The sequence below is a fragment of the Bidens hawaiensis genome, unplaced genomic scaffold (genome assembly GCF_021521415.1).
Source record: "Bidens hawaiensis isolate Kalapana, Puna unplaced genomic scaffold, B.hawaiensis_p1.1 tig00004124_1, whole genome shotgun sequence".
Classification (NCBI taxonomy): Eukaryota; Viridiplantae; Streptophyta; class Magnoliopsida; order Asterales; family Asteraceae; genus Bidens; species Bidens hawaiensis.
The window spans coordinates 1703686-1775774 of NW_027491244.1; the positions used below are offsets into that span (position 1 = coordinate 1703686).

The 72089-nt window shown below is 36.5% G+C and overlaps 2 protein-coding genes and 1 long non-coding RNA gene across 3 annotated transcripts; all 3 read right to left on the reverse strand.

Annotated features, from left to right (window-relative positions):
• Window positions 1-24270: 24270 nt before the first annotated feature.
• On the reverse strand, window positions 24271-25669 carry LOC143625584 (uncharacterized). Its single transcript, XR_013152297.1, has 3 exons — window positions 25351-25669; window positions 25067-25180; window positions 24271-24871 (listed from the first exon to the last, which is right to left on the reverse strand). It is a non-coding gene; the product is annotated as an uncharacterized LOC143625584 (long non-coding RNA).
• A 317-nt stretch (window positions 25670-25986) lies between these two features.
• On the reverse strand, window positions 25987-29557 carry LOC143625576 (uncharacterized). The gene is made up of 5 exons (XM_077095876.1): window positions 28747-29557; window positions 27655-28470; window positions 26870-26997; window positions 26508-26775; window positions 25987-26036 (listed from the first exon to the last, which is right to left on the reverse strand). The coding sequence occupies exons 1-5, from the start codon at window positions 29555-29557 to the stop codon at window positions 25987-25989; spliced, it is 2073 nt and encodes a 690-aa protein (XP_076951991.1).
• Window positions 29558-41324: 11767 nt separating this feature from the next.
• Window positions 41325-42448, reverse strand: LOC143625577 (uncharacterized). Its single transcript, XM_077095877.1, has 2 exons — window positions 42188-42448; window positions 41325-41987 (listed from the first exon to the last, which is right to left on the reverse strand). The coding sequence occupies exons 1-2, from the start codon at window positions 42446-42448 to the stop codon at window positions 41325-41327; spliced, it is 924 nt and encodes a 307-aa protein (XP_076951992.1).
• Window positions 42449-72089: the final 29641 nt, after the last annotated feature.

A 72089-nucleotide genomic window follows, 5' to 3' on the forward strand; every position in this document is an offset into this window, starting at 1 on the left:
ATCTTAATTTAGATTCTAAACATGTTTAAAATTTGACAAACAAGAATACGTAAGCAGTGGACTTTGGCAACATATATAAAATCAATTGAATGAATGTTGGTGAATGGTCACGTGGAACTTGAAGCAAGAAATAAAGTCACTTTCATTATTTTGGAATTTAAGTTGCCTGGGCCTATTAATAATTTTGGGCTGAATCTCAGGGCATAACAAGTCAGAAAAGGTTGAATTAATAAGATATATGTCAGCAAAGCAGATAATAAAATGGAAAGAAAGAACCCTACAGTGAAAAGAAGATACGCTGCAGGGGCTGTCGTGAACAACAAGGGGGAGGGGCACCCCTGTTGAAGGTTCAACTAGAGAAGCTTGGAGAACTTGAACGTAAAAGAAAATCAAACAAGCAGACTAGTAGCTCAATTAATTTATATATTATTTGATGAACTGTATTATATACTTTTTCTTTGTTTCATCGATTATTATTATGATTGGCTAAACTGTTATACTGCATGGGATTGGATGAATACTTTTTAGACTCGTTTTATTATTGGTCTTGGATTATTTATTGGTTTGTTTATGTTTTGGTAAAGTTTTTATTTTATTTGGTTGTGATGCATATATGCGTATTTGGTATTAATTATGATCAGTTTTTGTTCCATATGCGTCTTTGTGAATGTCTTTCATGTATGGATGCATATTAGGTTGTTTACTGTGTGTTTACAACTAGTTTATGGTTTATTGTTAACGAATTCCATAAGAGCGGTAATTGAGAGTTTAGAGATTCCTTGTATTCAGCCACTTGAGAGACCGGGAGGTAATTAAGTGTCGTCTGTTTTGGTGTGGGTTCGGGTAGTGATTGTACGAGAATGAGTTACCCTTTACAGATCCGAATTATAACCAAATTTAATAAGAATTGTAGGTTCCCAGCCGGATCTACACGGAATATCTCGTTCTACATAGGTGCGGAATCCCTACGTAAGACGATACGAGCGTAGAAGACGATACACGTAACACGATCAAACACACGTTACAATAAACAAAGACACGTTGTATTGCAACTGGAAACACGTGATTCACTGATCACCGATTACACAACTCGTAAACTCGTTACCTCTAATTCTGTTCTACTAAGCCGTAACCTAAACACTTATAAAGCACGACAACTTCGCCTAGCATGTTTAGGCGAAGTTGTTCCTAACTTCGCTTGTTCCACAAGTTCGCCTATATCAGCGAACTTGTGAGAACTTCGCTTACATCCAAAACACAAATCCAACTAACTCGATTACAGACACTAGACACTGAACTACTGACATCATGTACCAACAGACTCCCCCTTGGCAGTAGCTTCATATCTCTATCTCCAAGCACGTGTCTTGTAATCTTCAACAATCTTGTATCTTTCATCTTCACGAATGAACTCCTTCTCGTACACAAACCGAAACAACTCTTTGATATTTCTTCGCTTCTTCTTTTCAAGCAGGAATATAAAATATTTTCTTCTCGTTCAGCACCTGCAGATCAGCTTGAGACAAATTCACTAAATGCATAGGATCATATACTCTCATCAGCTCTTGTTCATCTTCATCCTCCATTACTGCTTCAGCTGTTTCACAATCAACGTACCACCATTTCAGATCTTTGAGCACATCCTTGGGCATTTGTTTCATCGGCACTTCTTTTATACACCGGATCGGCTTATACTTAATGATCATCCAAGGCTTGCCATCTGCTCTCATTCCTCTATCTTTGTCTTCAACGAGCTTTCCTTTCTGTGGTTTCAACAGCTCGAACATCTTCTCCTTTATACTTTCCTTCCATACTATCTTCCCAATTACTCTAGCCATGTTATCATCACTTCTGTTTATCAACTCCAATCTGGCTAAGTCCTTCACTTCACATTCTGGCAATGTATTCAACGATCTCAACAGCCTTTTGAAGTACTGAACCCCATCATACCTTTTAATCACAAAGAGCCTCAACTGCTCATCATATAACCAACATATAATCCCCTTTTTCGATTCAGCATAACCCCTGATGTTGTAACTTTTCTTGAACATAGCAGGGACCGCCGGTTTCTTCGTTTTTACGAACCACTGAGCATAGCCTTCTTTCCATCTTGGCTGCTCCTCCCATTCCGTCTCATCACTTCCCATATCTTGACCTATATCTGACTTATGAACTTCCGGAATCTCGTGCTCAACATTCTCCTCTACAATCTCTCCCTCTTCAATCTCATTATCAATAACAATCTCTGCCCCAATCTTCTCTATCTCATCAACCGGTAACACATCGTCATCACCTACAATATCATCATACACCTCTTCAGCATCCACGACCACCACATCATCACCCGAACCGCCAACTGCACTCGTTGACTCCCCCTGAGATGTGAAAGTCCCAAGAGCTTGTTCAGTTCTTGGCAACTCTCCACCTGCACCTTTCGATGCATTGGGATCATCGTCTCGATCATTACGCTTCTTCGTCCTCAGCTCATCACCCTTACAGCTCGTCTCCCCCTGAGATGCCAAGAACTGCTTCAAGGCATCAATTATTTTGCCATGTTCGATCAGCAGGGACGACTGTATCTGATTCTCTGCAACGAGGCGCTGAATAGCATGGGTCTGGATAAGATTTACCCTTGACTGTTCTACCACGACCCTTTCAAGCGCTGCTATTCGTTCCAAGTCGGATAAGGTTGCATCGAAATCAAACCTCAGATGTGATATATCTTGAGTGTACTGAGGAGGGATTTCCATTGTAACCGGGACCTCAGAAGTAGGCGTAAAAGTAACCACAGGTGGTATCGTAACTGACAACCCTGCAGTAGCTACAACTGTCGACTCAATAAATCTTGCCACGACCTCCGTTGGAGTAAGAGTTGGAGGTGGCAAAGATACAATCTCCGGAGTCGAGAGTTGGAATGTAGTGGGTGGGAGGCCGAATGAGGATGAGGTAGCCACCACGGGAACGTCCGTGGCGCCTGGCTTTGTAACTTGCAATGGTGTAGGAACCATGGTCATACCGGACAGTGCGGGTGGAGTGAAACGTACCACCCTTGAGCTCTCACCAGCTCCCGAACCTGCACCTGTCCGTTCCCTTCTCGATCTACGAACCAACTGATGTACTTCTTCCTCAAAATCGGACTCACTGTCATCATCGACTCTCTTTCTCTTCCCATGAATCCGTTCTTGTGTTACCAAAATTCGTCTCGCTTCAGCCACATCATCATCTGATGAATCAGAATCAGCCACCGTCGTAGCTGCCCTAGTAACATTCACACTAGAAACCTGTGCAACAGAGACTTGCACATTTTCCTCTGGATCAATACGTTCCATATCAAAGAAGCCTTGACCACCAAACGCTGCATCAAGGTCTACATTTTCCTCCGGTGACACAACAGGAGCAGCAGGTATAGCTTGTTGTACCTCAGGTGGTTGAGGTGCTCCAGCCTGTTATGGATGAGGATCCCGAAACTCGTCCCCACGAGCTGGAACATACTCTGGGTTGATCAAATACCCAAATAGTGGAGTATGTCGAGGACGGAGCTCAGGCTTGCTTCTTTCACTCGATGATCTACACTGAGCGAAGATCCTTTTGCTTACACTTTCCACGTATCTAATTGGGCGGCACTGAGGTAACGTGGGAGCAACATGATTCAAGATCATTTGTAGGAATCTTGGATACATAAGAAATCTCTCACGCGCCACCGCTCTTCTCTGACGATCTATCTCGTAAAATACCATCTGACTAAAGCTGTAACGCTTATTGTAAGTCAGTGCAGTCATCGCCGACTGCATGGTCGCACCCATCCCGTCTGTACCAGCCTTTCTCCCCGACATACACACGATCATCACGTGCATGAGAAAGCGCCACTGGTCTAGCAAGAACCCCTTACGTCTCTGAGTATCCCCCAAAGGACCAGAATATCCCATCCTCAGAAACGCACCATCTCGGAATGGAGCTACAAAGTCTGTAGGATCGTCTCGCGTTTCATCCCCAAACTGTAAAGCCACCCTGATCTGTTCAGACGAGAACTGAACTATCTGATTGTTAACCGTTGCACGCATAACCGGGGGCTCAACTCGACAGTCATATTCCACTGTCTGCCAAAAATCTTCAATGTTTGGCAAAGATATCGGCAGTGTTGTGGTAATCGCGTGGAATATACGCGAGCGTAGTAGAAACGTGATGATCTCGCGGAAATCATCAACACCGCTCGCATCCGGGTCCAATGTGATGTACATGTTATGCCCCGGGAAAAACTGTCGGTTGTTGTCTCCACCTTCATCACCACCTGCACCACCTGCTCCAGCAACAGCTGCCATTTCTGCAACAAACAGTCTAAGTTAGAGAATTGTCAAGGCAAATCACAAGTTCGCCTGTTACCATGAGCGAAGTTATGATTTATTCTGTGTAGGCGAAGTTAGAGGTGGGGCGAAGTTGGGAACAACTTCGCCTCAACTTGAACTTCGCGTAATAAATGTTAAATAAAAAGGGCAAGGCGAAGTTAATGATAACTTCGCCTAACCACAACTTCGCCTCATATACGGTTACAAAATTAATTATCAGGCCAAGTTAAACCTCAGACGAAGTTAAGGATAACTTCGCCTAAACTGTAAGTTCGCCTGAATATGAATCGGCAACAGTTAGACGTTCAATACGACGTGTAGCTGGTGAATTTGGAGATTGAGGATCTCGTAAAACATGTTTTTAAGACGATCTAGACGATCAATATGATTACGACCACGTGAAAACAAGTTTGAAAATCGGGTGTCGAGGTTTCGACAAAACAGGGTCGCGAATCGGGTCGATACGACCTTTGATTTACATCAATGACATAGATTATACGATACTACAACCCTACACACCTTTAATCGGAATAGTAGTCGAGAAAATCAACACAGATTTGATTCGAAAGATAAGTTCGCTTAGGGTTACGGAAATAAGTTAGCTGGTTTATGAAAATAATAAACAGTTTGACCAGAAAAATATCTTTATATAGGGGTAAGGTTACACAGGCGAAGTTATGGATAACTTCGCCTATTGTAGGCGAAGTTATGGACAACTTCGCTGATATGAAAATTTTCACAACAAACCCCTATAATTTGAACAATTTGTAATTAAGTTTTAAAACATCCATTAAAGCGTTAAATGATACGATCAAGCCCAAGTAACCAGGTATAAAATCATACAATTACATAAGTAGAATAAAATTTTAAAATAAAGTACACGGGATCAAATTTCAGTCTTGACAGAGACTACCATGTTTTAGAAAAGATCCGAACAGGAATCACACTAATTAAGTGACTGTCACATAGATCCATGTTCAGCTGTATTATGAAATAAAGAAACAGGTTGTAAGCAGGTAAATAACTTAGAATGGTTTTCATTGCTTCTGTGATACGGGTTAGGTTCAATTAAGCTCAAAACTTAAATGGGCAACACTTCAGAGATTGTGATGTCTCCTATCTATTCTCAAAGCGTATTTGGCTTTCCCCAAGTCACCCCGAGTTGACCTCAACCCGTAGTGTCTGATTAAATAGTAAGTACTCTTCGATCTTCAGTCTCTTCTTCCCGTTCACTTTCTTACATCTTGATTGAGAAGTATTAACCTTAGAAGCTCTAGAATGTCTCAGTAACATTTTTTTTATTTTTTTTAAGTATTTACACAGTTTCAGAGTCGTATTGCAAGTCCCAAATCTGGATCACTGCAGTTTCTTGACACGCTATCTTCACGGGAATCAGAACACTCACGGGCTCGTGTATGACTGGGTAATCGCTTTTCTGCCTATCATTCGGAAAGATATATATGGAGACATGCACAACTCTTAAGGAGTTTCCACGTAAAATCGAGGAGATTTAGTTAGTATCACTTCTACTTTTACGCACCATAAAAAGCTACCATGACATACAATGACTGTTCTAAAGTCTTTTAGGCCTAATAACTTCACTAGTTAAGCACACAGAATCAGTATATCTATCACTTTCCAAGGTTGGATCAATTTTCTGTTAAACATAGTAAAGGAACTTCTTACGAAGTAGTAGACTTGAAAAATAATTTCATCTCCCAAAAAAAATTTTAACTTCTATCGCCCCGATCAAGTCGAAGTCTTCAGGTAAACGGCTATCCTGAAGATCCAATGGATCAGCTGGACCGACCACATACAAGTATGTGTCCTTCTAACTAAGTATGAACGACTAATTTTCAGCGAAAGAATTAAAAACACATCATAAACCGGCCCGGTCACTTTCAGTCATCTGGTTAATGGCTATCCTCATATTCTACAAGTAGACATGAGGACCAAACATATCCGAAGATATGTCCTTCAAACTGAGGCAACCGACATAATTCTAAGCGATAGTGATTAATTTTTTTTTTTTTTAAACAAAGACAAGAAAACACGGTTACTCGGGATTGATCATCCCATTCAGCTCAACAAGATTTTGAAAACGAGTTTTGTCAAACGCTTTAGTAAACAAATCAGCGAAATTATCTAACGTATCAACCTTTTCGAGCACAATCAATTTCTTCTCAGCATAATCCCGTATAAAATGATGACGGATGTCAATGTGTTTAGTTTTGCTATGCTTTACGGGATTGTTAGTTACTGAGATAGCAGCAGTGTTATCAATGCAAATAGGAGTATGAGTGAAATTCAGACCATAATCGCGCAATTGCTGTTGTATCCAAAGAACCTGGGAGCAGCAGTTCGATGCTGCCATGTATTCTGCTTCACAGGTTGAAATGGCGACTGAGGTCTGCTTCTTGCACTGCCATGACACTAATCTGCCTCCAAGAAACTGACATCCACCTGTTGTTGACTTCCGATTCTGATTGCGCCATCCATAATCAGAATCTGTGTAGGCGACTAACTCCAAGTCTCCTCCTTTCGTGTACCACAACCCTAGCTTAGGCTTGCCTTTGAGATACCGCAGTATCCTTTTCACACCCTTCAAGTGAGATTCCTTTGGGTTTGCCTGAAAGCGAGCACAAAGACAAACTGCAAACGTAATATCAGGTCTTGAAGCAGTTAAGTACATTAAAGAACCTATGATTGCCCGATATTGGGTGGGGTCCACGTCTGCATCGCTGTCTGAATCAGCACCCAGTTTACGGTTGACGCAAACTGGAGTATCAAATGGAGTGCTGTGCTCCATCTTGAAGCGTTTGAGAACGTCATGGACATACTTAGTCTGATGAATGAACATCTCATCTTTCTTCTGATCAACCTGCAATCCTATAAAGAAAGTTAGTTCACCCATAGCACTCATTTCAAACCTCTGTTTCATGATGGCTTTGTTGGTGCATAATGTCAGTAGTTCATAGTCTAGTGTCTGTAATCGAGTCTGTAATGTTTAATTATGTTTTGTATGTTTAAGCGAAGTTACTGACAAGTTCGCTTAACAGGCGAACTTGTTAGTCAAGCGAAGTTATGGACAACTTCGCCTAAACATGCCAGGCGAAGTTGTCGTGTATTTATATACCTAGGTTACGGCTTGGTTTAGTTGAGTTCCAATCAGTTTTTCGTGTTAGTTTGTTCGAGTTGTTACGAGAGCTGTAACGTGTGTCTGTAATAGTGATATCGTATCACGTGTTTGAGTTATTATATAACGTGTGTTCGTTTCGTGTGTTCGTGTGATTCGTGTTCTATACTCGTAACGATCTACACAGGGATTCCGCACCTGAGTAGATTGAGATATCTCGTGCGATCCATCCAGGGGACCTACAGGCTTCAAACTCCTGACACATGGCGACTTTTGATGCAGCGAAGATGATGTCATCCACGTAGACTTGAACCAGAAGAAAGTCTCTTCCATTTCTCTTAACGAACAGTGTACTATCTATCCTTCCCCTTTCAAATTCATTCTCAAGCAAGTAATCGGATAAAGTTGAGTACCAGGCACGAGGGGCCTGATGTAGCCCATATAGCGCTTTACTTAGCTTGTACACGTGATCAGGAAAGTCTGGGTCAGTAAAACCCGGAGGTTGCTCAACGTACACTACCTCATCGACTTTACCGTTAAGAAACGCACTCTTCACGTCTAATTGGAACACCTTCATCTCCTTGTGTGCAGCAAATGCCAAAAACAAACGAATCGCTTCTAATCTCGCCACAGGAGCAAACACTTCATTGTAGTCGATCCCCTCTTGCTGATTAAAACCCTTTACAACCAGCCTCGCCTTGTTTCTGATAATTATCCCTTTTTCATCTCTCTTGCATTTGAAAACCCATTTTGTGCCAATTGCATGCACATTTTTCGGTTTTGCAACCAAATTCCATACCTCCATCTTCTTGAACTGGGCTAACTCTTCTTGCATGGCTTCGACCCACGAGCTGTCCTTGAGAGCCATTTGATAGTTCTTTGGTTCAATCTGGCTGATGAAGCAGGTGTACAAGCATTCGTTAATGATGCATGTATCTTTAATGCTTGTGTAAACACAGGTGTGCTCATTCAAGCTTTGTGTTGTTTGTGCACCGTCGGACAGATCACCTATCACGTTCTCCAAAGGGTGATTTTTGTGAACTCTCGTAGTCGGAACCGAACTGACTTGCAGATTGTCTTCCAGGTTCGAAGGTAGCTCATCAATGGGTGATTGTTGTTGAGAGTGAAACGGATTGAAGAATTCCTCTTCTGTAGAGGGGGCAGGGGTATCGACAGCATTTGACGAGGAAGGCTGACATTCATCGTACTGCGGTCGTTGCACATAATTGTCTTCCTCATCATAAAGCATCTTCGTAGCAATTCTCTCATCAACTTCTGCACAATCCAAGTAAGGCATGTTAAAAGATTTAAAAAGCCTATCATAGTCGAAAGCCCCAGCGGGTCCCGTGCTTGGTTTTGGTGATTTGTAACTTGTGATATCAGTGTTACACACCACCTCAACCTTGCTGGTCGATGTATTAAAGAATCGTCTGTTGGGAGTCCCAACAACATATCCGACTAAAATACCTTCGTCGGCTATTTCACCAAATTTAGAATTTGTCTTTAATATTGAACACGGGGACCCGAATGGTTCAAGACCACTCAAGTTAGGCTTTCTCCCATGCATAAGTTCATAACATGTTTTATTCAATATTTTAACAGTTAAAACTCTATTAAGGATATAACAGGCTGTTGCAACAGCTTTAGCCCAGAACACCACAGGAAGTTTCGAATCAGCCAGCATGGTTCTGGCTCCTTCAATTAACGTTCTGTTCTTCCTCTCAGCCACTCCATTTTGTTGCGAAGTATACGGAGCGTTGTACTGGTGGTCTATCCCTTTCTGTAAACAGAAGATCTCCATCTGATAGTTTTTGAATTCTGTCCCATTGTCACTCCTGATGTATTTAACCCTTTTTCCCATAATATTCTCAACCTTAGTAATCAAATTTATTACCATCTGAACCGTTTCATCCTTTGACTTCAGGAAATATACCCAAGAATATCGAGAGAAATCATCAGTTATCACCAAGCAGTATGATGTTCCACCTAGGCTTTTTACATTCACGGGACCGAAGATATCCATGTGAAGTAGGTCTAGGGTACTGACTATTGAATTAACCTTCTTGGTGTGATGGGATTTCTTGTGTTGCTTTCCCTTTTTGCACGATAAGCATTGGTCTTCAAAGTTGAAATTTTTCAAGGGAACACCCAGCACCAGCCCATTCTTGACAATGTAGTTCATTTTCCGAAGATGAATATGCCCCATTCTTCGATGCCATAACTCGGACTCCGATTCAGTTGCTTTTGACAGAAGACACGATTCTTCTGTTGCCATCTCAGTCGACCTCATATCCATAACATACGTATTCTTTTCCCTTGGAGCCTTCATTACTATCCATTCATCTGGTATCTTGAAACCAGGATACAGTACGATCGCTTCATTCTTGGTAAAGTGCACAGTGTAATCTTTGTCACAGATCTGCGATACACTCAGCAGATTATGCTTCAGTTCTTCAACGAAATTCACTTTCTCTAACGTCATTTTACCATTAGTCACCCTCCCAATTCCAGTAATCCTTCCACCACTCTCTCCAGCAAAACTCACTCTTCCTCCCTGAACAGGTTTCCATTCGTGTAACAAATTCTTGTTACCCGTCATGTGCCGGGAACAGCCGCTATCCACAACCCATAGATTGTTTGCAGCCCTGTTCAACTGTTCCTGCACGATTAAAGCAGAGGATTAAAATCTGGGGACCCAAGACCTATTGGTCTTGGGTCGATTAAATCTGTTAAAATGCATCCCGTACTTTGGCTGTCCAAAGTTAGTATTAGTATGATATCTGTAAGTCCTAAAAGGATACCTTCTTGTAGATTGACTATGAGACCATCCAAACTTTCGTGAATTAAATGAATTATTACTCATGATTTGGTTGTTAACAGGGAAAAACTGAGATCGATTTCTTTGAAAACCTGGATTTAGTCCAATTTCTGAACTTTGATGAGTTTTCATTTTTACCATTATAGTGATTACTGTTAGTTCTATTCTCAGTTTTCGAAGGCCTCATACCTCTGAATCTCTGCTTCAGAGGGCAATCAGCAATCAGGTGTCCTAATTGATTGCATCTGAAACAACTCCTGTGTTCAACTTTCTTATCAATAGTTGTTTTAGATGTTGAGGCTGCATTACCGCCCGTTTGTCTAACATATGGTGGGACATACGGGTTTAATGGAGAATTCTTTTCATTTGATTTATGTTCCTCTCCACATTTTGGTAATACTGCCTCTTCTTTTGTCTCACTCGACTCGGCTGTCTTGTCCGAATTTGATGAGACAGGACTAGGAGCAGAAATCTTAACATTAGAAACAGGCTTACTCGTTTCGCCTTTACTAACTTCTGGATCTTTAATCGTAACCTTAACCGGAACTGTCTGACCAATTTCAACATCAACAGATTTCTGATTACTAGGATCATAAGTATAGTTATGATTATAAGGTGGTGGAACTTCATGATATCCAATTCCTCCCCTTTTAACTGGGGAACTTTGATCACTTACAAGGTGATCAAGTATAGCAGAGGAATTTCTAAATTGCTCAAGCTTTCTGTTAAGTTCCACCACTTTCACCTGGTGATCAGCTATCTGTTTATCCCTTTCAGCTATTAGTTTGGTTTTCTCTTCTAACACTTCATAGCTAAGATCAATTACTTGTATTTTTTCAGCTAGACTGGCTTTAAGACTTCTGATATCTTTCTCACTAGCTTTTATTTTTACCTTGTAACTATTTTCTCTAGCTTTAGTGTAATGATGATCTTCTTTTAATGTTTTAAATTGAGCATCTAAACTAACAAACTGATCAGTTATTGTTTTCAATTGTTCAGACAGATTTTCACATTTCGTACAAGGGAGTTTAGTACTTACCTCGGAGAGATGGTCTGTCACTTCTGCCATGTAAGCTTGATTTTCTCCAGTCACTTTCTCACTTCCTGCAGTTTCGATGTTTGCCAAATTGGCCTGTTCGAACACTTCCTCCACATGCAGATTCCAGTTGTACTCCCCGTTCTGTCTGGATATCATGGCCCTATTCTCATTACCACCCCCACTCTGTTGTGTAGACCTGTTTTGACTGCGTTCTACACGTTCATTTGTGCACTCTTTAGCAAAGTGTCCATTCTGTTGACAGTTATAACACCGCACCTTTGACTTATCAAAACCTGGTCTTTCACCAACAAACTTTCTACCTGTCTTCTTCATAAACCTCTTAACCCTTCTTACAATCATCGCCATCTGCCACTGCAGATCCATCTCTTCCAGATCATCAGCATCGATCTGATCATAGTCTTCGTCTAGAGTTGCAGGGTCAACAATCTTACCCTTAATGTAATTTTCGTACGAAGCAATGAAAGATGCATAGAGAGCAAACTGCTGTTCAGCATATTTAACACTCATGGGCATCTTAGAGTAGTTGTTGTTAGGAACACTTGAAGCGAAACTACCCGTGGTTGCTTGAGGTTTAGAAGCATTTGTTCCTCCAGCTACAAAACACACATCACCATCCATGTTGAGAGTTACATGACCTTCATGAGTTGAGTTAACGCCCGAGTCTCCCTTTGAGTAGTAAGCAGACGATTCAGACTTCGAACTTGAACTTGAGTTAACTTTTGCACCATACATTCCCGGATCCTGAACCTGATCAGTTGGTATCTCTTTTCGAACCATGTTAAGTTCAAAAGTTCGTAGTTTGTTGACTGCTGTTTCCAAGTCATAGTCGGCAAACTCTTTGTCTTCTCTCATCAAGACAGTGTACATCTCCCATTTCGGTGGGAGAGCATCAAGGAGTTTTTCCACGATCTCATCTTCTTTGTAAGTAATGGAATAATTGCTGAGTTCGGGCATTAGGTGATAATATCTCGTGATGATATCATCAAGTGATTCATTCTTCAAGTACTTGAACACAGAAAATTGGGTTTTGAGTAGTTTAATCTTTGAAGCACGAATCCCCACATTACCTTCAAATCGGTTTTCAAGTGCTTACCAAAGCTCTCTAGCGGTTTTATACTTCCTGAATGTGTGAAGAATCTCTTGTGGAAGAGCCATTGTTATCGCCGCATGAGCTTTGCTTTCAGCCTCATACATTTTCTTTTCTTCCTCTTCCATCTTGTTGTATTTCTTAATCTGTTCACGACCCTCATACAGAGCAGTTGGTGGAATGTATCCATCTTGAATGCACACCTACATTTTAGCATCTTGGTATTTAACATACTGCTCAAACCGATCTTTCCAAGCCACGAAATCGGTACCCTTTAGCATCTTCGGTGCCTTAGTAGCTGAACCCGCTTCCACTTCCATCTTCACCAGTTCCGTAATATTTATTGAAGTCATCTTTTACGAAACGAAAACACAAAAGAAAAATAAAAATTTTATCCTTAACAGTACTGTAGGCGAAGTTGTGGAAAACTTCGCTTAAGTCTTAACTTCGCTTGAATTCTTAACTTCGCTCTCCTTTTTAAATTCGCCTGATTTGGAAAAGTTGTGGATAACTTCGCTTAAGTTAAGCGAACTTGTGAGGTAGGCGAAGTTGTGGATAACTTCGCTTAACCTTATATCTTCGCCTAAACCCTACAAACAGTAGCGGCAACTTCGCCTGATGAACACGATGATTTTGCAAGTTTGATTTCTGGATTTTGCGAGGTATGCGAAGGTGTAATGGGTTGTTTTTGATGGTGGGAGGTGAGTAGGACACAAAAACTCGGTAAACTCGTCCCGCGAATAGTCGAACGGAACGATTTCTACACCCGCGTGATAATCCCGAACCACACAATCACGAGCAAAAGCTCTGATACCAATTGTAGGTTCCCAGCCGGATCTACATGGAATATCTCGTTCTACGTAGGTGCGGAATCCTTACGTAAGACGATACGAGCGTAGAAGACGATACACGTAACACGATCAAACACACGTTACAATAAACAAAGACACGTTGTATTGCAACTGGAAACACGTGATTCACTGATCACCGATTACACAACTCGTAAACTCGTTACCTCTAATTCTGTTCTACTAAGCCGTAACCTAAACACTTATAAAGCACGACAACTTCGCCTAGCATGTTTAGGCGAAGTTGTTCCTAAATTCGCTTGTTCCACAAGTTCGCCTATATCAGCGAACTTGTGAGAACTTCGCTTACATCCAAAACACAAATCCAACTAACTCGATTACAGACACTAGACACTGAACTACTGACATCATGTACCAACAAGAATACTCCTTTATGCCTTAGGGTGTTTTGTGATTAGAGAGACCGGGAGGTAATTTAATCTTTGGGTACCTTAGCATAGTTAGGTAACGTGGGACTGGGAGGTGATCCGAACCATTAAACCGTTGAGCTTACATGGTATTGTTGGTGAGACCAGGAGGTGATCTAGCGTACTTTAGTTATTCCTTAGTGTCATATTTTTAGAACCCGGTTACCAATCATATATCCAATTACAAGAGTTTATTAGTTAAATAGTAGGATTTCTTGCCTAGGTAGTTGTTTCCCTTATTTGAGTTCTAGTTCGATTTGTTCGTGTCAGTTTTAGTTTAAATATTTTTTAGTTTTTAGTTAATAATTAAAAAAGACAAAAATCAATAAAATCAATTTATTTAAGATATTAGTCAGAGTCTAGTTTAGGTGTCGCTAGTGTCTCGTGGGTTTGATATCCGGACTTCATTAGGCTTTACTACAGTTGATAAGTACACTTGCCTGTCTAGTGGTCTAGCATTAGGATAGTCTAGATTTATAAATTTAAAACTAGAGTGTCTAGGTTAGGTTAAGTATTTAATAGACCGTTTCGCACATCAAGTTAAGGTAATTTGTAATGGACTGATTGATTAATCTAGTTATTAATTGCTAGTTTTTTTTTATTTAAGCTTAAGTTTATAGAATCTATATGAATTAACATGATGAGATGTTAATTGGAGGTTGATTTGGTGGAATTAGAATCAGAATTGGATTTGTGTTCTGTGTGTTTGATGAGTTGGATTATTGATTATGTTTGATATGGTTTTGGGTTGATTTTGAGCATTGTACGAAACACGGGATTCTGTTATATGATTTATAGGATTTTGGGTATAGTTTGAAACGATTTGAGGTTTGCAGAATGGTTTGAGTGCGTTCGCGAGATTGATACGGGTTGTTTGAGCCTTTGATTGATCAATTTGGTGAAAAATTGATCAAGTAATCCATAATAGGGGTGTGTTTTTTATCCGTACCCAAATAAGGAACCCTAACCGAAGTGGCCCAAGACCCGAATAACCCGATCCGAATTCACCCGAACCGATTAAACTCCTAACCCAAACCCGAGATAAAATATTTGGGTCGGTATTTGGGTTGAAATACCCTTATTCGGGTTGACCCGAATAACCCGAAGTATGATACATCGATGTAAGTATCCTAATTTTTATATGGTAGTTTAGTGTTGAAGTAACATAGTAACCATATGTATTCGTGTCCGGCTGTTCTCAATACTCGAAATAATATTTGGATCTATCACATTGGATCCTAATGCATTAATTACCATAAAACATGTTGAGAATGTATCTTCAATTCAAAAACTTAAATAGTATAGTATTTAAACTAATATGTATTTGGCATGTTTCTTCAATCTACACAAGTATTGATCCATATGCTACAACACTTCATCCCGTCTAATGTATGCTTGTATGATAAATTTCAGGTTTGCTAAATATTATAATTCATTATTGAATATGGTTATATATTAAGGAAATATCGTTAGGTTTGAACAGTTGGATCTGGAAGTTTTCCAGAATCTGGAAATAATTGTTTGAAGATTTGAAGATACATAGTCATTCGATCATTCGTTATGCATGTGATCTTCATTCGTTATCAGATCCTAATTAATTCGTGACACGTGTTAAGTTTGTTACAACAGAATAACAAACTCATTTGTCACTGTAGCTAATTGGTTATTAGTAATTTGTCATTCGATCTCAACCATTCGTTACTCATTCGTCACTCATTCGTTACTCATTCGCTCATTCATTCATTTACTCATTCGTCACTCATTCGTTACTCATTCGCTCACTCATTCGTAATCCATTCATTACTCATTCATCATTTATTCGTTAATTATACGTGTTGGTCATTCGTCAGTAATTACTGGTCATTCGTTAAGTTACTGTTCCTCATTAATTATCAACCATCTTCACTCATTCGCTATTGAATTTTTATTTTAATCCCTTAATATTGAATTTGTTAAGATTTAAACTTTTATTGACTTAAAATGGCTGGTTATTATGCAATGGCTTCTTCTTACGTACTAATGCAGCAAATGTTACATCTTGATGCTGAAATTGGATCTCATTCGAAATGTCATCATTTGATGAAATTTAGTGATTTTGCTAAATGGGAACCACGTTTCATTGCCTTAACGATGTGTATACTGTTCCTATTATTGGAAATGAAATTACAGGATTTACTCCAAAAGCCTTTTCTGAATACTGGCAAGACGAAAAGAAATCTTCAGAGATTGAGACTAAAGCATACTCTACTTTGACTATGGCATTACCTGATAATATCTTTCATCAAGTAGGGAGTATTAAGATATGTGCATCATTGTTTCAACACATCAAGATGAGAAGTATGGGAAATACGTAATAAAGCAAGAAAGTGATGTTGAAGTTTCAATTTAGAAACTTTAACTTATTAAGAGGTGAGACTGTTGAAACGATGCTCACTCGTTTTAATCATTTGATAGCTGAAATGAACAAGTTAAAGATGGAACCATCTGAATCTGATAAATTGATATAGTAAAGAATGCTTTACCTGGTTCATATTCAACGTTTCTAATGGTGTTGAAAGAAAACAACTATTTCAAGAATGAAGATCTAACGGCCATGGAATTCATGCAAAAAGTGGAAGATCGAGAATATGATCTAAAATGTCAGAAATCTTCAAAGTAAACTCAAGATCCAACTCCTTATGGAGGTTGTTTGCCTTTGAGTAGTTCTCCAACTCCAATTACTGCATTTCTTACTCAAAGTGCACAAGAGGGATCTTCTGCCTATAGTGATCCTAATTTATATTTCATGGCTTTTGGGTTTAATGACAATTTTGGGGATCAGCACCACCAAATGTTAACATGAAAGAAGCTGAACATAATTTGCTTTTCTTTGTGCGTTTATGTCATAATATGAAAACTTGGTAGGATGTAAAATTGCTACAAGTGAGCTGACTGATAAAGACTATGACCAAATCAATCCAAATGATTTGGAACTAATGGATCTCAAATTGAATATGGCCATGATTATTAGAAAGGGGAAGAAGTTTATGCAACGAACTGGTAAAGACTTACCATCTCTGAACAAACGAGTTGGTTTTGACAAACTTAAAGTCAAATGGTACAACTATCAAGAGTTTGGTCATTTTGCCAAAGAATGTGTTAAGCCGAAGATGGAGTATAATGGACCTCGAAGTCAAGAAAAAAATTCTGAAAAGAAGGTTAATGATTCTCCTGAAAAGTCTTCTGGTGGTAATTTTTCTAAAGCTTCAGGATCACAAGCTCTTCTCTCTACTGAAGGAATTGACTGGACTCAAAGGCTGTTGTGTAATGATTATCAAGCAAATCTGGCAATGTTCGAGCTACTGAAAGTTTTCAAGATGCTAATGGGAATGAAATGTCTTCTGACAATGAGACAGAATCGGATAATGATGATTCTTGTCATATGCAACCAACTTCTTTTCCATGCATGGCTAAGATTGACGAGATTAGTTCTTCTTCTGTTAAATTATCTGAAAAATGTGCCTTGTTTTGAATGTGAATCTATTAAGTCTAGAATTGATTCGCTTGAAGAGCATAATGATTTACTAGTGAAAAAAATTTCTTCAACAAAGATACATATAGACAAACACTAGAATCACAACAAGGTTTATAAATAGTTACTAAAATTTGTTAAAAGGTTTTAGTATTAAATATTTAAAAAGGGTTTTAATTTAATATATATATATATATATATAATTTATCACGTAATTAACATATCAAAATATGGTTATAAGCTCGAGTATGTTATAAAAGATTTTATTTTATATAAATATTATTACTTGTTATCAATTATTTGTTATCTACAATACTAAAATAAAAGAAATCATAATTATTAGTAAGAATATATATACATATATATATATATATATATATATATATATATATATATATATATAAATACATTAAACGTACTTTTAGTTTAAAATAAACATTTAAAACAAATTTCTTTAGATAATCTATTCAAAATTTTATAAATATTTATTTAAGTATTTTATTAATTAAAATATACTATTTATTAAATTAATAATTCAAATCAATAAAGTAATAATAAATCTATGTAATATTTAACTTTTGCAAGAACACACTTGATCATCAAAGTCCCGAATCTCTATCAATTTTTAGATTCGTTATTCAATTCGTATTTATTTTCCGCAATTATTGTAATTAGGATTGCTCATCGGTAATTCCCGAAGAGCGTAATTTATCGCTTTCTTATCGAATCATTCTCGCTCTGCTTATTTACTAATGTGAGTAATCACTTTATTCTTTTACTTGTTTTCAATGTTTTGGGGACATATGCGTATTTACAGTACTTTCTTATTATTATTATTATCCACATTAGCAACTGATATCCTTGTGTGTATAGCAGTTTATGCCTAACTTGCTATTTGCTTACTTGCTTTATTTGAACGTATTCGGAGAGGTCCAACATATTTTAGTATGATCATACGAACGTCGTAGTGACCGGCTGTCACACCCGAATATGAAGCTGGACATGACGATTGAATACCAACCAAAACACAGCAGAAATAAGGTAGCAAATGTATATTATGACACTATGTCAAGGTTACAATAAACTGTCAAATAAAAATTCAAAGCTAGAATTCCAACTACTATCAAATTATGTGAAGAAACTCTACTATCCATCATGGCTACTTCGGGTTAAGCTCTACGGTTCAACATAAGTCTTCTAAAAGGATCTTCTATCTCCAAAGTGAGCTTTTGTCTAAGAACTAAATTTCCATATCTTGAGAAAAGGTTCATGAACACATGCTTAAAATAATTTGGTCAACTAAAAAGTTGGTGAGTTCATGAGTTTAGTTTATAAAAACATATATATAAAAAGAATCTAAATAGTATGGTGCACATTAAGCAAACTCACAATCAAACCTGTGAACATCTAAACTATATAAACCCCTTACCCATACCCCTTATTGTTATGGGTCAAATTTGCTTATGTCTGCCAACATAAGATACAAAAATGCACCGATATATGTCACAATATAACCATTATATCATTCAGTGGGAGATCGTCCATGATATAGGCCCACTGTGTGCGGGGTCTTCCCCAGATAGTACTACCCATATATATGTGGCTCCTAATGGAGTTAATATTGTGCTACAAAGTCGAGGATTGTTTTTAGCAGCTAAATTGGTCTTTATTAATAATACACCAATAATTTTAAAAACATATAGAAGCATGTATCCACCCAAAAATTTAAGAAAAAGGGTGATGCATGAACTCACCTTTGTTTGTGCGTATGCGTGAATATTAAAACTCTAGAGAATCTTGTATGCTATGCCATAAACGACTCCAATTGATAGACATCCCTAAATGTATATAACATGTCATTAAACATGATATGCATCATATTAGATCTGCTAGTGACCTAAGTTGCATATTTTAATACCTTAACTTAAAGGTTGTTTGGGATTGTGTTGATTTATTATGTCAAGAGTTGTGACAAAGTTTCCTTACTTAGAAAGTTGTAATATTATATTCTTTAGACTTACGCTATGTTATTATATAGTATTATTAGTCACGTGACAAGATAAATAATATCGTACCAAGTTAAAGTTTCTAAAGTTAGGAAGGTTCTGGTTTTCAACCTAGTAGAGTTAGACTAATAATTGCAAACATTATCTAGGTTTTGTTATACCAATAATAGGTATAATACTTATATTAGTTAGGGGCTGTTTGGTAGAGTCTGAATCTGACCCATTAAGAGGAAAATGTTTAAATCGGTCAGATTCGGAGTGTTTGGTTCAACCCTTAGGTCTGATTCGGTCAGATAATTTACCTCTGAATGGTTCAGCTAGAAATTGATGGGGAATGAGAACAAATGGTTGTTGAATGGAATCAAGACCAAATCACCCTCCATTTTTCATCCAACCACCATGCGTGATGGGTCGTCGCCGGAGAACCAGCAAGAGCTCGCCGAAGAAGCAGCTCTAAGTGAAACCCTAACAGCCGTCACCCATTCTCACCGTAAAACCGACCCCAACCACAACCAAACACAGCCACCACAACCTTTCACCATTTATTGTTGCATCCACCCTGCCAATTCCGTCATTAACAAGGTCACCGGAAAATCGATGGGGCCTTATCTGATGACTTGTGACCAGGAAAAAAGGGTAAGAGATGAAGGGGAAAGGTTATGTTGTTCGACAAGAGTCTTCCAACACACCACCATCACTAGCCTCCATGCACCACCTCTCTTGAAGTTCTCCGGTGGAGATCCATTAGCGGTTTCTGGGTAAGAGATAACTTACAATATATATTTGTTAAATTCTGTTTAGTATTTGTTTAGTATTGTATATAGTTGTTTAGTATTGCATATAACTTTTGTTACAATTTTGTTTAGTATTATATTATTAGTATATTATTTGTATAAACAGTGTAAAAATTTCTAACTTTATAATACTTATAGATTCTAATTTCCCGTTTTTTGTTTAAAGAACTGAAACTGATAATTTTTTTTCATTAATGAATATAAAATCTTGTTTGTTTAAAATCATTTGATCTTTTGAATGAGATTAATACCAAATCTACGCAAATGGGTAAAATAGTAATTTTGCACAGTTTTTCAGATGTCTAACCAAACAGATACATTTCATTCAGCTCTTACTGGTTCAGATCATATTACTCATTCAGACATCTTACCCATTCAGCACTTAATAATTCAGAGGTTTGTCAAACAACCCCTTAGTTAGTTTAGGTCCAAATAACGGGTTTGTATTGTTAATTTTACTTTCTCCTTAACGTATGTGGTTAGGTTCAAAGTTCAAAAACAAGTGTATATGTGAAAAAAATTAACTAGTAATATATGTGAAAAAACTAACTCAGGTTATACAAATATAAAAATACATATTTTTATTTATATATTTTATAGAAAATACTAGGTTTTTAACCCGCCGCAAAGCGGCGTTGTTTATCTATGCTAGGTTTAATAGTCAAAGTGGTCACTGCATATGACATAGTTCTAGTACACCCATGTTTTTCATCTAAGGTCCACTACAGTGTTCTTTACAAAAGGCCCATCATGTGGGTTGACATAATAAACTACTACAATGTTCTTTACAAAAGGCCCATCATGTGGGTTGACATAATAAAATATTGGGTGGTGTTAAGCTGTTAATAAAAAAGATTAGGCCTTGTGTTGCCAACATCGTGCTTTTGTTTTTGCCAATGCATTTTTTTCTTATTTTCGTATGGACCTATAATCATAATTTAGTTAGTACTATTTCCAAAGTCATAATAATCTATAGAAACAATTGAGTAACAAAAATTTAAACTATATGTGTAATTGAGTACCTGTTGTTTGTTGTGATGGTCTTTTGTATTTTGGGTCAGGTGTTGGGGGCGGTAGATTTGTTGTGTTTGTCGTTGGTTTTGAAATATTGTTGATAATAACTTATCTGTGTCCCCTCACTATGAGGGTAAAGTTCATGGTCATTCCTATCAATGTGGAGATTGGTGGTGGTAGCTTTTTTGAGTCGTAGTTTCCCATGTCTTCTACCATGACTTGGCAATCTGTTTTGAGGTAATCTAGCATTGTTTCATTGTAGATTACAGCGTCAGTTATTTCTGTGTCGTCAGTTATCTTTGCATTGAGGCAGTACCTGTTGTGTATGCCAATTAGTGTTTTGTTGGGTTAATGTGTTTATTTAGGAAAACTGGTTGTGATACTTACTGGAAGTCTGGAGTGATAATCTTGTGGTCTCTGCATCCGAATGATGGTTTCCCATTATGTTGGATCTGCAGTGTGTTTTTGCATTCAGAACACTGTGCGAAATACCAATGTCGATTGGTCTCAACTTCATAGATTCTTGCGTTGCAAGTAAATTTAGTTCTTTGATGCTGCATACAAATGTTGTTATGAGAATAAGAGAGTGAGTGGTATTTGACCTTTGTAAGTTTTATTGTGTTTTTGTTTTGTAATTGCTTACTGAGCTGTATTGAGGTGGTTTCTGCAGCAGCTGATGGATTGTTATTGGTGTTTTGTGTTCGTTATTTTGCTATTCCAGTGGAAGATCTAGTAATCTGTTTTTTTTATCCAATTTGCGTCAGTTAGGAATGTTTTATGTAAGAATGAAAAAGGCGTCATGAACAAAAAAGAAAATGCATTGTAAATCGAAAATTGGTTACCTGTCAATATGTTGCTGGAAGTAGTTGCCTGCTGGATTCACAATAATTTCTGCGATATGGGTTGACTCGAGCTGTGGCGTACCTGTTTCGATAGATGAATGATGTTTAACTCATGAGAATTAGGTCTGAAATAAATAAACAATTCAACACAACCAATTGAAAACACATTTTGTCTTATGTTTATATCTCTTAATAGTGTGTAATGTTCTTTGATAGCTTAAATATAAGTTCTTTTGCTATGACATCAAGTCGGGATGGTCGATTTGGTCTAGTCCGAAAAGGCGTGGGTTCAACCCACTCTCGACACTAATTTTTCTTCTTTTGGTATTCATCAATTTTCATAGTATTTGAAAGTCAAAAATTGTAATGAAGTTTAAGTTTGACTCAAGGACCATTTAGGAGTTTCATTAAAGAAACACACGGGGTTAGGGGGTGTTACGGTTGGGGTAGTTAATGCGTAAAATTTTCATAAAGGTGAGTGTTTAAATGTTTTTGGAAAAAATGAGTAAAAAACGGAGAGGGTTGACCATACCTTACCCCTACTAACTTAGAACACTCGAATTAATAATGTTTTTCTATCTCTATTTATGTATATTTCTATAATAAAGAAAATTACAAATCTATCAAATAAAACATGTCACCAATATTAAATAATAACTAACATAATTCAAGAATGTTATAATCTTCTCGTAAGGTGAAGAACGCAACATATAAATCGTATTTGACGCAAAGTTGATTCTTTAAAGAAACACATCATATAGTCTGAGTATCTACAATATATTTCATTAAAGTAACATACGGGGTTAGGGTTGGGGGTAGAGGTGCACAAATCGGTTTTTTTAAAAAAACCGGTTCGGTTATTAACCGGACCGGTTTTTTTTTGCCCGAAAAAAAACCGGTTCGGTTATAAAGTAACATACGGGGTTAGGGTTGGGGGTAGAGGTGCACAAATCGGTTTTTTTAAAAAAACCGGTTCGGTTATTAACCGGACCGGTTTTTTTTGGCCCGAAAAAAAACCGGTTCGGTTAATAACCGGACCGGTTAATAACCGGTTTTTGTATGTCAAAACCCTAACCGGTCTAACCGGTTTGGACCGGTTTAGAAACCGGTTAGAACCGGTTAATAACCGGTTAACCGGTTTTTTTTTAAAATAACCGGTTAATAACCGGTTTTTTTCATAATAACCGGTTTTAAAAAAAACCGGTTTTTTCCATTAACCGGTTTGTTAACCGATTTTGGCTCTAAAACTTGTAACCGAAATACGAACCGGCGGTTTGTAAACCGGTCAAAACCGGTTTTTAAAAAACCGGTTTTTGTAAAAACCGGTTTCCGGTTTTAAACCGGCAAACCGGTTCCCGGACCGGTTTTTTTGACCATCTCTAGTTGGGGGTAGTTAATACGTCAAATTTTTCATGAAGAGTAGTGTTTAAATGTTTTTGAAAAAAATGAGTAAAAAACGGAGAGGGTTGACCATACCTATAATGTTTTTCTATCTCGATTTTTGTATATTTCTATAGTAAAGAAAACTACAAATCTATCAAATAATAGATGTCACCAACATTAAATAAGTAGTTTTATACCCGTCCGGTGGACGGGTAGTTCGATGTTATAACAATACAAATATATTTTCTTGCATTGTAAACAAAAAAGAAAAGTACTTGTTTATGATCAAGGTACAACTACATCCCCTTCAATGTTACATAGAGTAATAACTTTGTGTTTCCTTGAATCAATATAAAAAAGGACTAAATTTTATACATGAAGAGGTTTTCTTTTCATGCATATATGATGCTTCCATTTTAGCAAGAGCTATAATTCCTATCCTGAAATAAATAAACAAAACAAAATATATATATTAAGATGTTAAGTTAGTTAAATCTCAATACACACACATAAACATGATGTTTTCTTGACCAAATTTCTATTTTAGAAAAATGGGAGGAAAAAATGTCTACCCATAGCAAAATATGTATCCTTTTGACTTGTAATCCGACCCGTTTAATTCTTGCCATGCCATCCTAAAATATTATTCAGAAAAAGTTTACAAAAGTTTGTAATCAATTACACAAAGTTATTATTATTTAAAAATTTTTGCAGGAAAACATGTCTAATCATAAACTTGCTTTTAAAAAAAATAAAAAAACAGAAAATGTTTATGTCGACCCATTGCAAAAAAAAAAAAGTATATGATTTGACGTAACCCGACCTGTTATTTTGCGATTTCCTCACCTAAAACATTTCTTTGAAAATCTTATAAATTTTGTAATCATATTTCACAACATATTATTCATTAAAAAAAATTTGGTGGAAACAAAGCAAAAAACCTACCTTCAACCTACAACCCAACCCATATATTTTCAAACTTCAAAAAATTTATCTGTGAGAATAGCACCGTGCTTGTCTTGCTTAGCCTTTCAAACAAAGTTGGTCCTCGACTTCCTGTGCTGTGACCATTGGCTTGCTGCAGTAAATGAGTTTGGCAAAAGGAATTGGAAGATACGAATGACTACGTTAAGCTGCACAAGTCCATAAAATAAAAAAAGTGCTACATGTGGATAATAACTATGTTTTTCTTATTTCATAGATATAATATATGAATATTAATATTTAATTGTTTAGAAGATACAGTCTGATTCATATACAGTTTAGTTTATAAAGCGACCAATTGCCATAACTGCAAAACCAGGAGCAAGTGCTATTAACACAACACCAATAATACATGATGCTGTTGAAACCATCATTGACCTCCTTCCTTAAATACACATGCATTACTTATTCTTCATAAAAATATAATAATTTAAAAACTGAAACCTCTTAAGTTCTCACCTTGTAATATAGATAACATTGAAACCTGTAAGTCCATGCTAACTTGCTAAGAGCCTTGCTATTGACGGGATTTTTAACCGGGTATGATTGATTGAAAGTCAGCAACATTAAATGGAAACGTAGATCAAATCCAAACTCCATAAGAGTGAACAGCTAGTCTGCAATGACCAAAGGCAAGAAGAGATTTAAGTCTTGAATATGTAAAAAAAGCACTGCAGCAACCTAAAGGTGAGTGCACCATTTTAAAGAAAAAGAAAACCATACATGTCACTAATGCAAAATATTGATTAATGCATGATACACAAAGCATATGCTAGTTCTTTCATAATCTTACTAAAAAGGTTAATAGATACCTTTATATTAATTGCAGCAGAAACCAATACATTTGTATATGCACCGTATCTTCATCAATAACGCCCAGACAAACTGTAAAGAAGGTAATCTAAATTCAAATATTGAACTCTACCCTGTACATGAAATATTAAAACTTTTATTGTAATTCTGACGGAACATAATCGAACAACAAATACATATTTTTCTTTCAAATGTGGATCTAAGTAGCTGATTAATGCCTCTTGGCGAAACACTAAATGCAATATAAATCAAAATAAAGGTTGATACAACATCGATTCATTACCTAGAATATTTGGCACAGCCATGAGATGATGCTTAACCAAGCAGAAACAGAAACGTGCGGCTGTGAATCAATAATTATTGAGTAACAGAACAGAGGGGAGAGTATGGAATGATACATAGATTTTTAGGGTTACCTTGGAGTTAGAACAGATGAATTGTGATGACTTTTGGATGTTTTTATAGCTTTAACTACGATTACGGAATTAGTGGAGGAAACCAAAACCGTCTGTAACTGCCTAAGTATTGGAGAGAGACAGTAAAACTGCCATGAACTACTGCTTCTAGAAGGTTTTGAAGGGGTTTAAACGGCTGAGATTTGATGCTAGAGACTTTAAAGGGTCAAGATTAAAGCAAAAGTTGGTTACAAGAATGGGGAACAATATATTTTATAATAACTAACATAATTCGAGAATGTAATAATCTTTTCGTAAGGTGAAGAACATAGCATATAAACCGTATTTGACGCAAAGTTGATTCTTAGGCCATACACAATATGAAAATGTAATAATACTTACAGCCATGTCTAACGTTAGACATATTACAAAATCAATTATTCTTAAAAAAACACTTTGATATATTTGACAATGGAATCTAAAAGTATATGCCCCCCCCCCCCCCCCCCGCTTTTTTAAGGTGGCTAAACCTGTTTAAACGAAGATGTTGGCAATGCTTTAACGTTTACATGATCTAAAAACACAAACTTAGTAAATGCCCTAAAAAATGTAAACTGGTAAATCTTCGTAGGCAACAGAGTCAAGTATGTTCGTGATTGTGACCTTTAACAATGTTTTTACATACCTTCATATTCTGTGACTCTCGCTGATATGATTGCGATTATATCCTCCAAAAGAAGTTGTTTCATCAACCAAGTCTTTCTTTTCTGGGCAAAGGGTTATGAGAACAGTGTTGTTGTTTCACATGAGAATCAATTGAGTTAAACGTGTTGTTGCTTCTGTTGTATATAATGGTTTGAGAGAGTGCTGATGTTTACCTTGTGTCTTGTATTTTTATCTTCCGCACGACTGCTCTGTTGTTCCTTATGTTTATGTCTACCAGTTTGTTCGTGATGACGCGCCCAATGTAATCTGGGATATTTTGTTAACAGTGTTAGTTAGGGGCTGTATTTTTTTTAATTTATTTTTATCATGTGTATGTTACCTGTGAGTATCTCCCATGATCCAAGACGTTGTTTTAGGACATCATGGTTCACGATATCGTAGTAACACTTCGGGATAGTGTCATTAGATATGAGTTCGAATTCAGCCTTGAGTCCAATTTGTATAGAAGCAGCGTGTGAAGTAACTGACATTGACCTTCTTGACCGGATTGCCACATAGTCGGTGATCTTGTAGCATGATTGAACCTGAATCAATGATTCAAAGTGTGACCTGTTATGTAAGTCTGCAATGGCGTCTATTGCATCACCCTGCAACATGATAATAAATGTGATTGTTTTGACCATTGTATTATATGAAACATTGAATTCACCAGTTATTTTTTTTATGTTGTTTGTTACTTACATTCTCGTCAACCAGTAGGTAGCATAGCTCTGAACGTCTGCCTTTTGATATCCATTGTTTTAGTACTCGAACAGTGATGATTCCTGGCTTTTGTCCTTTTATATCACATATGCGTATGTTTGCCATTTCTGTTTGAATACGTAAATTAAGTAAACATATATGTTAGATAATATAGCTGTATTCTGTATGTTAGTAGCTGTATGTTGTATGTATTTCATCTAGAAAATCAGTATATACTACGTTTTTTGTGATTTGGGATTGTTCATTATCTTGTGGAACTATTAAAATTTTTAATGATTGCGGTGAGGTTGCTCTTGACAAAGCGACGTATAGTTGTCCATGAGCAAATACCGGATGTGGTAGGTATATGCCTATTTTGTCTGAAGATTGCCCCTGGCTTTTGTTTATTGTCATTGCGTAGAAAAGTCTAATGGGGAATTGTGTTCGTTTCATCTCGAATGGTAATTCTTTATCTTTATGTGTTAATGTTATCCTAGTTAGATAGACGCGGCGTCCTATAAACTTTCCTGTCATGATTCGTGCCTCAACTATTCTTGGTAGGAGTTGTGTGATGATAAGTCTCGTGCCATTACATAAGCCGTCAATAGGGTTTAGGTTCCTAAGAAGCATTATAGGCGCACCGATATTTAGTTCTAGAATGTGTGGGGGTAAACTATTGAGGTTAAGAAGGTTTAGGTATTCAACAGGATATAGGGATTCTTGGTCGTTTCGGTCACCTGGTTGTGCGACAATTGACTAAATACTAAGGTACGTTTGTGTCATACCAGGGGTAATGGCGAGGATTGATGAGTTTAGTTCATTAACTGTTTCGTTTTTAGGGCAGACGATAGCTTTTGATGACAAAGTAGTCGCTGATGGTTTTTCTAAAGTTTCATTGTCGTATATGAACTTTATGAGGTCTGTTAATGCACCCTCTTTGTATGGTACCAAATATTGTGCAGGGATTTCAATTGTTTTTGTAGTGTTTGGGTCAGCAGGGTCTACCGTTCCTATATTCCTGTCACCTACGTCTACTAACCATGACGAAAAAGAGCATATAAGGTCTCTTTGTTGATTTGTAAGGTTAGGTCTATGAAGTCGCATGTTTTCTGTTAGTTTGAACACCTTGAAGTGTGGCCAAAGGTGTGACCTTGGAAGGGAAGACGCTATTATTGTTGTTTTTGGTGCCTTAGGTACTATGGGTAAGATTTGTCTGAAATCGCCACCAAGTAGCATGGATCGGCCACCAAATGGTAAGTGATTGTTGTTGAATATGTCTCTAAGAGATCTGTTAAGCGTTTCGAAACACTTTTTATCACTCATTGGCGCCTCATCCCATATGATAAGAGTTGTTTCGTTCATTAGTTGTGCAAGTTGAGTGTTCTTTTTAATATTACATGTTGACTCATTTGTCATGTCTAATGGGATTTTGAACCTGGAGTGTGTTGTTCTGCCTGAAGGCAATAGTAGTGAGGCAATACCAGAGGCGGAAACCGCAAGAACAATTTTGCCTGTTGAATGAAGTGCAGCAATAATGGTTGTCCATAAGAACGTCTTGCCTGTGCCGCCATGACCATACACAAAGCATAAGGTTTGTTGTCCTGACGAAATAGCGAGCATAACATGATCATATATCAACCGTTGTTACCGATTAAGTAGTTGTAAGGTAGACATGTGTTCAGCAGCTAATGATTGTCAGTCGTAGTTTGTTTCATCCATAAGTACCTTGTTTTGAAGTCGTTGTAACATGTTAGCATTAGGCATTGGCAGCCCGTAATCTTTCAACGACTTGCAAGAAGGATTTGATTGTAGTAAAAGCTATAGTTCATACAGAACGTACTGGTTTAAGTCATATTGATTACGGATGTTGTATGTACGTTGACCATCGTCTCCTATTTTTTGCAAATGTTTGTTAAGAAGTTCAAGTGGGTTTGAGAGATCACAGTACAGAAGCATTTGGACAAAAAGAGCGCGAATCTCTGATGCAGAAGCCCAACATGATGCCTCGTCAATTGCGGATGACCATTCTTTGTCATCTCCTAGGAGGCCTAGAGCCTCACATGCCTGACGGAATGTTGGATAGCAATGACCATTCACAGTGCGTATGCAAGCATAGGATTGGCAACCCTTTTGATATCCTAGCAACATACGCAAGTAAAAGGTTTTGCCGGAGCTTGGGTGTATGTAAATAAGTCTGCCAATAGTGGGTTCAGTGTCTAAGGATCGTCTGACCCAAGATTTTGATTGTGGTTTCCATGAATACTCTGTGACATAGTCTATGTATTGTAGGTGATGGCCGGAGCTGTCATGGTTGTTGTTATGTAGCCACGCTGTCAATGTGGTTCGGCCGTTGAAAGTGTTGGACGAAACATTATGGAGAAGATCATTGTCCCTGAAGGTAATGTTTTGCATGTTCTCTAAATGAACAGCGAGGGATTGAATGGCTGGGTTTCTTTCATGAATACGAAAGTTGAAGATTCTCCAGGATGCTTCATGTGGGCATATGAAACGACCATCAAGGAAATTTTGGATCTCATTTACACGTGACAGTTGTTGTGGTGAAATGTCTGTCGGGCATTGTGTACTTGTTATGGTGTAACGGACACGATCGACCCCCTTTGATATGTATTTGAAAAGATACTTGATAAGCATGCTCCAACCACAATACTCAACATTAATGTGAGCCATGAAATGCAAAGAAAGATACAATTATAAGGGACCACAAATCCATTGTCAACTTTTACACCGGCTTTGACAATAGTGAGACCATCTGATGGACGTTTATAGTGCACATAACAGTTGTCGTCAATTGATGTTGATTCTTGGTATGCTTTAGGGAAACTCTTCGAGCAAGTGCCAGATGACATACATGGGGATGCTGGATTTAACAAACCACATGGACCATGTATCATTAGGTCAGTAACAATTTGATACAGGTGAGGATCAATCGAAGGGTCCGGAATTTGGGCAGAAATGTACCAGTCAACATCCGATTCGTCCCTAATCTTATATGCAGCAGGTGGCAATGGGGAAGACCTCTTTTCTGGAACTCAATAGTGTATACGTCTATTATATCATGGAAAAGAAGACGAACTTAGATAATTGTGAACAAAAGACAATACATAATTTAAGAGTGTATATATAGTAATAGGAGCAACCAACCTGCAGCAACAGTACCAAAAGGTTTTTTTGTTTTTAGGAATCTGACGAAAGATTTGACTTTCATTTGGAAGACCCTAGCAATTATGTCTGGACGATCTTGAGGTTTTAGCGATGGAAATCTTGACATGTATCTTTTAATTTCTGGCCAGTTAACATTACATGTAAAGGTAATGAAATATTGAGGAATACCATGTACTCTACAGATGGCCAGTGCATCTTGATAATGCTTATACATATAACGTGGCCCTCCAGTGAACGAAGATGGGAGGAATATGCGTTTACCAACGTCTCGAGCTTCAGTGTCACCACGTTGTACTGCATCATGTATATCTTGGAGGAGCTCACATCGGAACAAAATTTTGGTTGTTTCTTATATAGTCTAGCCTCTTTTCCTCAATGCATACGTAGGCGTCAACAATGTAATGTTGCGACAGACGACCACCTCTCAATGGTAAGTTGTATACATTGTGTCGGTCATGTAGGACATAACTATAGTACATGTTGACAGTGAGTGTTTTTTTGCGTGTGCCATCGGGAAGACGTAGACAGAGATTCGGTGACCATCCACTATCACCATATGGGAGAAGCAATGGGTATTGGAGTGGCATATACAATGGGTGTAGTTTGCTTATTCGTTATACCTTGTCAACTTTATGACGAATGACAATGTCATACTTATGACATGTCGCGTCATCATCCGAAATAATAGCCCCGAGCGTGCCAATAGATGGTCGGTCATATGAACGATTCCTATCAGAGCCATAAAGACAAACACTAAAACTGGGGCTATCAACAGAGGAAATGACATGCCTAGCGGTTCGGAAAAGTTTGACTAACTCATTGCAATGTTCAAGAATGTTTGACAATGCAGCCACAGTTTCAGCATTTAGAGAACAATGAGTGTCATCAGTAAACGTACGAAGTCTATTGGAGATTCATTCTCAGTATCATAAATATACACCTGCAAAAACATGGTCTTTGGTTTGGAGGAGGACAAAGAGAGCCTAGCCAGTGATGAATCTGGCCAGATATCTTGAAAATATAAGGACCATATCCTTGGTTGATACTGTTGCCAACTTTAGCGCCAAAAGAAGTCATAGAAAGGCAGAGTTGTAAGCCCTAATGTTTGTCATGAATTCAGACTGCTTGAAAAGATGGACTATAGTTATGTAAGGTGTTCTTGGAAGCGGAAGAACAACGGTGCCACCCTTGCAACACTGGTTATATTTGAGATTTTGACGTGAAGATCTAGAGACTAAACGCTCATCATACCAGAAGAGAGCACCAAATGAGGCACACACGTGTTCACAATCGCCATTGTCAATGTAGAAAGGTGACACAATATCAGGATGAAGATCATCAGAAGTCCTACTTGAAGAGGGGTTGGACGACTGGCGTATATTGTCAACTATAGGCGTGAAGGAGTTCGATGGTGACATTTGACAATTAGAACGTTGTCGTTTACGTTGTGACATGTTTAGCAGATAGTTTTATTGTCAATAGCAAAATTAGGCCTCGTTTTAAAGGAGTTGTTAATAGAAGTACTTTATTTAGTCTAGAAAATCACTACCTAATTATAAACAAAAAATAGGAATACATAACACATACTTGATAATGCAGTAAATCCTCTTCTACTATAACACCAACAGCCAGAATGCTTGACAACAACTGATCCGTCAACAGCCGATCCTTAAAAAAAAGGTTAAGCAATCAAACATTGTAATAAAACTTGAATGAGAAATTCGTAAAACATCAAAAATTGAAGTTAAATGGTTGACACCATGGAATCATCAAACATTAAATATCATATTCTGAATCAATTTTTGAATGTTGCTCTGATTGAATGAGTGGATATAATTCATAGCCTCTGTTTATATCATGTTCTTATATCAAAAGGTTATCAAAAAAGATCAAATGGCAATGGATCATATGCTTAATGTTTGCATAGCACAAATATATGTGTGGTAATGTGAAGTATAGCTATAAATTCATAATCTATAGTAATTTTTTGGTCTATTCGTTGTTAGCAGCTCCTATTGCTTATTTATTGATCAGATGTTTTAAAAAATCCCAATAAGAAACCAGGACCAAAGAACATTTTTGGAAAATTAAGCGTGAGTTCGGGATTGCCTAAACTCGAGACAAACACGACAACGATTGAACATGTATAAAAGGGTCATTTCTCGGTAATCCGTTACGTGGCTTGCACTACCTTAGACCGACCCAAACCGGAGTAATTGTCATCCCTATATTAGACAAACAATCAAAATAACATCTAACATGCAACAAATAATCAATGAACATGTAAATGGCAACAGACATTTTATCATACACTTGGCGTGCAACCAAAAAAAAAAACAAAAACCAAAAGCATAGAATCATTACAAACAACTATATAAATTGGTCAGAGATTATATAAAAGGACATCGACAACATGCATTTGGTCCAACAGAAAAAAAAATTACCACGAAAAAAAGTTAACGAAAAAGAAATTACATTTAGGTTTTCAACTGGTCCGATGCACAAAACAATCTGCTAGCTGATCGTTAGGCGAAGGATAGAAAATAGGTGCTGGTTACAATAATGCAACTGATTAGAAGAAAAGAATAAGAATACAGAAGTGAAGGGTGTACAGGACACGTAAGACAGTAAATACACGTGTATGATACATAAAGTAAGCAAGTGTTGTACAACAAACAAAACATGAAAAACAACTCTTTGAAGCACCTTCCTCCCATTCTTATAATTATATAAATATACGTGGTTTGATAATTTGAATATCCCATGATCGGTAAATAATTAAAGACGATCAAATAAAAATAAAAAAAAATATTTAGGGTAAACAATATGAAGTAAGATTCGAAGTCAAAAGTCATCAAGATAGTTACCAAAGTTTATAAATCTATGTACTAAATAAAATTGATAAGATGAAACCCGATAAATAGAAATGAAAAGTCTAATAAATGATCACATAAGGTTGGGATAAACGATTATACAACTTGCAATAACGTCGTATGATGAGTTTCACACGTGAACAAACTTGAGGTTATAAGTATTTGAGGATATGATTACATGAAATGTGATAACATGAGAATGAGATGAGTTTCTTTGGGGTGACGCATACGTGTATCAATATAAATAAAATAGAATTTAGTTAACAACCAAAACAATCGATGAAATGTGATAAAACGTGAATACAGCCACTATTGTGAAACCATTTATATAATCGTCATTATAATAACGGTTTCTAATAGCGCCAAAACTTGTAGACAACCACACATAGGCCGTTATTAGCTTAGATGAAATGACATAGAATAATGTATATAATCGTGTTTACATAAATGCTTAAATATAAATAACATAGTCATAAAAATATCGTTTAAAAGATAAAAGAGATTTTTGGCGAAGTTAAGGTTTTGAAAGTATTACACAAATTGTTATTGAATAGTTTGCACTCGGTCACGAAAATCAAAACACAAAAATGAAATCTCATGTGCAAAATATTGTCATCGAAACATCTCATCAAATGGAAAGAAATTCACAATAATTGTGAGACTCAAATTTAATGTCGAAATATGTAAATTGCGTAGCGTATAATAGACTAAAATTGCAAATGAGGTCTTAAGTAACGCCGTTTTATTGTTTCCAATAAAATGAATATAATTATATCAATATATCGCGATATCGCGTAGCTAGAGAAACATTTTGATCATTATCAAGTGTAAATCTTGTAAGTCCAATTTGTTAAAGAAATTTGTATACATAAAGCGGTTGTGATAAAAAAATATTTATAAAATAATGCTTGCGATAATAAGAAATAATAGTTCGCGTAAATCGTTATTGAGCAAAAATTTGTGTAACAATATAAAATATTTATAAGCGCGTCTCAAAAGATTTGCAAAGCCATTATCATTGAGTTTATACAATATGGTAAAGGTGGTAATTTATTACTAAATAAATCCCGCATTCATCATTCAAAATGAAACCTCGTATTTATAAAGTTATTAAGAGGTTTATCACCTTAGGTGACAATATTTAAAGCTTTGAAATCATACATATAATCGTTTAATAATCTTTGAATACAAATCCTCATAATAAAAATTTTGTTGTCATGACCGTACCATATATATATATATATATATATATATATATATATATATATAGAGTTTATAATTTAAAAATGATTATTTGAACACATGAGGTTGTTATAAGTACACTAGTTGTATGTAGGTATACATATATATATAATAAAAAAATTTAAGGGTAAAGCGAAGCTTGCATGTGTATGGAGAGGTTTTAGGCTTCGGATGGTGAATGGTTTGGAAATTTGGTGAAGAGTGAGTATGTTTTGGTTGGCTTGCGTAGTTGGTTTTCATGAGTTGGATTGATGAGGTTTGTTGAGTTTAGGTCGTTTGAGTGGGTTAGGCTTAGATGATTTGTATGAGTAATGGTTGGGCTATTAGGTGAGGTTTTTGCTTATTTGAGCTCGGGTTAAGTTGATAAGTTGGATAATTTGATCTTGACTAGTTTGGGTTGAGATTCGGTTTATACATGTATTTGGTAAGGAGTGCTTGGGTTACTATTTTAATATCAAACTCTTTGGTTAGATGGGAATGATGTGGCGATATGGTTTGTGACTCGACATAGTATGGGTCGAAGGGTTTTGAATTGGTGAGGGTATACTTTTGGATGTTTAGGTTTCGTTCATATTGAGGAAAGATTTGAGTGCTCAGAAAACTTTTGAAATGGAAGGGTTGTTTGATTTAAGGTGGTAGTTTGAGACGGGATGCGGGTGTTTGGGAACTTGTGGTTGTGTATAGAGAGATTTTTTGACTAGTAATAAGTATTAATTGAAAGTATCATAATTTATAAATAATGTTTGAAATATCTATTAAAATTTTGATTATTAAAATTTCAAGTTAATATATATAAATATATATTGTAATATATAAATAAAATTTTTGAGATCCGAGCGTGTGAATCACACAAATTTTCTTTTTTTTATAAAGGTTAAAATAATTTATTATTTATTTACTTTTGTGAGGAAATTTAAAATACGTAAATTGAGTGTCAAAATTTGTTATGAGTTATCAACCATTGAATAATGAGTGTCGTTTTAGGAATATAAAGTTGCGAAATAAAATTTTTTTTTTACCAAGTTCGTCACTTAATATCGTGTGACGAAAATATCATGATAACATAAAATGACCGGCATTTTACATCGAGATATCACGAGCAACCATTTTTGTCTTTAAAGTAAATTTTCTATGAAGTTTTGCGTGAGGATTTCAAGAAAGTTACAAACTATAAGTTTGCGAATTTTCTTGAAAAATCAAAGCGAACTACCATAAGAAATTTAAAACGAGTTGTATCATAAGATGCAAGTTTTATTGGTGAAAATTTATAATGAAGCAAAAATGCATAATGAAAGTTGTTGTAAAATAGATTTTAGGTAATAAGAATTCTACCATGGATATTATGTAATATAATTAAAACGTCGTGAAAAGTTTAAATAATTAATATTGTGAAAGAATCGTTCAAAATAAACGGAATAGTTATAAAAATGAAATTTTATACGATTTTTTTTTTCTTTTTTTATGTACAAGGACTTTAAAGAAAATTTAAAGTTTATACAATAGAAGATTTACTTGAAAATTCAAAGTAACATTTGTCATGAAATATTTTTAATATGATGAAATTTATAAAATGAGAATTTTATTTATAAATAGTCTTAATGAAAATAGATGGCATATTAAAAATCATAGTGAATAGATCGAAAATGTGTATATATACATATATTTATCGAAGAGGTCGCAATGGATGAAATTTATATAAATAAAATCGTTGTGAAAACAAAATGAGAAAATTGGCGTAAAACTGTACTACATAAAATCGAGATATAAAAGAATTATTCACAATTTAAAATTACCTTTATAAATGAAGACTTGTGATAAGGATTTATAACAGAATAAAGGGAAAATGGTTTAAGTTATTGAAATGTACAAATAAAGTTTTAAGATTTAAAGGCGGAAAAATCGTGCATGAACCACCATGACTTGACATTCCGACACTAAAAACCTTTTTACAAAAATACCATGTTGGAGTCTAAACATGTGCACGTATCACCGCGTCTTTTTCATGTTTTAGACTCAAATAACGATAATGACAAAGGCAATACATCGAGATACAACGGGATGTCAAAACACTAGTCCACATACCACCGAGGCTTTTATGTTTTCAACTCCAACATTTGGAAGGCGGCCGGAACGCTCGCATTCGACTACTTAAAGTGGTCATCTCATATGAGACAATCTTTAAGGAGATTTGAAACAACGGGATCCAAGTTAAGCTCGTGATCCATAAAACACAATAAAAACTAGTGTTTTCGCGGTAAGATAAGGATACCTTACATTATTATGAACGTGCATGCATGAGTAAATATAAAATTAAACAAATTAAGGTAAGGATACCTTAGTAGTTTCGAGTATTTGTGTATATATACAATTTAATGAAATAAATAAGTATATAAATAAACAAGTGTATTGAACAATTAAGTAGAGTAAACACGTATAGGCAACACGTATAAGGACCCTAAAGTAAAGACTATACTAGGTCGTTACGTCTAACCACATATCCTATAGTCTTGTGGCTCTGATACCAATGTGTCACACCCCGACCAAAGGCGGCGGAACATGCCGGGGTGCAACTGGTTGCCCAAATACACAAGACACTATTTAAAGTGACAATATTTATTCAACTCATTTTATTTCAACGAATCAATAAACAACACATCCCGTCCACACAAACAAGTTGAATACAAGTAACAATTTTATTATTCGTTTTACTAATATCCTAATAGTATTGGTAACGTATTTATCAAGTCCTCGAGTCAACAAAAGTCAAACCTGTAACATTTCATAAAATAAAGTTTATCAACACAAATGTTGGTGAGCAATTCATAAGTTTGAGCATATAAGTATATAGTAAGAAAAGCCACAAAACTAGTATACAAACAATAAATAATAGTTATAAACTTGGATAAAATAGTTATCGCTAACAAGTTAGCGACACCCAACTATAAGGGGTTGCCAAATAGTTTAGGATTTAATAGACAGTTGCTAAACACATTAGCACCACCTAGCTACGAGGGGTTGCCAAGTAGTCTATGATTTAATAGTTATCGTTAATTGCATTACGTTAACGACACCTTGCCATGAGGGGTTGCCAAATGGTCTAGGATTTATAGTTCCACCATCCAAAAGCGATAAACACATAGGCAAATAAGCATGTAAGCATAGAACACCAAATCGAACAATTATTTAAGTAAAGTATACAATCACGTTTGTGGGTTTAAGATTCAAGTAAATAAAGCATTTAGTTTGATAGGTATGAAATGTCACCCAAAACGAAAGATGGAAAAAGGGGTATGAAAGTAATCACCTGATTGATGAATTGAGAACTAATTAATGATGTACATATAGAAAGCTTGTGAAAAGAACGAACGAATCCGACTTAAAACGATAAACACCTTAGCTAAAAATAAATAATGTAATATATTAATGAACTTGAAACCATGATGAAGCTATATTGGAAATAAAGAACGATGAGGTTCAGTTGTAAATCGGATTACCGGTTAATTTGTTAATGATTAGGGACTCGTACTTAATTGATAATTTAAAATAAAATATTATTATTTTATTGGGCTTTTAAATAACTAAACCAATAATAAAAGAAACAAGACGGGTTTTAAATCAAGGGTTCGGTTTTTAGAAAAATGAATTGATATTAAATCTTATAATAATATTATTAATAATAAGGATAGAAATGATAATAATGATTTTAAAATAAGTTTTATATATATATATATATGTATAGGATCTTTTCAAAAGTAAATTTGCAGCGAGAAGTGCGAGAAGTAATATTAACCAATTTGATTTATTTTTATTTAAGGTTATTTTGGTCAATTTATCCTAATTCTATTAATGGTAACTTATAATAATTAATATATTTAATATAATTATTTATTATATTCCTTAACCCTCCGATCTAAATCCATCGTCCTATCAAAAACTTAATCCCTGTCAATAGCTACATAAAATCCTAAATCAAGATCGTTTCGATTTCGAGTACAGATTTATAGTTAACGATGATTCCAATTTCAATTATGAGATTCACCAAGAGACTGTTATGCCATATATTATTCCGCCCTAAATCAAGGTCATTTCGATCGAACGTCCGGACGATGATACATATATTCTCTATCAGCAACATGAGGTTTATCTCAACTTATTTCTATCAATTTCAGTTTAATCATTCATTGTGTTTCCTAATTATGTCTAGCATGATAATTTAATCTTGTAGGCTTTGATTAAATAAATGTCGAGACTGTTTATTGTTACTGAACCTAATGGTGAAGTTTTGTAATGATTTTCAATTACTAAAAATTTAATCTGATATCTTTTTAATGTTAGGGTTGATATTTTGTTATTATTTGTCAAAGATTAATTCATTAATGCATACAAATCATTGGTTGAATATACAACCATAAATGTATGACTATCAGTATAAAATATTGGTTTTCCTTAACTTATCATCCCCACATCTTCATTATTATCTTCACATTACACAAACACGTAAGTAATATTTTGTTATAAGTGTTCATCTTATTTTCAAATGTTCATTTGCCCTGTTTCTCTCTAATTTGATCTATTAATAGGTGCTATGGAAATTGGATCAAATACACATGTTGGTCAGTCAAGCAGCCTATTGTCTGATGATTATGACAGTAAGTTACCTAGCAGTGTATGTTATCACGATTGTAGACATATTCATCTTATTATCTTTAAAAATCAATGGTAGTTTGTTGTATTAATTTTCCATCGTAGCGATATGGTGGCATGATTGAATCCATAAAGGATCGGTTTTTATGTGTGTATGTCGATTCTTATGATCCGATGTAGGTTTGTATGTCATTATGTACATAGGTCTGTTCGGTTATCTGTATGTTTTCATGTATGGGACAATGTTTGTGTATGTTCTGTATTTTGTGTAGCTTTGCTTATCTATATTATGTATGTCCATTGGTCCCTTTATGTCCATCTTTGATGTACGTATGTCCATTTCTTTATTTTTTGTATTGTGTGTATGTGTATATGTGCATACGTGTGTGTGTATGTGTGGTCGTATTCATGTCAGTCATCGTTATATTTGTCGGTATGTATGCATATTTATTTCTTTGTGTGTCTGTATATATGTAGACATGTATCTTGTTTTTCCGTCGTAGTGATATGGTGGCATGATTGAATCCATAAAGAATCGGTTTTTATGTGTGTATTTCGATTCTAATATTTGGATGTAGGTTTGTATGTCATTATGTACGTAGGTCTGTTCGGTTATCTGTATGCTTTCATGTATGGGACGATGTTTGTGTATGTTATGTATTTTGTGTACGTTTGCTTATCTCTATCATGTATGTCCATTGGTCCCTTTATGTCCATCTTTGATGTATGTATGTCCATTTGTTTATGTTCTGTATTGTGTGTATGTGTATATGTGCATACGTATGTGTGTATGTGTTTTTGTATTCATGTCAGTCATCGTTTTATATCTCGGTATGCATGCATATATATTTCTTTGTTTGTCTGTATATATGTAGACTTGTATCTTGTACTTTCATTTCTTTTTGCTAAAGTAGCTTACTTTTTTTTCTTGCTATTTTGTTTGTGTATAATTATTTTTACACGTGTTTACTCGTATGTTAAAAGCAACTACTCATGCTCCTAAGGATGAATCTGTGGTCACAGATAAACAACCCGTGGTCCAAGAAACTACATCGAAAGAGGTTCTTGATCTACAAACCATAGTTCCCGTAACTAACGAGACAATATTCAGCCAGTCTAGTTTTCAACAGGGTATGAACCATGAAGGTTAGACTTAATAATGTAAAAAGTTTCCCGAGCTTCTTTAATGTAATGTTTGTTATCATCCTTCATTTATTTGTTTTTAATTAGATTTTTAATTAATTTAAAATGCAGAAGAGGTGCAATACGTGCATCCTAACTATTGCTACACAGCTGATGGGACCAAACAATGGATTCCAGATGTTCCAGCTGCTGAGAAACCTTATGTCGGACTACGTTTTAAATATTGGGATGATGCTTTTAATATGTACAAGGCTTACGCTGCTAAAGCTGGTTTTTTTTCATAAGTACATTGTTTGCAGCAAAGCCGGTAGCCCACGCTGTAAAGACGTGGATACCTTGGAAACCTCATCATCGTCTTTTAAGCGCTGCAACATTAATATCAAGGTTACTTTTTGCAATGCATGTATTAGACTTAAAGTTCCATCAAGCTCTGTGGGGTTCGAGATATATAATTTTTCAGAGGCTCACAATCATGGACTTGTCGATGATTTTAATATGGATCTAACTAGAGGAAGAAGACAACTACAGTTTTCTGAGAAGAAATTCATACATTGTCTTCAAACTACGGGTTTCGGTCCAACCGTTGCTCACCGTGTGCAATCATCTTTGAAGGGTGGCCAACACTTGGTAGCGGGATCAAAGACCGACTTTAAGAACCATGCTCGCAATGTAAGGGTTGTTATTACTGATGCGGATGCACAAATGATTGTGGATAGGTTTAACCACAACATGAGTCATTTGGAGGATTTTTTTTTCGAATATAAAGCTGTTGATGGTGTGCTATCGTCAATATTTTGGTCTGATGGCATATCAAGATGCAACTACCAATATGTTTGGTGAAGTTTTAGCTTTCGACGCTACATACAATACCAACTGGTACTGATCGTCGTATAACGTTTATTATTAACATCCTTTGTTATTGTTTTATTAATCGAGTTTTTTGTTAGTGCAGCCATAATATGATTTTTGTTCCATTCACGAGCCTTGATTGCCATAAGAAATGTGTTACTTTTGGTGCTGGCTTGATATATAATGAGACAATTGACTCTTATAAGTGGTTACTAAATGCTTTTGTAACATCTCATGGCAAGCAGCCGCGTTTGGTGTTGACAGATCAGGACGTAGCTATGAAACAAGCAGTTTCCACTGTTTTGACTGAATCTACACATAGACTTTGCATGCGGCACGTCACAAATAAAATACCGGTTAAGGTACGTATATGCGTTTCATTAGAATGGTCAGATTCAGTTTTTTGGACCGATGGGTTGACTGCATCCTAACATTACATTTTTTTAATTCATCACTGTATCTACCCTTTGGTTGATTTTTATTCAGTACGCACAAAAAAACTTTCATTCGTCAGAACTCGATTAGGTGTCATTGTTGTCATCAGAATCGCCAGATGAGTCCGTTTCAGATGTGTCAACGGTCTCGTCACTTTCCACATATTCCCTCCCCTGTTTCTCCATCATTGCAACCTTTTCTTTTCTCTTTTGGTCCCTGTCTTTTCGCCTTTGCTCCCTCTCTTTTCGTCTTTTTTCTTTTAGTAGCATAATTTTCTCATGGTTACGTGAGTCGTGGCCGTGAACATGTTTGTTACATTTTTTGCAGAACCTTTTTGGTTTCTTGCTTTTTCTTTTTTCCTTCTCCCCAGGACCTATCGTGCGCTTGTGAGAACTAGAACCCTTATTTCTAATCTTTGTCGGTGGAGTTATTGTGACTTTTTCGGGTATTTTATATCCAACCAAATCTTCGATTATGGCAGTATTGCTATTATAGGACGGTTCTATAGGAATTTTGTCCCATATGTTATTCTTCATTTGTTGCATTTGGACGACCAAGGTTTGAAGAAAGTCTATGTTACCACGTGCCCGGTCCGCACAATGATTGGCCAAAGACAAAAACTGTTGCCTTAGTTTAGACCTTTCATCAACCGGGGCACCGTATCTTGATTCAATCTTGAAAAGTGACGATGGTAGGACGTCACTCCTCCACCGTTTGGGGATGTACGTTTTAGGGATTTCATCTATTAGCTAGATTTGGAAGACTTTGAAGATGTGTCTACACAGGTAACCAATACGAGTGAAACCCTTGCAGGAACATGAAAACGTGTCATCATTGGGATTGTGAAACACCTGCAAAAATACATTATAATAAAGGGTGAGTAGGTAACGACATTGAATTAGGAAAATGATAAGCATAAAGATTGTTGTTCTCGTGATAAAATAAGAACCTTAAATTCACCAACGAAACCATTCCGTTTGTCTTTGTGATGGATGTAGTGGATGTTTAGTCCGTCATTTGTCTCAAGACAAGAATGTGCACAGTGATAAAGTCCCTTTTTAATCTCTTTCTGAACCTCTTTGAAAATTGTTATAGTGTAGACATAGGAATCATGGCGCTCAATTGGCAAACGGGTCTCTATTGGCGGTCTCTTTGTTGTGGTATCATTCTGTAGTTCGCGTTGCACATGTCGCTGAGCATTCAAAGCCATTTCGAAACAGTTCATGAATTGAACAAGGTTGTTTCCATGGCTCGAATATACTTTGAATTGTGAATTTGAACTCGCACACCGAGATGTAGTCTTCATCAAACAACACATTGGCAACTCTCTAAATTAAACGGGTACCCAACGATCCATAATAGCAAACATGTCTTTTAACCATTTGTTTTCGCTTAAGTTGAAATCGTCAATCAATTGATGCCATCTGGACTCAAACGTCTCAGGCTTGATGAATACATTCCAAACCAGCTTATTAACACGACATCTGATTTCTTCATTAACCTGCATCTCGCCCTTCAACTTTAAAAAAAATCAATTCAGTAATATGTTTGATGCGGTACTCACCGTACCAGGTTAATAAAATGATGCTAACATAAATTTGTAAGTAGAAAATAATGAAACAAAATTGGGCATTGAATGTATCCGAAAATGTAACAACATTATATAGTTGCTAATAGGTGTTATTTTTTTCCTTTTATATTTTATGTACCACAACCTTTGTCTTTATCCTTTTTCTTTATTAAATGATAGCTTTTTTTAAAACTTCTTTATTAACAGTCCTTGTGTACGAAGTCCGTTCATGCGTAATCTGTTTGTACATACGATGTACATAGCCATTTGCCTCTCGCAAAATCTTGTTAACTTACATACGTTTGTGTCTCGATACGCACTGCTGTTCACCATGAACACCAGTCGGTTCATGAACACCGGTTGTTCAGCATGAATGTTAGAATCAAGGATCAGCGTGTTAAACCATGTGTACATACATCCCTTTAGCAATTAGATGTGTGTACCCGTATACTTACTACTCTTTAACTGATCAACCACTATTTTAAAACTTTATGTTTTCTCTTTTAAACGTATGTACCCATGTAAGTCACACTGTATGTTTAACTCTTCTAGTACATACGGCCACTTCAGCCGTAGGCGCCAAAATATGCTTTCACATGACATACAGTACAGCTGCTTGTATGCACATACAAAGACACGTGTTCACGAACGTGCACACGTAACTCTGACAAACATAGGTATACATACTATTGGCTGGGCGTGTTAACACTGTTGCATACGCACATTCGCATTCACATTGAACTTACATCCGTGGGTGTGCACGCCCATATAATAATGTTCACGTTCGTACGCATATACACCGACATCTACCAACATACACCTGTATATTTTTTTGTACGCTTCATGGCCGATCTCAATGGAATTTCAAAAGAACTTGATTCCATGCCTGTGTATCGATGCATGTGGTCCGACCAGGTAAGCACGCGAATCTACACACATTTGCTTCCTACACACGTTTGCCATGTATCTAACACGCTTTACTTGTAATGGTGTTGACGCTAAAATCGGGGAGCAGGTAACCACTAACACTTGTGCACGTGGCTTATAATGTAGGGACATATGTTTGGGTGGTGTTTCTGTAGGTTTTGTATTATAAATCACGCTCATGGACGGCTTCTTAAACATGACCACACATCCAAGTTCACAACACTCGTAAAATTAGTTTTACTAGTACGGATTATTTCACACAACTTGCTATTTGAGATTTGTCACTTGGTGTGTTGTCACTAAACCATGACTAAGGATTTATTGGATGTCTTAAAAGTATCTGTTTACGTACCGTCGGTGCCTACACATTCATGCCAACTTAATTTTTTCATACCGATGCTCCCCATGTTATACACATTCAATTTTGTTAAACACACAACAAATGCTCAAGATTTAACCACTTTTGGACTACCTACATCAAATTCGTTATTCCATCTGTCCGTTATATCCATTAGATTTTGGCATGTATCCTTCTAATGACAAACACATTAACAATAACCGGTACGACTAGGAAACAACATCATAACCCAATTAATCTAATGCTAGGAAATACAAACCATACACGCAAAATATTTTCACCACTTATCAACTACATTGGACATAACATAAAATTGTTACTAACAATAACTTTAAAAGGATACTTAAATTCGATTACATTAACCAAGCATACAATCCAGCCTTGGTAAACGGCTGAAACATCACAAACGACTAGACATCACATCACATCCGTTTATGTTGCCAAAACAAAACATAGTTCAACTGTCTTACCAAAAAGTTCCAAACACATAAAACCATAAAACATAAAAGCAAAAAAACATATAACCATTTAACTTAGGTACTACCCTTTAGGTTGCCAAACTTTCGTCGTTCATCACCGCTTCATCGATACTCCCATTATGCTTGTTTATGGAAGCTAGCAATATCTTGGCTGTGTACTTTACCCTTAAGCCGAGCAACACCTTTTTAGACCTTAGCGTACCTTCACCTAGCCCGCATCCGCAGTTAACTCCACCCATGTACGTCTCCATATGCCTCATCATAAACAACCCGGACTCCTCATAACCCTTTATCATACACTTTAACTTCAACCATCTTGGTTCTACCCCCTCCATTGGACTTGCTTTTGGATGATCGACAATTGTCAAATAATTCACAAAAAACTCCATATGCATCCAACACCAATTATTTAACTTACAACTTGGAACTCTACCGTCGAGCAATAAAAAAAATAATCAAAACAAGTATACAAATGAAAACATACTAACCAGTTTCACGACGGTACGCGTGCATACACCAACATACTGTTCATCCAACTTCTTATCTGCTTTCGACCGGCATTTGGTTGCTGACTTGTCAACACTATCTAACACATCAATAGCTAAATTTTTCACATCAAAGCACACCAAATAACTGTGGTCACCGGACACAATAGGTATAAAAAACATCTCATATGGTCTTATTTTTAGCTTATTCGCATCGTTCTTCACTGCACACCTAACACTCTCCCTGATCATCCCAACACCCGTTGTGAACGTCACACCTTCAAATCTGATCATGCTACCCTTCTGTAAATAAAACATAACCAGTTAATAATAAGGTTATACTACTAATGCCTGCCACACAATATCGATAAACATAGCTCTCACGAAGCCTGTATGTACCCTGCAACAACTCCAACTATATACTAGACACACCAAACTACCGTCACAACATTTTCGACCAGACACTATGCCTCTTTAACTAACGTGCCCATAAAAACTATGTCCCCAATCGCTTCCCATCTATCTATCACATGCAATGTCCATTAACATTGTTTACCAGCACACCAAAAATTTTAAGTATTAAAATAATTCAGCCTATATGATTCGATAACACAATCACTACTTACAAGCTCGATGGGTCCAAGGAATAACCGATACAGTGACGAGTCGCTCCTATTCGCCTCCCCCTCATTCATTACCAGGGAGAAACATGTGATGACGTTGCTACTTATCACCATGTTGGGCTGCATTGACTAAAACGCACCTCTACACCCTGTCACACCTTCATCAGTAACAAAAATGGCTTCCCTGCACATACACACAACTTGTTTAGAACCAATAACGACAACATTATAACAGAATATGAATTGCAACAAAAAAATTACGTTTCAGGACCACCAGTCACATGTATGCATCTCCACATCAGTGTTTCAGATTTGTCTTCTTTACTCTTAATGTCCACTGGCCTTTTCCTATACGGCGATCTAATTCGGTAGCTCTGACGTTTTTCTCTTTTCTCCATTGCGATACCTTTACCTTTTTCTGCAGCCTTCTTGACAACACACCGAGGGGAATGTGCTCAGTATCACTGTCCATCTCTTGTTTATCTTCAATCGCCCGTGTTGTTGTCGTGGTTGGTGTCTTCAGCGAATTCCCTTCACCAACTTGAGTAAGTCCCAAACTAAATGTTGGCTCATCCAAATTCTCATCATTTTCCTGCATCATATTCATCGTCGCCCCACCACTGCCACTCCCACCAACAAATCCACCGACACCACCACTCCCGCCTCCACTACCACCTGCACTAACCTTGTCCACAGTATCACAAATTTCTTTAACAATGTCTGGATCATTCCAAAACTGTGAGCTAATAGGTTCAGCCGCACATACACTAACAAGTTCTCTGGAAGAATTTTCGGCTATTCCTTCTGCCTTATTAGTCAGCCCCTTCTCTAGGATATTCTCGTGGCTCTTATCATGACTCCCATCTTGATTGCAACCTCCCATTTGCTGAGAAGTTTCTACCCGCACCTCCATCAGATTCCCACCTTTGTTTTTCCTCCACGTGTACCGACATCAGTTAGCCACCCCGATTGTGTTACAACTGTTTCCTTGTACTTGTCGGCAAGTACACGTAACTCAGCATTTCCTGGAGACTCAGCATACCCGACTGTCCCTATTTTCTCATACTCATCCTTGCATTGGTAAATCATGCCCAACACGTCCCCCATACGTTTCAACTTATCCTACACAATATCAACAGGAAGTTTCATAAAATCAGTCATACATATTTCCGTTAATATGATAATCCTTAACTGTATACCGTGTCTAATTAACTACCTGCAAATAAGATGTCTCCACAGACTTGCTGGCCTCCCTCTTATCTTTGGCTTTACCACTCTTTTGCAACCTGCTACACCAACCTCCTTGATGGTACAAAAACCAAACCCACCCCCTGCAATTTCAATATTCCGTCTTTCCTTCAACTTGTCCAACGTCCATCCCGATAACCCAAGCTTAAATAGTGTGTGTGGTATGTTGTCACTTGTTACCGTGTCAACATAATACAACTGCACCAACAACACAGCAAATAGTTACTTTCAAAACACATAACTACATACGTTGCTCACATTTATAAGTTATAACATTCAAAAAAGTTATTAGCTTCCAACATCAATACACTGCTTACATTAACGTTAACTTACTCGTATTTATATACCAAAACAATACATCCGTTTACTACCATCAGCAGACTGATACGTAACTACAAACTACTTGCAATCAACTTCACACACAATACACAACAGACTACACTACAAATTAGCATTAAAGTGTTGGTTAACTTACAGTAAGAATCGTCAACGGCCCGTGAAAGTAATTCTTCCGCTCATCACGCTTCCATCTGTCCGTGCACTCTCTAACACTCCGGTATATAACCTCACACCAATCAATGCTCTTGAAATCACAATCCTTACTTAAGCATGGTAGGAACGCCTTCAGACATTTACCGTTGCCAAAACACTCAACCATGGTGGCAATGAATAGCATCAGAAAATCCACCTTAAACGACCAGTCAGCTTCATCATACTCCCCTAATCTAATGTCTATATCCGGGGGGCTCACATCAGCTTTACCGTGAACAACTTTCCAATTTTTACTTGCGCTTAGTATGGACTTGGCATCATCTGACTTTTCAATCACAACACCCTCGTTTGGTAATCCCGTCAGCACATGAATACCGGCCTTTGTTATTTTTATTCCACCATGGCTGAGTTTCAAGGTCATTGTGGTGGTCTCAAGATTGTCCACCACATAGTACCCCAAGTTACCAGGTATTCCGTCCACCGTCATCATTATAAACTTACCAAAACCCATTTTCTCCACACAATCCTTCTGTGCTTTCGAAAGTTTTTTCATCGCATTACACAAGGAGTGTGGAGACGATCTAGTCCTAATACTTGGCACATTATACTTCTCATGCTTCATCTTTCTTTTCAATTTCTCTTGTTTTGGAACTAGTAGTTTCTGATTACCTCCAACTACATCTGGTCACTCATCCACAAAGTCGTCATCAACATCCATTACTCTCGCGCACGCCCCACCCCCGACACGAGATCCACCTCGATCATCTGAAAATTCGCCTATAATTAAATAGAATATATGTGAATATTCACATGCATATATGCAACTAAGAAAAAAAGTCGACATGCATTACATACGAAACATACATACCTCTCAGTTTCTTCGTCGCCGGTGAACGTTGTCCTTTCATGCTGAAATGTTTTCCACATTACCTACACGCACATTTAGTTGTTACAATATATTGATTGAACCACTAACAAGACGCCACCATGTATTGCTTTCAAAGCAATCCATGATTTTTAAAATACACAAACACAATGATTACACAGAAAAAAACAAACCTTCACTCATATGACTATTCTCCTCTTCCGCGTTAACATCAATTGGGTTCCCCTCATCATTCACAAACATTGAAAAGCTAGTTCTCTTCGCAATCCTTTCGCTTTTCCTCTCTACACAACAGAAACCAAACATTTATTAAAAAAACTCACAATACACATTACGAAACAACTATCTTCATAAAAAAACAAACCAACATATTAACAACCACTTACTTGATGACATTGTAAGACCTGGCTTTATCCGCTAACTACCTGCAATACAAACCGAACTGTCAATTTCATATTCATCCATTTTTATCACCTACACAACATTTTGATACACAAACACAAAACAACTGACTCAATCAATGATAGTTCTACATACAATTCCATATATTACACACTCTGCAAGCTATCAGCAACATATGTAGCCAACACAAACGACCTCGCTACCTTACGCATCTACACTTAACACTCAGGTCCACCTACTCATTATGAGCATGACGCTTTCCCATGAAAACCAACATGTATCTAAACAGTAAGGCACAATTTTTACAAATCAACATACGAACTCGTACCTACACAAACTTCACACATCTACCGACTACGCAACACAAGAAACATACCAACACGATGCTACACAACACAAACTTCACAAATCTACCATCTACACAACACCTAATAACTATTACACACAAACATACTACACGCACACAGCTACACTAACGCTTTAATACATGACAACACCAAATTCGACCAAAAAATGTGGATGCCATCATTCTACTTTTAATAAGCTACAAAACTACTGAACATTGAGTCGACATCACCTACATTTAACCAGGCATATAGAAAACACAACTAATCAGTTCACAAATCATACATCATCATCCATCTTATTATGATAACAACGCATACATCATCATCAACATCATCGGCTTACACTGCCTCTAACATAATCAACACAACAACAACCGGCTACATCTAACATAATGAAATCGACAAGAACACAAGAACTACACAAACCACTATTGAAAATACCTTCGAAAACTTATGTAGCTTTTTGACCAACAACGCACCGACCAAAACCCCCTAATAGACTTCAAGAAGAAGGGCGAAAAATTGATTAGCGATTGTTGCTTCTTATACTCACCCGATTGGAATCAACACACTTAATTGTATAGATTGTGTATCTAGTTTTGATATGGCAGAGGATTTTGTGGCAAGATTATTGTGTAATTGGTGGCTTAAAATTGATCGGATATTTGAGGTGATTTGGTGCATCGATCCGTGTGTAGGCATTCTTCAACTGAATTGATTGTATTAGTTGAAATTGGGTGGGATACTTCGCGCCTCGTTAATTGTGTTTAGGTTACAGAGTGAAAGAGGGGATATTAAAACCAATTCCATTTTAATAGCTACACTAATTTTACTAGTTTACCCCCTGTATCAAATAAAATCTTGCAACATCCACCATTGATATTTCTCATCAACGGTTGTGATCTACTTCTCGCACTTCTCATTACAAGATTGCTTCTCGCAAGATCCATCCCCTATATATATATATATATATATATATATAAGACAAAGATGATAATAATGCATAGTAATACTACAAATTGAGAATTGTTGTTAAAACTAATAATAGTAGTAGTAATAATAAATATAATAATTATTACTTTATTGTTGAAAACGTGTTAGTGCACGGTTTCGGTGTCCATAGCAATCGAATAACTTATAGGTGGTCTAGTATGTGTATTTAATGTATATTGTAATTTAGCCTATAAGTAGGAAGCTAATGCTCATAATTTAGTAGAGAACTTATACATAGATCTAAGTTATCCTCTCCATAACTTATTATTCTCTCTAATATATTCATCCATATTTATCAATAAAGTATATCTTTAAAGTATCGATTTCATGTTGATGTATCGTATTAGCGGATAGATCTTGGTCTCTATGACGTTCTCTCAACATATTATTTATAGTATATATTTAAAGTATATATTTTATCTTTCTTTCTTTACATATTATTTAATGATTTAATTTATGTTTAGTAAAAGTGAAACGTCCTTTAAAGTATTCAATTATCATGATAAAATGTCTTCGGTAATATTCTTTTAATTTAAAGTTTTTATTTATTGGATAATATTTATTTAATTCATTTATTTATTTAAGTTAAAATTAAATAAAATTTTTAATTCGTTAAGTATGGAAAACGAACTAGGTGATTCTTTAGCGAACTAATTTCTAGTTCGCTCACCTAATTCGCTTCCGCACTCTGAAACGAATCACTTCTACTTCGTTATACATATTTAACGAATCAAAACACGAAACATGTCTGGTTCGCTATTTTGACATAACGAATTGGGTTAACGAATTGCCTGATTCGTTACTTCAGAATTCAAACGAATCGCTTGATTCGCACATAGGGTACATTGGGTAGCGTGTAAGGCTATATAAGACAGAGACACGAATCGTCCTTTCACTATTCACTGTCTTTCTTCAACCTAAAGTCACCATTTTCAAATTTTTTCTCTGATTTTCGACCTTTAAATTTCGATCTTTTACGACTATCATTATGTTGCTAAGGTATAGACGACCATAGCGATGTGATTTTCGTAAAAAATGACGGTGTATTAATAGACTAATTCTGTACTTTTGTGTTCTAAGGGTTTTTCGCGTTCAAAACCCTGTCTTATTTATGATATACTGTGTTTATGTATATAATGTATAGCTATTTGTGATCGGAATGCGATTCCGATACCCTTGGCAGACTTTAATCGATGATTGATTATCGTTTGCCGGGTCGATTGAATGATTATTGCTTCCGGGTTTTAAACTCCGTTACCATTACGGTTAACCTAACTTATTTACTGATGTTAAGCTTCAATCTCAACATCATGGGTTTCGTAATACGTTTCCGAGATCACTACACATAATGTTTCGATTATCCAACGATGGTTATGGATTAATTGAAGCTGCGTTTGTGTTGTTGACTTTCGATGTTCATATTAATTTTGAATTTGACTGTGTGAGTCAAAGATCAAGTCTAAATTACTGACCATTCGTGAACTTTAGCGAATTGGAACTCTGTGGTGTCCAATTCGTTAAAAATTCAAACGAATTAGATTAAGCGAATAAGTTAGTTAACGAATCAGATGTGGATTCGTCATATTATAACGAACTAGATTCTAGTTCGTCCTTTTATATAGTAATTCGCTAGGTCTACTTCGTTAATCTATTTACATGATAGCGAATCACTTGATTCGTTACTGGATGGTAACGAATCAGAGTGATAATCACACGAATGACATTTATTTTTAATTATTTAATTAAATTACCTTTTGAATTAAATAAATTATTTCAACCATCTAAACGTGTAAATATATTAATTACACGCGACATATTGTATTATTTCTTCATATTACTCATACCGTTCTAAATTCTATTCAGTACAAATGGCTGATCAAGTAAATCAAGATCCACCGGTTGCTGATCAAGGGCAACAAGAACAACCACCACAAGAGCAACCACCTCAAGTACAGCAGGAAGATGTTATTTTATTACCTTATGACACAAAACACAACATCTGTGCGTATATTGATCAAGATATTGCTGACGTTGATGTGTTCGGAGACATGTTAGCATTCTTAAGACGCTCAGTGATACGTTATGTAATCACTGCTTGACCTAAAGTGTACCTGAGTATTATTAGGCAGTTTTGGGATACTGCTGAGGTTTTTGAGGTGGAGAATCATATTAGAGCCACTATTAATCGAACTGTTATTACAATTGATGTGGGAGTGGTTCGCCGTGTGCTTCAATTTGGTGACAATGATGACAACCCGAGTGAATTTGACAAGCAGTTGATTAAGGGTTTGTTTGCTCGTCTGCGTTATGGTGGTGGTATTGACGAATCTATGCTGAACAAGAATGGGTTATGTCCACCATACAAATATCTTCTCCATGTCTTGATTCATTGTATGAGTGGTCGTCGTGGTGGTTTTGATCAATGCAGAAGTAGTATACAGTCAGCTTTTGTTGCTCTTATCCTCAACAAGCCGTTTAACTACTCTGAGCTAGTTTACGATCATCTGAAAGAACAAGTTCAGCAAACACTTCAAAAGAAGAAATTTTTAATGTATCCTCGATTTCTATAGCTGATCATTCAAGACTTAATTCCCAATTTAGTCATTGATCAAACTCAGGTGAATGATGTGCTTCCTATGGAACACATGAAAGCTGACACCGTTCATCGAATGTTGGTTTATAGAAAGGAGAGGCCATCAGATAAAAGAATGATTGGTCATATAATTAATCCGAATTATGTATGTCCTCCTGATGAACAATGGATCCCTGAAGACTCGGATTCCGAGCGTGAAGGGGGAGAAGGTGGGAACGATGATGATGGGAATGATGATGGAAATGATGGTGATGGTGGAGCTGGTGATGCTTCTTTTCAGGAACAACAAGATGCAGTAAATGCTGCGTTAGCTGCCACCATTGCAGCTCAACAAGAACGAAAGAGAAAAGGGAAAGCGGTGGCAACTGGAGAGCCGTCTAAGAAACGACGTGTGTCAGCTGGGGCTGGGGTAATTATTGGTGTTCCACCACCTCGTCAATCAACGCGTCAACTCTCGGTAGTGCTGCCTACTACTAGCACTCCGATGCTTACATTGACAACGACGTTGGTGTCTCATGAAAGGCTTGGTTTAATTCCACAAATGGCGTTATCTGAAATACCAAGGCCTCCTGCTACATTATCTACTGTCCCTCCAACACCATCTATGAGGCCTCCTCCTCCTCATCCTCCTCCTCCTCCTAGTGATGTCTCTTTCATAAGAATCACTCGGCCTCAGGTACCAATCCAACATGTTCATCCATCATTGTACAACTTGCCACCGAACCACCAAACAGAGATGCTATTAAAACTTCTTCATCTATATGAGAATCAAATGGCAGCTGACTGTCAGAATCAGGAACATCTTATGGAGAATCAAAGACGGATGATGAGTTATATTTCATTTTGTCAAAAGGAGACTAAAGCGTTGCGTGCAATTGTTGAGTCTCAGTGGGTGAAAATGAAGGAACAAGAAGAGTTAATCTTGCAGTTGACTTGCAAAGAAGATGCCTTAAAGAAACTAAAAAATGATGATCAAGATCCTGACGAGTCTGGTGCAGGAGGTGAGCCTAAGCAAACACACGGCTCATCTTCCGGTGCTGGTACAAGTGGCGGTGAGGACTCGGGCAAACAAGTTGTTGTGTATCAGGATCCAACTGCTGCTAAGCCAATTGAGATGATTGCAGCCAACACTGTGATATTTTTGGATGGTTCGGGGGTGGTTAGAAGTGTGGTGAACAAGGATGAGATAGAGGTGGGTGAGTTTATTGATAGGTCTCTGACACGGGAGCAGATTTCCATACTGCTTGGGTTGAATGACGAACAGTTGACTTTGTTAGAGACTGAGCCTGATGTCGAGGTGGTGAATGAGGAAGGTATATCGGATGATTCGTCTATTCAAATGAATACGGATTTTATTTATGAAGACGAGGATGTTGAGATGGAAGATGTAACTGCTGAGGAGTATCCGGACCTGTTTCAACACATAAACGTTGATCAAGGTGCTCCGGTATTTGATGAACAAACGGTTAAAGTTGTTGAGGATGAGTTGGTAAGGGAATCCAAGGGTAAACAGGAAGGTGATGCAGTATTCAAATCACTTGAAGTCATATCCGATTATGATATTGCTAAGTGGTTCAGCTACAAAGCGGCGGGTAAGATTATCAAGGCATATAGATATGTTGATCAAGAATGAAAAGACACAACTGCCGCATGGGTCAAAGAAAACCAAGTGACCTCCTTCAAGACTGTTTCCAAGGTACATGGTGATATTGTCTCATGGCTTTATGATTTTGAGCTTAAAGTATGTATTATTAAATGGGAGAAGGGGATCCAGTATTACGAAATGATAATGGACGTTCTGACATTACCGCGGTGGGATGTTCGTACCCTCGCGCGTCGTCCATTCATCAATCGTGGTGGTCACCAGACAGCTGAGTTGTTTCATCAACACTTACTGTTTAAGGTCAATCATGGCTTCAAGTTCTTTAAGCCCCAGGTCCCGAGACGCAAAAGTATTGACGAGATTGATCCAAGGACTGGCTGGAGGAAACTTGTCCTTAAGGTAAAGCCGCCGAAAACGATGAAGCGGGTACCTGTGAAGACGATGCCCCAACAGATGCATCTCTCATTCAACCGCTGGTACTATGACAATCGTACTGGCGAGGACGTCATTGTCCTTGGTAAAGGACTGGAGACTGAGCTCATCAAGATAATCGACCCGATGTGGTTGGTTAATTTATCTGAAACAGACAATGACGTGCTCCACAGGAAACAGATTCTAATCGAGCGCAATGAAGACTACGATGTGGCTATGCAATTCCAATGCGTTGTGTGTGTTTGTCAAGAAAATGGAATTCATAGTTGCAGGGACTTGCAGTCCAAGCGCTTCAAGTAACTTAAAGACAAAGAGCTCAAGACGAGGGGGTGTTTGTTAGTGCACGGTTTTGCGTCTTGAGTCTTTGTAATTATCGTTAAAGTATTTGTTTTATGTTTAATGTAATAAACAATTAAGTTATTTTCTAGTTCGTTATATGTAATGTCTAGTTCGCTAAGGATGTTTAGCGAACTAAGACTTAAGCTTATTCCCTCCTGATTCGTTAGGGGATGTTAATGAATCAGGGGGGTGATTCGTCTGATATATGTAACGAAGTAGTGTCTGGTTCGCTAGGGAATGTTAGCGAACCAGACCTATATTCTATATATAGTGAACACTGTTCACGTTTAATTTAAGTTTTGGGAGAATTAACTAGCGAAACCCTGTCCAAAAAAAAAAAATTCTTGCGCGAATTTTTTCCAGAATATTCCTCGTAAGTGAGTTTTCATTCTTGAAAATTTTGGCGTTAAAATTTATTTTTTGAAAATTTTGGCGTTTTTTTGAAAATTTTTGGTGAATTTATGGCGGGAAAATCGGGAAAAATTTTCTTAATCGAAATTTTTCTGGGATGTTCCTAATGTATTGGGTAGTCTTCTCTCAAATTTTGGTAATATATTTTCCGGCTGACTATTTACGCGTTTTGACTGGCCGAGGGGGAGACCTTGAGTAATTTAAGGATGAGTTTGTTAATGATATGTGAATTTGTCAAGAAAAGAGGGAGATAAAACTTTCATTTGAGATTATTTGGCTTGTATCTTCCTACGTTTGCAAGGTTTCTTGAAAAATTACTGCAATTCGGGTGGTAATTCGTGTTTGAAAAGCTGCGTTTAACTGAGTTCAAGACTGCAATTGTTCTTCGATTGGTGATTGATTTGGTTGAGATTGAAACCTGACTATGTGGGATACGAGTGTCTGTCCGTTTACTTCTTTCTGAGGGACTTTGATCCTGACTATGTTGGCTACGAGTAAATGGCGGATTACTTCTGTTGAGGGGGACGATTCTTGAATGGGTTGATCTTATTGAAGAATATACGAGTCTTGTCATTGGATATTTTTTTTAATTTGATCATTTGGGGTTTATTAACGGAGGTTGGAACTTTGTATACCAAAGTGAAAGATGTTGAATGATCGGGTTTTTCATAAAGAAAAATGTTTTTCTTTACTGGTGCTGACGGATAGCTGAGGACTTGTAGCTGATTGTTGAAAGATTGAACCATACCATACGCCAATGGATGATCGGGATGATCTCCAAGAGTTGCTCACTTTGAGGGGGTGATCTGATATGAGAAGCTACAGGTCGTTGGTTTGCTGAAAAGATTTAAAGATTGTCCGTTTGCATAAGCCCGAAAATCATCAGTCAAGGGGGTGTCTGTTAGTGCACGGTTTGGTGACTGGTGATTTGTAGTTAAAGTATTCAAGATTAAAGTATTCGATAGCTACGGAAAAAGGGGTGTCTGTTAGTGCACGAAATTGTTGTCCGTAGCATTCGAATAAGCTATAGGTTGTCTAGTCTTTGTATTTAATGTAAATGGCCCATTCACTATGGATTGTATAGCGAATGAGGCCCGTTCGTTATAGACTAGGCTAGTTCGTTAAGCTTATTACCATTCATTATGGAATCATAACGAATGGAGTCTAATTCGTTTATGAAGATATAACGAATTAGACGTAACTTAACGAATTGGTGCTTTGGCCTATAAATAGGCATATCCATGCTCATTTGTAGGTGTACATATTTAGAGAGTTCACACACATGAGAGATGTGAGGTTCTCCATAAGTTATTATGTAATTTATTAATTATTTATCAATAAACCATATTTAACGTATTCGGATTCGTATCATATAATCGATGTATCATAGCGGCTAGAGACTGGCTGGTTTCTACAAAACGTTATTAATAGATTTATAAGTTTTAATAATAATAATAATAATTATTATAATAACTATATGTGTCACATTAATAATAACTAATACTTATAACATTTTAACAATAGTAGTATTAGTGATAAAAAGATATAACTCGAGTGACGATGACGTTAAATGGTAACTATACCCGACATGGGTTTCACTTTAATAAAACAAGTAGATAATATTAACAATATTAGATTTTAACAATATCCCTTAATAATTATAATAATCATAGTAATAATAATCTATTATTATGAAAATAATGATAATAATAATTGTTTTGTTAAATGATAATAATAACAATAATAATAGTGATAATAATAATAATAATAATAAATATTATCTTGTTAATCATAATAATAGTAGTAATAATAATCTTTACGTATTTATGTTAATACTAATAATAATCATAAATTTATTAAGTATAAAAAGAAACAATACCAAAAACGATATAGGATGAGACCCGAACCCGAGGCCTCTAGTTTAATAACTAACGTACCAACCAACCGAACTAAGATACAATTTGTTAAACAAACTCAAAGTTAAACCCACAATTGTTAATTTACCTATTAGTCGTTCACAGGGTCGTCGGAGAAAGGTTGCCGGAGGCGTGCAGGAAAGACAAACCGGAGAGAAAGAGAGTGAGAGAGAGGGAGAGAGAGATACGAAGAGAGAGAGGGGGGGGGGGGGGCGAGAGGGAGGGAGAGAGAGACGCAGAGAGAGAAGAGAGAGAGAGAGAGAGAGGCAGACTACGTTTGGCCCCATTTCACCCAAGCTCTCGCCGACTACGTTTGGTCTTATAGAACATTCCGATTAAAAACCTAAGTCTAAAGCACCAGTTTGATGTTTGTATTGCTTAGGGAATCGATTTTGTGAAACATAACAGATCTAATTGCAAAGGTAATGGGTGTTCAATGGTCGAGTCCCATAAGTCTAAAGCACAATCAGATTAAAATAAGATTAAAAACATGATAAGACTAAGGCCATATGTAGTGGGGCTTGAGTTTGGGCGACATATGGTGAGAAGGGGTGCGAACACCGCCCTCACGGACGATTTTTGGGCGAAAAGGGGCGGGGGCGAGTTCTTCTCGTCGCCTGGAAGAAGGGGCGAATTTCAGGTGGTGGGGCCGACATGTAGGATATGTGTGCGTTATATATACATGAAAAATGTTCAAATAAGAATAAGGAGTTTCCTAGGAATGATAAGAACCACCAAATTTTTGACATTTGGCATTTCAAATGATGGTAAAAGAACAATTCGAGGAAACTATGTCGGTTATTGGTAATTTTAAATCCCAACCATTGATTAACATGATCCAATGGCTATGATGTATTCCTAGTCTTCCTAGGAAGCTACTTATTTTTAGGATAACCATCCCCATATATATATATATATGTATGTATGTATGTATGTGTATATATATATATATATATATATATGTCAGGTCCCCGATTTCAGATGGATCTTACTCAAATCATATCATAACTCACACAAATAAATGTGTCGACAAGAGAGTTAATGATGGGTTGCTATATTTAGAAAGATTACCGTTTGTTAAAGGCGGAATTAATAACAAACATATGGTTGCTTAAACAGTATTCAAAGGTAAGCAAAACAAGCAAGATTTACTCAAAGATTTTCATTTATATAATATCAATCATACAAAGTGGATAATCGATTTAGGGTTTTCTTGAAGGAAGGTTTTATCCGTACGATACTAAGACAGCCGTCACACACAATATTCTTTGTTAATTAATGTGCCTGTCTGCCTTGTTGTGTGTACCGTTCTAGGAGGTGTGCCCTAAATTATTCTATTTATAGGCCTGACACCTCCATTACAGCGTCATTCCTTCTAGAAACCCTATCCGATAATACATATTCAAATTACATATTCAGAATTATTTTAAGTGTAAATCAAGTCTTCCGGGTAGGCTTTGCATTAATCTTCATTTTCCGAGTATGCTGTGTACTCTGCCTTCCTTTAGGACTTGGTAACATAGTAGTGTGCTCGGGATCAGTTTTCGGATAGACTTTACTTGAAGAGTATTTTACCAAGTAAAATACTCACCGGGTAGACTTCAATCTTCTTGGCTTTGACAGACTTTGCCCGAAAAACCCTTACGAGCAACCTTGTTCTTCAATGGTCCCTTCAACCCTTTACTTGAGAAACGCTTATTAGCAAAGTGTGCTCGGTAGCACTTTACCTTGATTGAGTTGAACCCTGCCCGATGATACTTGTGATATCTCATTAAACACCAGGCATACCCGGACCATCTTTATTAATGAATACCTTGCCCGATCTCCCAAATACTTGGTTTCCTGAGTTTGGTTAGCCTAAAGCTTACTCGGAAGTGAACTTTTCTTGGCTATGAAGAACAAACCGCTTGATAAAGTGATCCTTGCCCGGACTTGCATACACTAGTGAACCATACCCGGTAATGCACTAATTTGCAAACCCTGCTCGATAATCCTGCCCGATAGACAAAATATCGTACCCGGCTAAGTAAAAACTTTCTCGGAGGTCTAAGGTGTGCCCGGATCCATACTTAGTGAATATTGAGGAGGTTGAGAAGATTCCAATCTTCCATCTGATCAGTTTTTTGTCAAATCCTGACTCAACAATCTCCCCCTAGATTGGAACACCTCAGCTGACCCAAAACATTTCTAAGGTTTCTTACACTTTGTCAAAATACACATCAAATTAAAAGTCAAATTACATATTCAACTATCATAAACAAAATTACATATTCAAAAAGGCTGTCATAAGACATTATACAGTAAAAGCCTAGTCTAGGAATTTTGTCTTTTCCATGCACTGTATGCAGCTTTCCTTCTGTTTGTTATCACTGATGCAGCTCTCATTTTTAAGATATCAAGGGCTCGGTAATGAGTATGACCTTCTGGTATGACCCAGTCCCTAATATCCATTAAGTCTTCATCATGTAAGCAATTCAGGTCTTCATCCTTCTTGATAATCCCCAGTACTTTTCCATCAGAGTTTCTCAGCAAGTAATGGTCAGCATCTTCTTTGTATTCAATTTCAGTTATGATGCCATTTCTTTGGACTGTGTAGTTGGGGCGTATCATTCTTCTTTCAAAACTTATGCATGTGTTCATGTTTGACAGTGGATTCTTGTCTCTGACATTCATCTTGTAGTCCCTTTCAGCTATGTCCATCCTTCTTAACTTAGCAGTTCTTTTTGATCTGTGAAGTTGGGCAATCCGCCAGTTTCTCTTTACTTTCAGGAATCTGAATCCTCTGTCGGCTTAATCTCTTAAGAATTTAGAAAGATCATTCATTTGTCTTCCAGCCACTCTATTTCTGTCTCTATAATCATACAAAGTGAGTGTTGTCATTTTTTCTAATTGTTCTTGAGTATATTCACAGAAATCACTTCTCACAACTATATCTCTTAGTTTTCTACTTTCCATAATCACTCTTATGCCACACACAGAATCATAGTAAATTTCTCTAGGAAGATCCATATCTGACTGTGGTCTTGATGTTCTTTGTTGTGCAGATCTACTTGATTCTCCTCTTCCACCTTTATCTCTTCCACCTTGTGGATATCTTCTTGAAATTGGTGGTCTGAAAGGAATAGACTTCTTGGGTTTTTTAGGACCCAAATTGAAGAATTTGATGTAGACTGCTTCTACCATTTCAGTTGGAAGATTGGCGAGCTCAACAACATTTGCTCCTGCATCTTTAAGAGCTAGTAACATTTTCTCCATACCAGGAGTTCTTGACAAACCAGCAGGTACAAAACTCCCATCTGCATAGTATCTAGGGTTCTCACCTTCCCTTAGAGCTTTCTCCCATTTAGCTTTTTGGATATGGAAGAGATATTTCAAATCCTCCTTTTCCAAAGCTTTGAAAGAGGCTTCATCCATTCCCCTTTGTGTAATCATTATATTCCTTAGAATGTTGATAATCTCTTCATTTTCCCAAGGTACACAAGGTTCATCTTCAGGTTCAGAATCCACTTCTTGTGGAGTAGGGGTTTCAACAACAGGAACTTCCTTGGTCTTTCACCCTGCATCTTCTGTTTCTCCCTCAGAGTCATTATCTTTCTTCTCTTTATTGGAGGCTCAACAGAAGTTTCATATGTTTAGAAGAGCTCTCAGTTTGGACCCTCTTCAATTTTTCTTTTCTTTTCAATTTATTGTACTGATCCAACACTGATTCTCTAGTTAGGTTCTCAACCATTTCAGGCTTCAAACCCTTTTCCATCAAATATCCACACATTCCTCCATACTTTTTCTTCAAATCTTCAATCTTTTCAAGCTTCTCATTTTCTCTTACACACTTTTCAATCACCTTTTCTCTTTCACTGTTGTAAAGATCTCAGAGTTTATCATGATTGAAATGACTCAAATCTTTTTCAGAATATCCATGTCTTCACAGATATTCTCTGTGTTTCAGAGCATATCTATTCTTCTGTTGTAAAACTCTTTTGATCTTTTTATTTTCTTCTTCTAGTCTCTGATTCAACCCACTTTCATTCATATGAGCTACACTTTCAAAGTTCACACCGAGTGCCCTTAGCTTCTTCATCACAGGATTGTTCATTTTAGCCCTCAGCAAACTCTGCTCAATGTTTGCTCTCTGCTCATTAGTCATTTATACTTGTGGAGTCTCAACATTTGCAGTCTTGGCACTCTTTCCTTGATCATCATCAGGATTATCATTATTATCTGAATCCTTAGATTCATCCTCCTCTTCAGTTAAATCGTTCATAGCATCAATCTTGGGTTCATCAGAGGGTGGATGCTCTGTATTTGGTTCAGTTTTTATGGGCACATCAGGAACACCTGGAATCTGTTGACCTGGTTGCAGTGTCTTCAGTGGAATTTCCCTGATTGGACTATTATCATTATCACCATCATCATCAGGAGTCTCAACATAGCATTTGTTCTTTTCATCCCATCTTCCCCTCTTTTTTTTCCTCTCATCATTCCTTATTTGTTCATCAAACTTCCTATTTCTTGTATATACTTGTTAAAATCTTTTGACTCTTTCCATCCTGATTCTGGTGATATTAGCCGTCATTTCTTCAACAAATTCACCAGTTGGCCTTTCAGGTTCCTTTTGTGGCATTTCTTCTGATTCACACGCCTTTTCAGATTCCTTTTCAGGTTGGCTCTGTGGTTGAAACATACTAACCACCATAGCCAAGGAATTGTCAGCTTCCTCAGTTCTGTTCATCATAATCAGTGTTTCAATTGCTTCTTGATCAGTCACTTCTTCAAAAAATTCTTTAGCAAGATTGGCTTGATTGATCAAATTTTATTGCTCTGCCATTTCTTCTGGAGTCAGGGTTTGAGCCAATATCTCCCCATCCCTTGTCTCCCTTAATATATTCTCGTGTTCTCTTAAGGCAGCAGTAGCAGCAATTTCATCCTATGTAAACAACACATCTTTCTCTGGATATGCCTTAGTAGGCTCTTCTTCACAGACTTTTGTTTTACCTTTCTCAATTCTTCTTCTCTCATCCTCTTCATCTTCAGACTGTTCAAAGTCATCTATTTCTTTCTCAAGAGCTTCCAGTTCTGGTTCATGCTCTACTCTCTTGGAATTTGCTTGTTGATCAGTTTATGGTTCAGTGTGTATAAGTTCCTCAGTAGCAGCATTTTCATCTATCATTACTTCAGTCTCTACTTCTGTCTGTACATCAGTCAAGACATCAGTAGCTATGTCAGTTAAAACATCAGTAGCTATATCAGTAGTAGTTAATACATTAGTATCTATGTCAGTAGCAGCTACATTCTCCTCAACATCTGTCTTTTCAATCTCATCCCCTGTCCCTTCATCATTCTCTTCACTCCATTCAACATGCATTATTTCATCATAATAGTCATAATCTTGTTCTTCAACATCTGATTTGTCACCTTCATACTCATCATCTTCAATTCTTTTCTCCTCGCTATCCTCCTCACCATCATCATAAGCATTTAAGATCAGTTTCAAACTGTCTACAGTCTCTACACCTGTTCCAGTTACAGTCTCAACATTCACACCAGAGTCAGTTGGCATTATTTCATTCTCCCCCTGTTTTGGGGCAGCTGAGGTCTTCTCAACCTCCTGCTCCAGGGTTTGAATTTTCACTTTTGCCCTTACCAACTGATCCAATAACATGACATTCTTCATAGTGACCTCCTCATTCCTTCTCTTCAACTCAGCATTCCCTTTTAACAGGGTCAACAGGTCAATGTCAGTGGGTGGTGTTGTAGGTGGGGATGTAGAAAAGGGTTCATATTCAGTTTGTTCATGGGTTGTGATGTGAGTTTGGAAAATGATTGTGGTGGTGATTGTGTATGAGGTGGGCTTGGAATAAATGGATCAGAATGAATTGGGCTAGATGTTGGTGGTGTTTGTGGTGTTGGGGATATATGTGTTGATGTTTCAGGTTGGCTTATGGTTAGGGTTTTTGGTCGGGATTGAGTGGTTTGATGTGGTGGAGTTTGTGGTGGTGATGGAAAAATGGGTTGGTCAATGTGTAATGGTGATTGTGGTGGTGTTGGAATAGGTTGTTCTTGATCTTCAAGTTGCTCCCCCTGATCAGGTGCATCAACATTCATAGCCACTCCAGCTCCTCCTTCATCTCCATTATCAACATTATCATCTTCATCATCAGAACCATCATCATCACTCTCAACATCATCTCCTCCTTCCTCCTCTGAGCTTAACTCAGGCACTGGCATCACATTCAAGTCATGGTTCAACAACCATGGCAAGATCTCAAATAGAACTTCAGAATTGAATCTATTGGCAACACCTGGATTCTTAATTCTGTTGTATGTATCAGGGTTCTGCAGTAGGTGTGTAATTCCCATAGTGGGTAAATCTCTTAATTCTCTGTTAAAGATTATCTGCAGGAACCTTGGATATTGCAAGAATCTGTCCTTTTCTGCCTTCTTCAGGTTTTCTACCAATCCATCAAATATCATCTTTGAAAAATTGAAGGGTAGATCATACATAATCCCAACAGTGGCATTTGCTAAGTCATGACTCATCAAAGTCCATGACCCTTTTCTTGGAGCAAACCCCTGTATCACATGATGAATGAGGAATCTATACATCATCGGAAACATCCCCTTTTGAAACTGTCCATCATGTACAGTTCCCTGATAACCCATTGTCTCTTCAAATATTTTCATCAGGTGTGTTGTATTGAAGTTTATATGATAATGGTTATCATCATTCAACCGCAGGCATCTTCTTATCATCCTCTCAGTGATGTGTATTTCTTGTCTAGCAATAATTGCCTCGATTCTCTTTCCATTGATGTCTTCAACAAGTTCTGCAGATCTCCAGAAATCCAGTGAGTGATTTCTGTAGATAACATGACATTCAGTGAAAGCAAAGTTGACATTTGATCGAGCCATCCATGTAATCATTGGTGCCACCGGCTCGTTGTTAGGTGTGACTTGCAATAGAGCACACATGTTATGCTTCTTTTCAAAAGCATACTTGGGTTGATCCTCTTCTGCCATATCTGAACATCACAATTAAACATATTCAAAGTGAAATTAGCATAAAAGTTTAAAAGTTTACCCAATTTCAAGTTATAAGTTTGTAGAAGAAAGAGAGAAATTTTATTAAGAACCTGTTCTTCGAAAAATTAATAACATAAAAACAAAAACAAAATATTAGTAATCAAGTACATAATCAAAGCTCATTATAGTCTAATCGTGATCGGAAAACACATTATGAATGCTTACCGAGTCGGAATTAGGGGGTTGATTTAAATTAGGGTTTCGATTAACAACGAAGACGATAGGTCGGTTTGGGTTTCTCTGGGAGTAAGCAGTTGCAGTGGAAAGAGAGAGAGGGAAATATAATGTTGAAAATTTTGCCTAACTCCCTATTATATACCTTTTGAAAGTGGGTTTTAAATGTTTTTTGTCGTTTTGTGAATTATTAGCTTTCAGACAGTAACATTATCCACTTAATATTTTAAAACAATTTTAAAACATATAATTCTTTTTCATTTTAGGCTTAGCAAACCTTACTCGGAAAAGTAATCCTTTGCAAAGTCTACTCAGTATACTTACACTTACACAAAGCTTACCCGAATAATATTAAATCTTTCTTGACAATATTTTCTTTTAGTTTTATAAGGTTTACCCAATCCCTTTTAATCACAAACCTTGTTTGATGAAGCTATGTAATTTAAAGTCAAGACATTATGAAGAAAGCTTATCCGAAATACCAGATTTCTTGATAACTTAATCACAAGACAATTAATCAAGTATAAAATATCAAATAAACATTCTTGCTAGGAATCAATTAAGATGCCCATTTAGATTTCTCAAATTTAAATTAAAATCTTAATATAGCATAAACCCTATCAAAAATAAGAATCTTATTCAATCAATCATAATAAAAGCATATTCAATCAAGCATACTTGAAAACATAGTGTGCCCGGGCAATCTTCATAAAGTTAGTATGCCCGAACAACCTTCTTATACAAAATATACCCGAGTAATCTTCCTAGAGTACAAAGTGTGCCCGGAAAGGACTTCTAGCAGACAGTGTACTCGGAAAATCAAATTTTTAAAATTACCAAGTATATTAGGGGAACAAAAGTGTACCCGAAATATAAAGTGTATTCGAAAAACAAAGTTTGCCCGAAAACACTTGTAATTTCAAAGAAAACATATTCACACACAAAGCTTACTTGGTGTACTCAAGGAGTTCACAAAGTGTGCTTGGAATAATCAATTAGCATAAACAAAATGCAAAGCTTGCCCGAAACAATCATCTCTTGTTAAAATGGCTAGCTAAAACACATAATCATCTCAAGACTTCAAGCTTGCTCAGGAAACTTGTACAATGGTGTACCTTACCCGAAAAGTGTAAACACTTCAAAGCATGCCCGAAAATCATAAACTTAGTCAAAAATGACAATGCCTGCCCAGAAAGGTTATGAATCATCAAACCTTACCCGAAAATACATATCCACATATATTCAACTGTTTTGTACCCGGAAAGGTTTGAGAACATCTCACCTTACCCGAAAATACATATCCACATATATTTAATTGTTTTGTACCCAGAAAGATTTGAGAACATCTCACCTTACCCGAAAATACATATTCAAATAGTTTGTGCTTGGGAAGGTTTAATAACATCAAACCTTACCTGAACTTACATATACAACATAATTTAGGCAAAATGCAACACTTTTTTACTTAAACCACTTGTCAGAACAATTTTATCTTTAAAGATCATAGTTTAAGAGAAAATGGTGCATTTAGAGATCAAATTTCAGTTATGTTTCATTTCAAAACAATTTCCTTTTGTTAAAGTGAAAAGATCTCAGGAATGGGATCATATTGACTAAGTAGCTTTCTCAATACTTCATTTTCAGCATTATTATGACTACAAAGACAAGTCAACAGCAGGTCTAGACTTAACATGATTTTCATTTCTTTGGTGATATGATTAAGTTTCAATTAAGTTGCAGAAAATTTAATGGATAACACATATTGTGTTCTGATGCTCCTTATCTATCCTCAAGGCTTATTTGGCTTTCTCCATATCACCCCAATTTGACTTTGACCCCCTGGTTTTGGTTAAAACTTTTAATGACAGAACATATTTTTGAAAATTTAGAAGATATTTCTTTTCAAATCTACAAACATATGTGAGGTTGAACGTTGGACTTACATGCCACACAAGTCGGACTTACAGGCCTTTCATTCAGGATGTTTAAAGGACTTATATGATTGCCTCCACCCTTGTAGTTCTGTTATTAACCCTCATGTTTGTATTTTTCTAATAAAAATTTGTGAACATATATCAACTTTTGGTTGACTAAATATTTGAAAATAAAGTAGTTCACATCAGTTCTTTGTCATTCCTTTTAAAAGATGTTTCAATTTTGGGTAACCAAAGACCAACAGGCTTGTGTATGACTGGATAATCACTTTTCTGCCTATCATTTGAAAAGATTTATCTAGGAACATGCATAGACAACAATGTAACTCCACATAAATCTTAGCATTTTCTTTATGTTTATATCACCTTAGATTTTACATATCATGAGAAAGCAACCATACATGTCAATGACTGTACTAAAAGTCCTTTTAGCCTAATAAATCCATATGATTGGCTAAGTAGTCAATGTACTATCATTTCCCAAAATATTCAGTTTAATATTCAATCACCCTAATGTCTCTTAATTGTTAGGTAAATGGCTATCCTGTTTGACCACAAGTGGTCAACAGGACCAAACATACATGTGAATACATGTCCTTTCAAAGTCAGATCTATTGACATAGTTTTAAGTGAAGGAATAGAAAACAAGTTATAATTGCCCCAAATGGTTTCAGTTTTCTGATTAATGGCTATCCTTTTAATCTTTGCAGATTGCAGGACCAAACATACACAAGTGTATGTCCTTCCAACTGAGCAAATGACATAATTTTCAACAAAGATAACTACCTGAGACTCTTCATTGAAAAATCCTTCTTTTAAGCTTCTTTAAAGCTTGAACTGAATAATCTTATCATATCTCTACACCATTAACAACATGCTCATGTTTTGATTCAAAAATAGAGTATTTATGCAAAATTCATTAGAAAATTCATTTTATCACTTAATTTTGACATAAAACTTATCTTGACATAAACAGTTGCAGCACATAATCAAACTTAATATTATCAGAACAAGTAGACGGTACTAAAATTCAAAGTCTATCTTATCTTAATAACATTAGAAGATCAGATAAAACACATATTCAAGCAATTAAGCAGTGATGTCAGATAAGCATTTAACAGGTAATTCATAACATGACTACTCATCTTAACATCACAAACACACATTTAACTGATAAACATGCAAACATATTAATCAAGTCACTTATGTCATTCTTTGCACACATAATCAGTCAAAGCACATTACAGTCAGCATATTCAGTAACATATTCAGTATCATACTCAAACATATTCACACAACATTCAATCTGTGAAACCTCTAAACAAAGTAATCAGTTAGCACATAGAGGTATACAACCAAGCACACATCCTTAATCAGATTTCATCAGAGTTGATCATTCCCAGAGCTTTCAAAAGAAAGTTAAACTTGGTTCTATCAAGTGGTTTGGTGAAAAGGTCAGCCAAATTGTCACTTGTATCAACTCTTTGCATTTCAATCAAACCTTTTTCACTACAATCTCTAATGAAGTGATGTCTGATTTCAACGTGCTTAGTCTTAGAATGTTGAACTGGATTCTTAACAGTAAAATATGCAGCTGTATTGTCAATAAGAATAGGGGTGTTTAGAAAATTCAAACCATAGTCCAGCATCTGGTTCTGAATCCATAGAACTTGTGCACTGCAAGCAAATGCAGCAATATATTCTGCTTCTGCAGTTGAGATAGAGACAGTTGTTTGCTTCTTGCATTGCCATGACACTAGCCTTTCTCTCAAGAATTGACATCCTCCTGATGTTGACTTTCTGCTCATGTTGCAGCCATCATAATCACTTTCTGTGTAGGCAATCAGATCAAATGATTGATTCTTTGGATACCAAATTCCCAAATCTGGTCTTCCCTTCAAATATCTTAATATTCTTTTAACAGCATTCATATGGGAGACTCTTGGACTTGACTGGAATCTTGCACACACACATACAACAAACATGATATCTGGTCTTGTAGCAGTCAGATACACCTCTTCATCAATCTTTCCATTTAGGAATGCAGACTTAACATCAAGATGATTCTATAACACTCAAATGGTCTTTCACATATACTATGTAAGCTTTTGAGTATGTAGAATATCCAACAAAGAAACAATCTAGAGATTTTTGTTTGAAACTTGTTCAAATAATCCCTAGTGTTCAGAAGAAAACATTTGCATCCAAAGGGCTTGAAAAAATTGATATAAGGCTTTCTGTTGTGAAATATTTCATATGGAGTCTTGTTATGCCTTTTGTTTACAAGCACCCTGTTCTGAACATAGCAAGCAGTGTTTATTGCTTCAGCCCAAAAAGTAACAGGTAGGTTAGCATCTGCTAACATGGTTCTTGCAGCTTCAATCAAAGTTCTATTTCTTCTTTCTGCAACACCATTTTGTTCAAAAGTTCTAGGAGCTGAGAATTGTTGAAGTATTCCCTTTTCTGCACAAAATTCTTGCATAACTCCATTCTTGAACTCAGTACCATTGTCACTTCTCATCATTTTAACCTTCTTATTCAACTTGTTCTCAATAATTGTTACACAACCCTTAATCAACTTTGCAGTCTCATCTTTGGTACTTAGGAAATAAACCCAAGTGTATCTTGAATAGTCATCAATGATCACAAGACAGTATCTTTTCTTTCCTATACTTGGCACACTCACAGGACCAAAAAGATCCATGTGAAGTAATTCAAGTATTTGATCAATTGAGTTGATAAGCTTAGGCTTATGAGTAGATTTGTGTTGTTTTCCCTTTTGACATGAATTACAATGATCTTCCAATTTGAACTCTCTTATAGGTAAGCCTATGAATTCTCACCTTTGACAAGTCTATTCATGTTCTATAAGTTCACATGACACAGTTTCCTATGCCACAATTTTAATTCATTTTCAGTGGCTTTGGAAACAAAACATACACCTCCTCTTGAAACAGCTTCTTTCATATTCAGTTCATATAAGTTGCCATTTCTTAGTGCCATCATCATAATCATTTCAGGTGGAATTACAAACTCAGGTTTTAAGATGAAACAGTGGGAATCATCAAAACTGACTTTGTATCCCTTATCACACATTTGTGATATACTCAGTAGATTATACTGAAGACCTTCAACATGAAACACATTATCAAAAAAAACCTTTCCATTTGTTAAGATTCCTTTCCCCACAATCTTTCCACCATTTTCATCACTCTCAAAGGCTACAGGCCCTTCATATTTTTCTTCATAATTAACAAGTGATCTTTTGTCACAAGTCATGTGCCTAGAACAACCACTATCCAAATACCATATTTCATTCAGAGGAGTGGACTGTTCCTGCACACAAAAAATTTTTGATTAGTTGAGTGATGAAGTGCAGGCTTCTACAGCTTGCAACTCATCATTTTCATTTTCTGTGACAGCTTGGGAAGTGAGTGTTGTTGGTTCAGGATCTTCATGAGTGACTTCTATGTTGTCTGAATTGTATGTTTCATAACCACACTCTCTTGGGGTTTTAACAAGTGAAGTTGAGGTCTGTAATTCAGCTGAGTCAGTGGCATACTCTTTGATCACATAATCTTTCTTTTCTGAGTAGTCTCTCACATCAGCAACTATCTCAACTTTAGTTTTAGTCTTGGGTTTCTAAAGGAAACCTTGTGGTTCATAACCATGTTTTAGCAAAAACTTCTCATCACCATTGAGTTCTGTTGGTTTCTTTCTAGGATATGCACCTTTCCTTCTTGTCTTCTCACTGCTTGATGATTCTTGAGATTCATCAAATTTGGCTGATTGAGTATCTTGTTTGATTCTCAATGGCTGATAGTTCTTTTTGGTCAATTTCTAATGCTTCTTAGGAGATTTACTTCTTCTTGCTGATTCAGCCACTTGCTTCTTTGTTTTTACTTCAGCTTTCTTCTTAATCCTTGTCTCCTTTGCAGATTTCTTTTCTTCTCTTTTCATGGTTTCATTTCCACACACCTTTCCTTTTCCCAGATATACATCATACCTCTGTTTGTACAGGACAAAGTCTTGACCGTACTTTGTTCCATCTGGGACATGAAATGGTTGAAATTTCAATCTCTCATGGCATGAGTCTGTGTGATAACCATATTCATCATACTTCTTGCACCACACCTTGCCTTTAAATTTTTCATGCTCTTTTGGGTTTCTTGAACCTTTCACTTGGCTTAGGTGTCTTGACTCCTAGAGTCTTCTGATTCTTTAAGCCATCAAAATCAATTAAAAAGGAACAAATTCCTCAATCTTGATGTCTTGTCTTTCAAGTTTGCTTTTGACAAAGACAATTTTCTCCATAATCATAGGTTCCTCATCACTGCTTTCTCTAACCCTTGACTGTCTCTTTTCATATTCTTCAATAGTTTCTACTTTTCCAACATCCAATACTTCATGACTAGAGAAGGCTGGATAAACTGGAATAAAGTTTTCTGAATCAACTTCTTCAGTTATTCTCTTCTTTTTGTTTTGCTTTATCCTTTCCAACACAGTCTTGCTTGGTGGCCTGACTGCATTGTAGCTTATCTTCTTCTTTTCACAAATGTCAAAAGATACCTGTTCTCTTTTCATCTTATCACTTTGTTTCTTCATTCTTGGTGGGACTGGTGGATACTTTGGAAGTTGATCAACAAATTCTGGTTTCTTGTATTTTCTTCCTCTTTCAGCAGCTTTGATTTCCTCGTCAGTGATTTGATCACTTAAATCACTTAAATCATCTTGATTTAATTCAACAGAGTCAAAGTCATCTTCAGAGACTTGAACTCTAACTGACTTGTCTTCTTTTACTTCTTCCTTAATTACAAATTCACCTTCTTCATTCACTTCTACCTTTTTGTACAAATCAACAAATTCTTCTTTGTCTTGAAAGACATCTCTGAATTGCTGCAAGTATGCATCTCTCTTTTCTTTGTCAACTTTTGGCTTGAAGTTGTTATTGAATGGAGGTGGAACAACTTTGTATTTGTCTTGGTCCTTCACTTGGTTCAGAATACCATATATGTTTCCTGTTGAGAACAAGTTCTTCAAAAATTCAGTTTCCATTTGCAGTTTAGTGTTTTGCACCTTTTCTTCAACTAACATCTTCTTTAATCCATCAATCTCAGTAATGTATCTGGATTGAGCTCTGTAGCTGATCATACAATCATCTTCCAAGCTTTTAATCTTTTCTTCACTAATCAGCTCACTAGCCTCATACCCATTAATGATACTCTGTATCCTAAAACACTCACTTTCCAGCTTGCTTACTTTCATTTTTAATTCATTGATAATTTCATTTAAATCAACATTGGGAGCAGAGTGTACCTGAGATGATGATCCTTTTTCTTTCTCAATTATGGCCATGAATGCCACATTTGCTTTCTTGATATCATCTGCAATGTCCTCTTCATGATTGCTCCAATCAAAATTTCCTTCATGTTGTGAAGTCACTGCCACATTTCCTTGATTTCTGATCTGATTTTGGTTTGCTGGAACAGTGTTGTTTGGAACATTTTGAGCTGTTTGAAGGTTTTGATTGTTTTTCATTTGAAAACCTTGAGTCTGTTG

Excerpts from the sequence above, each read along its gene's own strand:
- LOC143625576 (XM_077095876.1), bottom strand. The coding sequence starts at position 29,557 with ATGGCTCACATTAATGTTGAGTATTGTGGTTGGAGCATGCTTATCAAG. Across the intron at positions 28,471-28,746 it reads AATAGGAGACGATGGTCAAC|GACAACAAACCTTATGCTTT; the intron begins GTACATACAACA and ends CTATTTCGTCAG. Across the intron at positions 26,998-27,654 it reads AATCCTCGCCATTACCCCTG|AAATGGCAAACATACGCATA; the intron begins GTATGACACAAA and ends GTATTCAAACAG.
- LOC143625577 (XM_077095877.1), bottom strand. The coding sequence starts at position 42,448 with ATGGCTTTGAATGCTCAGCGACATGTGCAACGCGAACTACAGAATGAT. Across the intron at positions 41,988-42,187 it reads GTTTCGTTGGTGAATTTAAG|CTAATAGATGAAATCCCTAA; the intron begins GTTCTTATTTTA and ends TTCCAAATCTAG.